This window comes from Cryptomeria japonica, chromosome 10 (genome assembly GCF_030272615.1).
Source record: "Cryptomeria japonica chromosome 10, Sugi_1.0, whole genome shotgun sequence".
Taxonomy (NCBI): Eukaryota; Viridiplantae; Streptophyta; class Pinopsida; order Cupressales; family Cupressaceae; genus Cryptomeria; species Cryptomeria japonica.
Window position 1 is genome coordinate 545101863 of NC_081414.1, and position 72089 is coordinate 545173951.

General features: G+C 36.5%; 2 protein-coding genes across 2 annotated transcripts; one reads left to right on the forward strand and one right to left on the reverse strand.

Annotated features, from left to right (window-relative positions):
* The first annotated feature begins 3829 nt into the window (after positions 1 to 3829).
* On the forward strand, positions 3830 to 37491 carry LOC131060767 (succinate dehydrogenase subunit 7A, mitochondrial). Its single transcript, XM_057994152.2, has 3 exons — positions 3830 to 4047; positions 13537 to 13639; positions 37044 to 37491. Exons 1-3 carry the CDS (start codon positions 3925 to 3927, stop codon positions 37115 to 37117), a joined length of 300 nt encoding a protein of 99 aa, XP_057850135.1. The 5' UTR covers positions 3830 to 3924; the 3' UTR covers positions 37118 to 37491.
* An 11887-nt stretch (positions 37492 to 49378) lies between these two features.
* On the reverse strand, positions 49379 to 50341 carry LOC131060839 (sister chromatid cohesion protein PDS5 homolog C-like). The gene has a single exon (XM_057994254.1). The coding sequence runs from the start codon at positions 50339 to 50341 to the stop codon at positions 49379 to 49381; it is 963 nt and encodes a 320-aa protein (XP_057850237.1).
* Positions 50342 to 72089: the final 21748 nt, after the last annotated feature.

Genomic DNA, 72089 nt, shown 5'->3' on the forward strand with positions numbered 1-72089 from the left:
GATTTCTTCCTTTGTCCTTATAGCCTTAAAACCCACTACCCACTTGCTACCCTTCATTTAAATTTGATAACTTTCTTGGCCAAGAACAAATTAGCATCAAACGGTAATCATTTGGTCTTCACACCTCCCATGTGTGAGTTGGCCAAGATTTATTGCCTAGAGTCAATGTGCCGAAGTGGAGTCGTATTTCAGCACGACGCCTATTTCCCCTCCAATGCTTTCTTTGCATATTCCTCTTGCCATCTCCTGCCACTGTACTAGGTGATGCAACTTACACATTTCCCACAATTCCTCTTAGTTTGTCCGCTTGCTCAAACCTCAAGTATCATCATGATCCTTTATTTGACAACTTGGTTTTCAACCCATCATTAATGTCTGCAATGGGGAGAGAAGCGTGGACAAAATATACTTATCTTCCTTAGTTTAATGCTTAAAGAATTTTAAAAAAGGGAAGTTTTTAGGAACACAGAGTGGATGAAAGATGCATAATTTGGGTGGGAAATCCAAGATACTTCACTTTCAACAACATGTTCAATTAAAATATTTGGTTAAAACCTCATATCTTGTGCATTATGCTATTGTGGACATCTTCAACCTACTATGTATCTATAAATTTTATAAACATTATGTCAAGCGATTCATGAACCTTGGATATATGATTAATATTCCTATAGATATTTTTGTTAAATAAATAGTGTATCATTTACATGCTTCCACATGTTGCATGCTTATCAAATTGTAATCATTTTGGAATGAAAGGACGTGGTAAAAAACGTGTTTAATTACATTCAATATTGAAAATAAACTATGTCCTTTGTAAAATACTACTTCTCTATTAACTACTAAAATATACATCATGTTTCTTATAAGTGTTTACATGTGAGAGGTCATTCCTTTGTATGGTAGGGTTTATAAAACTTTTAGTGCAAATCCTATGTATGGGTTCATGATGAAAAGTCTAATAATTTTACACTACAAATTCATGATGGTCCCATTCAAACCTTTTTTTTTTATTGAATTTATGTTTTTGTGAAACAAGTAAAGGACATGCATTATTTTAGTCATAATTGGTGCTTGAACCTTGTTGAGTAACGTGAGCAATGGGTGAATGGTTAAAAGCTTTTCATAGCTTTTGTGTTAATTCTAGCATGGCAAGTAATCTTGCATGGTTGCGAACCTGGATTATTTATACATTCAAGTGTAACACGAGATTACATCTAGTTCTCTACACTTGAACTTGTCATTCTTGTCAATTCTAAGTGGTTTATATGAATCTTGACTAACCCAATCTGATCAAGGTATGATAAGGATTGGTGTTATTCTATATTTCCAAAAGCTTGTGTCAAAATCAACTCAAGGGGGATAGGGTATGTTGAGGGTTTGGTTATAATATATTTTGGAACTTGTGTGTTATCTTTTTCTTTATATTTCTATTATTATAGCATGGTCACGTGGCTATGTATGTAAAGTAAAAAATAATGTTAGCATATGGATGAATAATTTTGTTGGGATTAAACTCAAGTAATACCTACGAATGTTAACTATTGCATGGAGTTGGCAAACAAGTAAAAATATTTTCTAGTTCAATAAAATGTTATAAATAAAACCAAATCAAGAATAAGAGATGTTCAGAGATTGAGAAAAAAATATATTCTTTGTAGTTGAACCAACTTAGGGTGAGGGTTACTAGATGATTAGTGAACATAGTTGACCTATAGATATACTTTGTATTAATGATCATAATGTATATTGAAGGCAAGAGAGAGCATATAAGGGTAGGGAATACTAGGAAATTGGAACTTGACGATTATATGTTGATCTATACTTATGGTCATCTATCTAATAAATAGAAAGTAGTAGGACCAACTTAGGGCAATGCATTCCAAGATTTTCATAACATAAGGATAATTTCTATTTTGGCCTATACTTTGTATTTTATTGGTCGACATGTCATAAGAAAGAGTCAAGCAAGAGATATTAGTTGTGAATAGATGACTCACATTTATGTGACTAATAATTGGATGCTTTAGCCAATGTGACACTATAATTGTATGCATCATTAGTTTTCTATACCCGTAGGTTTCCTGTTAGCTGGAAGTCATGTTGGCCAGAGGATATGTAGGGACTACATGTGATAGGTGTGTACATACTCAGATTTGCACTTGGTTCTATTGTAGATGCCCCTATCTGTCACCCTTATTGAAGAGTTAGGTTACTTCCATTGGGAAGATGAGTGGGGGATTACTTGGTCTATGGTTGAAGGTAAATCACTTGGATTATGCTATCCCTCCTACACCTAGACAACTATATTGTTTGCACTTGGATGAGATGGCTACATGATTGAAGATATATGATTGATAGTTAAATCATTTATGGTAAGAAGTTATAAAATACATATTTATGTATCTTAGTAGATTAGTAGGACTATAGTACTAATCCAAATTTTTATTTTATTTGGGATCGCTATTTTGAAGTGGGAATCTATATGTTTATTGATTTATATTTTGGAAAAAGAAATTAAAAAATCTAGTTTTTTTTGTGTTATTTCTTTTCAAATTATCTATCAAATTATTGCTATTTCAAGTGGCTCATTACAAGAAGCATGACCATTTCCACAAGCCAAACCAAAGAATAGGATTTTGACACTAGAAAAAGAGCCATTCAATTATATTTTTAACCCAATGCATTTGTCTAAATAAATTAATTGTTAGTTATTTTTAATAATTTTTTTCTTATACCAAAAAAGAATGAATAGTCTCAAGACAAAAAACTCATGTATGAAGCAAAACTACATGCAGATGAAGAAGTGACACATTTACTCGAGCACTTGCTCTAATAATGACAAATAAATAAAGACATTTGTTGTAGACGAGTTTGTGGGAATAGATTGTAGGGAGAAAGAATAAATACCCCATTGAGGAATTTAACTCCATTTTTAACTATTACCAGGAAGCCTATTTAGAGGCCAATATCCTTGGAGAGAATATTCTCATTGCCTTGTTGAGATCTCACTGCATTGTTGAGAACTAACTATTTATCTTCAGTATGAGATAAATAAATAGAAAATGCCAAAAGAAGTATGAGAAGAGAGAATGTCATTGGGATAGTTGGAACAATGAAAATAGAAAAAAAAAAACATTTTAGTCTGGAATATAAAGCGTATAATGACATCCATATCAAATATATTAGGGGAAGAGCACCAATAGTCGTCGTAGGTAACTTCACGCACCCACAGATCCTAAACGGTACATCGGATTTTAATTTTTTTTTTTAGTTGTCTTCGTATGCGACTTAACTGCTTATAGCTATTGATCTGGCTTTTGGGTAGTAACGATGCACACTGTGGAATCAATTATGCACACAAAGGTAAAAAAGTACACATTTCAAAGTGTCGCCTGATACCTAACTAAAGATGTTCCAGTAACCATCAACTCAAAATCACTAGTACTTGTTGACAAATGTCCCAATAGTGGTGCACAAATGTTCCAATAGTGGTGCACAAATGGGCCAATTATGAACAAAAAATTACAAAAAATGATCGACTATTGGTACAAAATAAATTTATTAATGATGTTTTCACTATGACGGCTATTGGAAGGTCAACATGACAATAAGATGACGGTTATTAGAACTATGTTATCTATTGATGCTCTTCCCTTAATAATTTAACAACTTAATTTCAAGAACATTCACCAAAGAAATGATTTAAAGATATAAAAAATTATTATCAAATTGAAGAAAAAAGATTAACACTTTAAAAAGTTAAAAAAAGAGACTCTTTCCCATAGATGTCATAAAAAATTCTTAGACTTCTTCAAATGCTTTTCTAACATAGTTAATATGTTGTCATAAAACCACTACTTTTTCTTCCGCAAAACTGGGTAGGAGGATCATATTCGATTTCAGACTGTAGAAGGGGTGAAAATGCAGAGTTTAAGGAAACACGTGATTGATCGCCTTCATGGGAGTGGAAAGGATTCGATCCCTGAACCTTCTTCCCTACAACGACGCCAGATACACATCGAGCCAGGGCTTCGAGAAAAAGCGGTATGCCCTGGCCTCTTTTCTTGCATTTATTTGCAATTTGTCTTTGTATTTTCTGCTACTCAACTCAAATCCTTGAATAAAACACGGGATTACTTTGTGATTATCAACATTGATTCATCGTCCCTCGGGAAAAATTGAGGGAGGAGAATCCTCGGTTTATTGTATATACTTACAGCCGATTTGTCGTTGCATCACAGCCTTTTGAAGAACGTTTTCTACATTATAGGTCATAGCTAACCTTTAATATCGTTTAAAACAATCATATGCGGGCATGAGTGCTAAACCGCTTAGTTTGCAGCATGAAAACATGGGATTTGTGGATCTGTGAATTCTCCATGTGCGGCACCCAGAGTAAACCTCATCGTAAAATAACCTCGAGAACATTCCAAGGGCTGTGCCTAGAATTGCTTTTAAATTTTAGGGCGCTAGGATTTTTAAAAACATTATATAAATCATGAAGTATTCGTAAATGTGTTTTTTTACTATTGTCTCTTAAGATAATTAACTTCTTAGTTGGGACCATTGTATGTGGATGTTATAATCTTTATCTTATGATTTTAAACTATCACTTTTAAAGTTTTTTATTATAATAGTTTGAATGAATGAATGATTTTACTATGGGACCAAGAAATCACAGCCTAAACTATCTTCATATTGCTTTATATTGCTTTCAATGTCAGATCTCCTGTTATGAATCTTGACTAGAAAGCTAGCAGTCTGGTTGATCTTATCCTCATCAAATAACGATGCATGTTGTCAGGCTTCAAGATGGTCTCATACTGAGCACAATTATCATCATACGCTGTGCACTCAAAGAGAAAGTGCCATTCCATCTCAATTGCACCCATCCTGCAGAACAAGCAAGTTCTCTATTCCCATACCTCTTTGGGCCTTTTCCACCTACCCGTTTCACACCTGAAATGATGTAAACCTGTCCTCAATTGTGCCACTAATAGCCTTTTCTTCCCTTTAATAACTGCCCCTAAATATGCTTTCTTTCCATGTTCCCGAGTTGGGTTAAACTCTTTAATGTAATACGCTTTTTTACGTCCAATGCGGTTAGTACACATGGCAGTTTGAAACTTTTCTATGACAATCTTTTTTATTTCCTCATTGGTAGTAGGACATTCGTGCAGCTTGATGTTCCACTTGTTCAACCACTTTTTGTTTTGTTTCATCCAAGTTTTCTTCCTACGGTTAAGATCCTCTTCCATCGCAATTTTGGGCCACTGTAGGTTATCCATGTTTTCAACCTTCTTTAGATAACTTATTAACCGGGTTATCGCTGACGCCTCCAACGGAAAAGTACCTGCTTCCGCTAAAAGTATTTCATATGGTACTGATGTTTTCACTTTGAGATTACCTGTGATTAGGTGTTTTTGAATTCTCTCTAACTGTCTCTGTCCATAGTTTGACTTGCTGCCTTCCCAAACTTCGCAACCATAGAGAACAACCAGCATGACCAGCAAACCAAAAAGAGTTTTCTGGGTTTTCCAATCCCACAATTCAGCTTTTCTGTACCTATTTTGGAGTAGATATGATACTTTCCATCCCCCCTATATCCTTTTCTCTCTACAAGTCTCCCAACTAAGCTTATAGTGGAAGTCAATCCCAAGATGTTTGTATTCTTTCACAATTTCCAACAGGCTGCCATCAAAAAGGAAGGTAATTTGTTTAATATTTATTATTACTCTCAACTGCTTTTCGTCAAATGAGAGTTTTCAATTTAAAGTCTTTGTAGTGTTTGTTGTACTCTATTGCTTCATGGTCAGTTCATTGTTCTTTCATGCATCTAGATCTGTGTTTCATTTCAACAATTCAGGACTGATACTTCCAGCACTATTTGCACATTAATCTTTGTCAATTTTAATCATAGTTGAGTACAACATAAACAGACATTAGTTTCCAACAAGATAAAATATATATTAGATTTTATAGATCATATTGGTACCGGGGCAGTTAAATCTTTGGGGTTTTGCTGCTAGTTGTTTGTCAGTTTACATGACAGTGGTTAGATTTTGAAAAGAGGAATTCCAGCTTATGAGTCAGAGATCTCAGATTCTCAACAACAAGGTGGAATTAAGAAGGTGAAGAATTTTTTAGAACGAGAATTGTCTCATGGAAATAATAGTTTGGGTTCATGATAAATACCAAGAAAGCCTTGCGAAACAAGAAGAGTTGTCTGCTAAGAATCAAGCATCCAAGGATAAGTTGATACTTGCTGTTGCTAAGAAGCTTGGAGTGGAAGGAGAACAGCCCCTTAATGAAGATAATAAATGAGAAACGAGTAAGTAATAGTTTATGAATGGAAAGGAACGGCCCAAGTAGACAAAGGCAAAGCTAAGGTAAATGAATTCAATGACCCCCTTTTAAAGCGAAAACAAAGGTGGATTTCAAAGATTTTGATAAAAAGGTTAACAAAATAGATGTTTACTTTAGTGTCCATGAAGTCAATAAACCACAAAAAAATTCTTTTGCAAATTTTAGAGTAAGTCTCATGCTCTGGTTTGGTGGGAAAGCTATCTAATTGCTTGTAAGAAGTGTAATCGGCTAGTATTGTCTAGTTGGAAGGGCTTAAATAATTTCTTGAGAAGAATTTCAATTCTATTGGGCACAAATGTAACCAAAATAATGATTGGCAATATTTTAGGCAAGACAACAACCATAAGGTGCAAGATTATGCCATAAATTACTGTAGATGAGCTATGTTAATGAATTTGGTCTCGGAGGAAGAAAATATGATTGTAAATTATATGGGAGGACTGCATCCACATGCAAGGAAAATAATCATCTACAATAAGCTTTAATATCTCGATGAAGTATGATTACAAGAATGCTACATGTAAGATGAGAAGTGTTATGCCAGAATGAATGATCTAAGTATACTACTGCTTTTTGAAATGTGTTCTGCTGTCCTGATCCTGAAACTGTTGCAGAACATAGTGTATATTTTTTAAATTTTTTTACATATTTCATTCTAATCTTAAAAACAATATAATAAAAATTCTACTGCATTACATGTTTGCAAGGACCCAAAGAATCATTTGTAGATATTGTGTTAGAGATGGAGATATTAATACAGTGTTGAAAGTTGCATCCTGAATTGGGTTCAGATAATTGTAGCAAAGGGGACTCTGAGAAATCCATGGTCACCTTATTGCACCACTACTAATGTAGCAAGCAAGGGAAAGAGGAGCTGAGCAAGCTCTTTCAAATCACAGTCCAAATCAAGAAGGAATAGGTAAGCGCCCTTGTTGATTCTGGTTCATAATACAATTTGATTTTGGATGAAGTTGTAGAAAGGTTTGGCTTGCAAACTAATGACCATCCACATCAATATTGATTCGTTGGCTGAAGAAAAGTGTAGAAATTCAAGTTTTGGATCACAGTGTAGGCAAAGATTGGCACCAAACTCAAAATAAGCACAAGGTTTTTTCCTCAAAATAGGGCAATAATGACAGGCATCCAAGGACATGGGATGAGCTTGTGGCATACATATATCAATTTATAAATAGGGCAGTTCATATATGTATCAATAAGTCACCTTTTGAAGCATGCTTAGGTTGTTTGTGTACTAACCCACTTGATTTTGTTTTGACTTATCAAAGAGAAGAAGAAGAACTAGATGATGTGACATGGATAGCAAAAGTCATTTGAGAGCATTAAACAAATCCATCTTAAAGTGCAGGAATAGTTGGAGAATTCTCATGCTAAGTATAAGGTTCAGCTTGATCAATACTATTAAGAACACACACATTCTAGGTGGCAAACAAGGTGTGCTTGTACTTGAGCAAAGATAGATTCATAGAACAAGCAAGCTAAAAACAAAGCTTTTGGATATGGACAATTTACCATCATGGAGAAAATTGGAGAGAATTCTCATTGGCTTGGATTGCCTCCGTTCATGAGGATGTACTCAGTATTCAATTGTGAGAATTTGTATTTATCTGTGACAAACATATTGGATGATGAAAAAGGAGGACAACCACTACCCTCTATTGAATACTTACTCTTGGATGCTTAAAGAGAGTTGCAGGATGTCATATCCCCCTCATACTTTAATAGGAGAAATTTTGTCTGGATTTCAAGACTCCACAAAATTTCCAGTGTATCCTTAAATGATGATATTTTATGATTATTATCAATTGACATCGATTAATTTCTATTATATTCTGATTATTAAATTCACATTAAAATTAACAATTATTAATATTCATTTTCATTATAAATGACGATTAAAACTAACAATGATAAAATGACTACCGATGAGTTATTAAATTAAGATTAAGAAGGGCAGCGACCCTTCAAAGGAATCACTGCCTCTAGAGAAATGGCTGTGTGTTCATGGCCTTTCACCACCGGTGGAAGAAGATAAATAGCCCTCCAAACAATTGAAGAAGGCACGGATGTGATGAGAAGATCAATTCCCAGTTTGAGGAATTAGTGGAAAAGAATACCTCCAGCAGAATCGAATTCAACAAGTCAGTGATACAAAATATAAGAAACCTCTTTTTCCTGCAGTAATAAACATAGGGCAAACTGGCACGATTTCTTATGCATACTACAGAGCATCTGTTTCAAAATAGATCAATTATTTGATGGATAAGAAATAGAATAATCTATAATTCAGTATAACCTTGCTATTGACCGACGATTAATGATCCGTATTATATTGGTAATTAATTATTGACTAATGCTTAAGTATTGCCTTGGTGTTTAAGGATCAATATTACATTGTTAATGCTGTGATTATTGTTATTATTATTGAATTAAGGACATGGCTGCCAATAATTGTGATAATGGATATAAGTTAATAAGTTCTCCATAATTTATGTTTAGGAACCCAATCATGGTAAGAGAAGAGAGGGATCTCAAATAGGGGGAACGGTGTTGGGGTCACCTCTAAGCACACCACCTCATGGTATGTGACCAAGGAGTCCCCATGAGGCCAAAGGGGGGTGAAGATGCTCTGCCTTTGGGCTTAGGAGGGTTAGACTTTCTGGGCACCCTATTGAGAGAAGTCCTTATCCTCTCTACTATGGTGAGGGGTCGAACTATGTATATCTAATCATGTGAGTAGGAGAAGTGATGTGATTGAGGGGCAATGGTTATAGGGATGCCACCTCATATGTATGGCATGTGCCCCATGAGGCCAAAGGAGGGCAAAGGTGCACTTCCTTTGGATCTAGGATAGACGATCGCTAGGACACCCTACCAAGTCACTTATCCTAGCTTCCTATGGTTAGGATTTTTTATTTAGTCTAACTAATTTTACAGTCAAATTGCAAATTGTGATTTGTGTTTTCAATCTCTATAATTTATAGTTTAATTTGTAATTGTTATTTACTTTATGTATTATAGTTGTATGTTGTTTCCTAACTTGTTGCAGGTTTTTTTCCTTAAAAGATAAAGGTATTCTCTTTTTAAACCCTCCCTTATTGATTGAGAACAGTAGTTCAGGGTAAAACTAGGGCATTCCATAAAAATAGACATTACAAATTTAAGAATTAGGGCAGAATTTGGGCTTTTTAATTTAGGGACGTTACACAGGATGTGGTGTTGCAGAGAAAGGTCAAAGAGATTTGAGGATAACCACAAGGGTTCTGGAAGATCAAACTCAAGGGAAAGACACGAAGGCAAGCAAGATGTTTCTTCAACGAAGAAGTGGATTAAATCTTGTACATTTCTTAAATCACTAAGCTTTTCTAGTAACAAAAGCCCCCTGAAAAGAGAAGGTGTGATTCATGATGACCCAAGAAAAAAACAATTAAGCAACCAACGAATCTGTTAAAAAACAAAGCTGATAAAGGGATGTTGTGTATGGTGGTGAAATTCTCAAGTATAGCAAAGTGGCAGTTTTGTTATTTTTGAAATGTTTTTGAATTTGAGAGTGGTGGCTGCAGATGTATCATGGCACTTTTATCCTAATGTTCCTTGTAGTTTTGGCCCATTTCAATCAAACAAGCAGAGTAAAGGCTAGAAAGATTAATTTTCAGGTTCCTTGACACTTGTAAGACCTTAAGCACACAAAAGGACAATTTCAATAAATTATATCTGGGAGAGGCATAAGCTCATGCAACTATAAGAGTGAGAATTGGAGAGCGGAGCTGGTTTTCAGAGAATATGATAATAGGAAGATTGTTGTGTATATGCACTTTCTGATTTCTTTGTAACTGCTTTTAGCTGAAGGAAGGAGAGGAAGCCATGTGTTTACAATTTCTAGCTGGTTTGCCCTGCACCAGGATTTCCACATCATGTTCTCATCATGTTTGTTGTACTTAATTGTTTGATGGTCGTTTCATCATTTTCTCAGACAAATACATTATTATTTTGCTCCAAAAGGTAAGTACACTAGTTCCAAATTATTTGCATTTTGGCCTCAATTATTTTGAATCATAATTGACATCTATATTTTTTAATGAACATAAAAACTAAATTACAAATCAAAGAAGCTGCTTCTGTAATGTCCCCTACTAGGGTTTGGTCGGTTTTAACCATAATTAATCTATTTTCAAAGTACTTATGACTTATACTAACTTGATTAATGGTCAAGTCTATCTTAACATGAATCCAATCTGTGATGTTCTATCTTTCTTTAGTCTATCAAGTACTTTCTAACTTACCTTACTAAATAATTAATCCTATTCGGATTCATTTATAAATCATTTTCGTATTTATTAATTACTAGTTATATGGATTATCACTAATTTCTAGAAGTACTGTATTAATTATTATTATATTAATATTTATTATTATCAATATCTATATTTACAATCCTTATATTATTCCTTATTTAGATTTGAGTAGATATATACATAGATAAGTAGACGAGTTAAACAATATTACCAATAATTTATGTGTTATCTAATAACCTATTATATAAATTATTAATTCTACCACTGCCTAAAAGCACTAACTATATTTAGTGGTTGTAAGATGACATGTCGGATCTGGTCTGCCACTGTATACAGAATTAAGAATGACTGTCATACATATTGCAGTCTATACTAGTATTATTAATATTACTACTAAATTCTGCATAAGAATATTATCAAGCTTTATATTAAGCATACATACTAAACACCTCTCCTATGTATATCCCCGAGAATTAGGATGATACTGCCTGTTACTGCCATATTCTACTTTTGAGCGATCTGCTAGAATAAAATAAAATAGTCATTTCTCCCCCCCGAATCCTTACTACCTATCCTTCCTTTATATCCTTATGAAGAGATGTATTAATTCACCAAGGATGTATTGCTTATTAATCTTTTAATATATAAGTTGTTTGCTCTATGTAATTTGATGTCTTCTTAACCTTAACCAAAACTCCAATCGCTGCATATTACACTCCAATCACTTTTGTTAATTGATATCTTTTTCTTACCAATAATCGCTATCCTTCATTATACCCATTAACCGCACCTCTTCATTATCATGATGCCTATGGTTTGGACTTGTATGTTAATCGCATCTCTTCAATATGATTAATCTCAATCTTACGTTTGTTAGTTTACGTTTGCCAATCATTAATATTGAATATAGTTTATCATTTTAATGATAGGCTGTCATTGTTGAAGCCATGTATCCCTCAGCCGATGTCTGCCTTTTCCACAAGCTAATCGATGGTCATTTGACGTGGCAAGAATTGCGCTCAACCTTTGGTCCGTTTCCTCTTAGCATCGGACATATATCTTTATCCTCTTGTCTATGTGACTTGAGTGGGTCTCCACTCCCAAGGGCAATGGTATCGGATCTCTTACTGTTGATTATGGGCAGTATGCTTTAAGCAATACGTTAAGTCTCTTCCCATGATGATGATTGATAGCCACCCGATGGTCTTCTGTTCATCTGCTCCGGTGATTCTTTTCGACTTAATGATTATAAGGGTGCTTGCAATATCTTTATTATTTTTTTAAGTATATAAATTGTGTTTATAATATGTAAATTATGTTTATTATTTGAATCATGTTTATAATAACAAAATATTAATTTGAATATCTCTAGAATGCTATTATTAATAAATATTAATTAAATAGCAATGTTTAATAAATAAATTTTAAATAATTATTTGTTGGTAATTATTGTATTGATTAATAATAATAATTGATATATATATATATATAATGATCAAGGAGGGGACATGACAGCTTCTTTACTACAAACACCATCAAACCTGAAACCAATTAGATTTTCTCCCAACAATCAAGATCAAAACTTTGCTTCGATCTTTTAGCTGAACTTAGCATCCATGATTATGTTGATGTGGGCCAGCTCAAGCAGTATGAGCATTTCCACTTGGAAGATGTTAACATTGTTGCACAAAAGTTTCCTATAGACACCAACCAAATGGGTTCTCTGAGATTGTTTTTGTAAAGAATGTTTTCTTTTTCATGTAGCAATTGGGGACAGCTTCCTCTCAAGGGTGATGAAATGATGAGAGTGACTCAGTTTGCTCACTACTAGAAAGAGAAGAATTCCCATTGCTTGCTACTATGCTAAAGGCGCTAAGGGCCACTCAGACTAGATTAGTTTCAATTTGGTCTCCGAAGTCTTCCAATTATCTTTGTAGTGTTTGTGATACCATTGTTAAAGATTTTTGAGATTGGCAACTCTGTAAGTTTATGGAAACATGAAACACTTCTGGGCCATTTCTGCATTGATTGGTTTGTAAAGAATTCAAATGTGTCCCGACTCCAATTTTTTTGGGTTTCTGTTAGATTTACATTGCATCTTATGTAGAGATTTGTTAACTATGCCTCTGTGAGTGCTCTTTCCACTCTGTTACAAGAAGTTAAAGAACTGGCTTGCTATCCTCTTTATTAGTTGATATTTATGCATGCATATTCTCCTTTCTTCCTCTACAGTTTAGACAAGTTATGAATTTTGAAGTCGCTAGTTTAATGCGTATCAACAGATTTCCACTTGTCTCCATCATTTGATTTTTATAAACTTCAAAGTTATATCTGTTCCTGAGAAGAAAATTAGGCAATTGAATTAAATCAGCTATTGCTGCTAGTAGGTAGGTATCAAAATTTCCTAAGCTTGAATTGGACCAGAACTAGGAGGATTTGATAATCCTCTAAACAACCTCATCAATGCCCTTAACATGTACCTTTTCTTAGCTATTTGCAATGAGAACTGCGAGGTAATATCATATCTTGTTACATTGGATATAGTATCTGCCTTTGTGTTTTCTGACGATGGCTATTATATTAAGCATCCCGTGGAAATGGAATAAAGAAATCTGTCAAATGTTTTTCTTGTGTTAGGAGTTCATATTTTTAGTAGTCATTAAAAATCCATGATGACACACTGTCTCTCAAAGAATGCCTTTTGACTAAGCAAGGAGGAACAAATAACCATTACTGTTGCTTTCAGTATCCTGTTTATTCATATTGTTATAAAATGTGTGTTATCATAATTTTTAAATTGTTTTATCAATGATAATACTTTGTAAGTTCTGTTTTCGTTCTTGTTTATAATCAGCTATTGGAAGAAGATCCTGCACTGAAGAAATTCAAGTCATACAAAAAAGGCATTTGGAGATTGCAGAGGGCTGGGGATGTTATTTCAATAATTGTTGTTGCTGGTATGTTTGCTCTCTATTACTTGATTGTGTTTAAGCTCTTTGAAATCTTATGGTTATTCAAGTTGTGCTTCCTAGCTATTTTGTGTCTTGCCTGTTATTTTGCTGATCTTCTAATCCCATATATATTTGACAAATTTCCTGTAAGCAACTAGTCTTGTTATGTTGCTTTGATGCCTTTTTGTTCATTCTGTTCGATAGAAAATTGCCAGACTCAGCGAGTCCGAGTCCGAGACATGCTCGCCGAGTCTCTGGGACTCGGACTCGGACTCGTCTGAGTCTGGCGAGTTTGGCATAAACTCGCCAAACTCGGCGAGTCTAGTGCCTGAAACTCGGCTACTGGCTGGGTTACGTAAAATGACAAAAAAAAAAACATTTAAAAAAAACTTTTTAAAATCAATGGTCTCGTCTTTGTTCACTACAACCTCCGCCTGAGAATGAGAAAAATTAGAGTTACAACATGTCAGCCAATAGAAAAATAACACCCAACGCCTTTATTAAATAATAAGTTTTTTTGGCCTCGCGGGGCGCTGCCCCTCGACCCCGCCCTGTATCGCGCAAGGGGCGCTGCCCCTTGACCCCACCTTGGGGGTGCTGCCCCCAAACCCCTGTCGAAAAATATGGGGGGAAACTGCATTGATAGAAGTAGGGAAAATTTAACCTCCGAGTTTGACACTGATTGGATCAACCAGGTAGATATAGAGCCTAAGACTGTAGCCATGGCAGAGGAGGAGCGAAGAGCACGAGCACAGATAGGAGATTCAGAGGCAGATAGTGACACGGATGTTCCTGATGTTGGTGAGCATGGCATGGTGTCACGGGGAGCGGCTACGGCTGTCGAATCATCCAGGACCTACCTTAGATGCCTTCGCAGGGGGCCGGGCCAGGAGGGTGCAGCCGTGCTGGCTCCTCTAAGCCATAGGCTTGTAGTTGTATTTACCTTTGGTATTTGTATGAAACATTTGATGATGATCATATGGTGACATGGATTTTTTATTCCATGAGTTTTGTAATATTGTACACATTTGACAATATTTATATATCTATGTTTGTTATTTCCTTCAGCTACAATTTGCGTTTATGCTTATGTGATTGATGTATACTTGTGTATGTAATCAAATGAGCCGAGTTTGATGATGTTATTGTGTCTTTAAGGTGTATTCAATAAAGGATGCCTGAAACAAGTTTTAAATCTTTAAAAATCTCTAAATTTCTTGAGTTTTTCACTTTCCCGAGTCCAGCCGAGTCTGAAGCCGAGTCTGACTCTGAGTCCCGAGTCCGAGCCGAGTCCGAGTCCCGTTTCTTTGGTTCGATTGTGTGAGATGTGTGATTATGAAGCATACAGAATTATCTAGTGCTCTTGTGGCCCATATGATCAACTGTTATATGAAATTTGAATGCACACTAAACGCCAATGTCAAGTTGAGGCCTAGCATATTGGTCATGTTTCTCCAGCTGACATTTGAGAACTTGATAGCTTTTTGATTTGGAACCTGCTAGATGGTATTTATTTCCAGAGTCACTCCATGTTTAACATGGTTGTTCAGATTTTTTTTGAACTAGGTTTTATATTTCTTTCAAAGTATAATTCATTATTCTCACAATATCATGCAAATATAATTATTCTGCAACACTGGCCCTAATAAGTGAGATGCATGCCAGTATTTATGCCTCTCTTCCATCGATGTCAAATACCTCAACTGATTCTTGGCCAATACTGTTAGAGTCTATGTTACCAGAAATGAACAGTTAAATTAACAAGAATAACATAAAAAGAAAATCCAAATGTAATTGTGCTTATGTTTTGGTAGCCAACATATGGCCGTGATGATTCTATCTTTTGATTTGTCACCTCCATATCCATTGAGATGGACTCTTGTTTAATCAGTCTCTTGTTGGGGTGTATAACAAATTTTCTGCTGTACAAAATTGATTTTTTTGCTATCTTATTATTGATTCTGACTGCCTTATATGAGATTCTGCCAGTTATTTTAAACACTCAATATACATCAAAGTCTTGCTGTACAATTTTTTTAAGCCAAATGAGTTCAACATTACAAATTGCGAACTGTAGTTTGGAAATGAGGTCTAGGCATGGACTTGGTAGCCCAAACATTTGACCTGGACTTGGCAGATATTAATATGTTTAGTAGTGTTCCACGGCCGTTGGGGATGGAGGGATGCGGGGACAAAGGGACTAAGTTTGGGGATGGTGGCGGGGGTGGTGGTGGTGCTGATATACATATAGTACTTGAAAAACTAGTTGTGAAAAGATGTATAAGAATTATATTTCAAATGAAACTATGGAAAATTAGTAAAATTATAAAATAACAAAATGGCAAATACTTAATACGAAGATTTCTTGAATGCTAAATAAGATTTGACAAATTCATTGGAGATTTCTATTATATAGAAAATATGAATATCATAAAGATGATTACATCATTACAATGAGTAGCAATAGCATTACAATTACTAGCATGATATCAAAATAAGACTTAAGTACAAATATCAAAATGTCAAAATGTAGTGAAGGGAGGTCTCTAATCATCTGCAAACTCCTCATCACTAGAACTGGTGGACTCCTCATGGTCAAGTTCCCCCAAACTAACACCAACCAGCCCTGCATCTGAAGTGGTAGCATCCTCATCAACTTGTGATGGCTCCATTGGCTCTACATCCCATCGTGCCGCTAGACTCTCTTTGTACATAAGTGTCTTGCGGTCAAAGAGACGCAAAGCACCATGTATAGCCACAAGCTTCTTTGCTCTCTTATTGGTAAGTCTGTTCCTCTTAAGAGAGTGGATGAAGCTATATGTAGACTAGTTCCTCTTAGTAGCTGAAGAACTAGAAACATGAGATAGCAAACAAATTGCTAGAGTGGTAGTCAAAGATTTCCGACCATGACAATTCCGCCACAAAAGTGGGTCCTTTTGTGCCATAGTTGCTATATCCATCTTTGCTGCGTCTGAATAACCCCTAAGAGTGGCAAATTTGGTCCACTTAGTGCGAATTGTGTTGGCATCTCTAGCATTAGACATCTTCTTAATGCACCTAAAGAACCCTGTCTTCACCTCATCATCTTGAATCGGTGTAACTCTACCAGGCCTAGCCTTGTACCACTTAGGATTTAAGGCATAGGTAGCCATATGCAAGGGAGTGTTGAGCTTGTCCCATTTGCGTTGAATGATTGGCCGAATGTGCTCATTGTAGGATGCTAAAGTGGGGTCCTTCACTCGCATAGCAGCCCTCATTTGGTCAAGCATAGAATCGATGCACTTATACACCTCTCCAAGGTTAGGTGCATCCCCATTCCCATATCTGATGACCTAGAAAATTGGAGCAATGATGGAGACTATGTATTTTGCATTAGTCATAACACATCACTCTTCACTATCTCCTTCACCCTCCTCCTTTGCTCTGTCTTTGCCTCGGCCCACCTATTGCACTTTGCCGTCATAACTATGAGTTGCAGTGCCTATTGCAACTCAATCATTCTCTCCAAGAGAATGAAATCGGATGCATATCTGGTCTCAACTGGTTTCAAGAACTCCTTTAAGAAGGTCCGAAAGAGTGCATGTGAAGTGTGGTGGTTGCAGATAAACATTTGCACATCTGCCGCATTGCTGACCACTCATCTAATCTAGTCAATCTTCCCCATGTCCTTGAGTGTATTGTTCATGGCATGCACACACCATGGAGTCCACCAAATATGTCTGTAGGCTACCTTAATAAGTTTCCTTGAAGCTCTACACACATGTGCTGCATTTGTCACTATTTGGACCACATTTTGTGGCCCAACCTCCTCAATAGCCTCCTCGAGGACTTCAAATTGAAAATCAGCATCTTTGCGATGCCCTGTACAATCAACTGATCTGAGAAAGCATGAGCCCTCTACACATGTAACCATGATGTTGATGAGTGGACAATGGCTAATGTCTGTCCACCCATCCATAACTATGTTGCATCCAGAGTCCACCTTACATGCATTCATCTTGTCCATCAAAACATTGATCTTGGAATAGTTCTTATCCAAGATTGTTGTCCTCAATTTGATCTCACTTGGTGGCACATATGATGGTCCTCCCTTCGCCACCATCGACAGCATCTCCTTATAATAAGGAGACTGAGCTACATGAAATGGGATGCTATTGGCAAAGAAGAACTTGCTAATGGCATCATCTATCTCATCCTTCAGTTGCCTATTGAACAAATCAGCTATGGGGTTACTTTGCAACTTGCGTTTCCTGTCCCCTTAACCTTTCATGATTGGGCCATAGCACCAGAAGTGGATGAAGGTCTTGACTTCACTGCTCTTGTCTGCAATGTATGAGTAGAAGTATGTTGCTGGCCTTGCTGAAGTTGTGCCCTACCAGACAAAGTAGTAGGGATTGCAATTGTATTGTCTTCAGAATGCCCCAAAGCTTGTTGATCTCAATTCTATAATGAATGTTTTTAGGATTGTAAGAATTTGTCAAAAATAGCCAAGATCAAGAGCTCAATGAATAGCACAATAAGAGACACAAAATGTTGATAAGAATAAACTCTATTTTAATCAAGATGCAAAATAAGATCAATTGGATCATTACATACAATGTAAGATGAGCCTGCTTATAAAGGCAAGGCCATATGGATATGTGAGCACACAAACATGACATGTGGTTCAATGAGATACAAGGGTAGGTAGGGATAGGTAGGAGAAATAATAAAATATTCCACAAGAGGTGGATCACCCACCGAAGGTGGATTGTAACAACAAGATAAGACCGCAAAAGGTAGTACATGCAACTTCTCTATGTGCACACTTCCCTAAGTGTCTCGTATGCAAACTACGATGAGATGCATTATCCCAAGTCAACTTAAGTAAAGTGTAATTATGAGACAAAATTTACACCAACACCCCCCCTTAAGTGCAACTTAGGGCAATGTAGATTTAAGTTAACAATGCAAGATGGGTCCTGGCTGCTAGGCCATGTTAGGTACTCATGTACAAATGCAAATGCAATCAAACTAGTGCAATCTCTCACAAACGAAGAAAGGGAGAAAACCCAATGGGAAAAAACTCCCCCCCCCCCAAAAAAAGAGATGAAAGTAAAAATGTGTTGACTGTGCTTGCCGTACGATAACTGGGTGCTGTATGATGTAATAAAAACGTGCCAGGTGTCGCTGATTGTGCGCTGCTAAGTTGGCTGCAGGGACGAGTGTAGTGACGCCACATGGTGGCTTCAATGCGCAGATTAGCAAACACTTCCAATGGCGTAGAGGATATGGGGCCCACTAGGGGCTATGGTGTTTGTCGAAAAAAAATGTTAGGAGGAGCCAGAGAGAGTCGTTGGGAGCGTAGAGGGACGGTGGCTGCTGGGAGGTGATGGTAGTAGTGGCTACGAAGGGATCGGTGGAGTAGTACTGAGGCGGAGGCAGGGGCCAAGGCAGAAGCTGCCGAAAGGAAGGGGGTGGCAGAGTTGTTGATGGGGCTGAGCATCGGGGTGGAGGTTGCCAGGAGGAAGCCGAAATAAATACAGTATGCCGGCGGTCGGTAGGACAAAGGGAGGCAGGGCCCCCCAAAAATACAATCCCTGCAGAATATTTAAAATGCAGTGTAAACCCCCCGCCCCCCCCCCAAAAAAAATAAAAAAAATTGTTTTTTCTTTTTTTGAATAATAACCTTTTACATAAAAACTGCAAAATATTAAAAAAAAACAAAAATTAAATAACTTTTCGCATAAAATAATTTAATTTATTTGAAAAAAAATTGTACAGTACGCCCAAATGGGCAAAATTTTTCCTCCAAAGCCCCAAAAATGATATTCACCAAATATAGGCAAATTTATACTTAAAATCAAGGTTGCATTGAGACGAGGGTACTTGGAGACTGGTACCGGTACCGATACAACTATTTTTTTAAAATAGGAGACGAGGGTACTTGGAGACGCCAATTTTTTTATAAAAAATTTAATAATTTATAGAAAATCTGAAATAGGTGTGTATATTTGTAAAACTAATTATGAATATAGACAATGTATAAGGAAATTGAAGGCAATGGCCCAAACCAACAAGTTGAATATTTCAACATTGCAAATCCTTTTGCTATTATATGTGATTATATATATGATAATGTGAATATAGATTATATATATAAGAATATGAATATAGATATACTCACAAGAATGAAGAAAGAAAATATATATCATAGGAAAATTCTTGACTCTCAAGGATCTAATAGAATTTATCCCCATTGCACATATTGGAAAGTCTACATAAAGGAATTAAAAGAACAACAACAAGAATATAGAAAATATGAATATCTTTTGAGTTTTGCATCAAATTACAAATATTTGAATGGCAAATACTTGTCTTGTTAGCTCACATTGACTCCTGCCTTGCGTTGGCTTATGTTTTCTCTTTTGTGGTGTTTTTATCCTTCCAACTTTCCGGTGCATTACACTTTTAATTTTTAGGGGTTTTTGTTTTATTTGTGTGGGAGTTAAAGCCTTTTGCATGGGAGATAGCGAAAGTCTTCCGGAGACCACAATTGAAAATCTCTTGCAATTGGAGACATCTGAGGCAAGGTCTCCGGTACTAGGACGCGTCTCGGAGATGTCTTGGTCTTTGAGACGCATCCCAAGGGGTCGGAGATGGGTCTCCGTACAACTATGCTTAAAATTCATGGAAACGGCCTCCAAGATGCAACAGTGAGGTTGAAATCACTGTAGGCGCCCCCAAAATGCACAACTCTTTAGATCCAAAAATGAAATGCTCCAAAATGTCTTCAAAAAGACTACTTAATGAAGCCCCAATGGCTTTGATATCGTCTAAGAATTTGTCAAAAATAGCCAAGATCAAGAGCTCAATGAATAGCACAATAAGAGAGACAAAATATTGATAAGAATAAACTATATTCTAATCAAGATGCAAAATAAGATCAACTGGGTCATTTCGTGCAATGTAAGATGAGCGTGCTTATAAAGGCAATGCCATATGGATATGTGAGCACACAAACATGACATGTGGCTCAATGAGATACAAAGGTAGGTAGGAGAAATAATAAAATATTCCACAAGAGGTGGATCACCTATCGAAGGTGGACTGCAACAACAAGATAAGACCACAAAAGGTGGAATTTCTCCTACAAACAACTTCCCTATGTGCACACTTCCCTAAGTGTCTCATATGCAAACTATGATGAGATACATTATCCTAAGTCAACTTAAGCGTAATTATGAGACATAATTTACACCAACAAGGATCTTCCAAAAAACGACATGGATCCACACCTTTTCCTCTCCAAAAAAGGAAGTGTGCATTGACTTTAGTTATGCACAAACGTTTTATTGCCACTTCCTTGTGCCACCATCTGTCCTTGATGTGCCTGTTATTTTTGATGCAAACTATTTGAGAGGAGATTTAGGATCACAAGGACCTTAGCATATTGTGCCAATAACTCGGAAGGGCAATCTGTACTAGTTGCTGCACTTGCCATGGAACTAGATTTGGCTCCAAGATCAGCCCCTTGGTCACCCCCCTCAACATCAGGTTCATACTTTGAATTATTTCCACTATGAGAATGGATTTCTATCTCATCCTCTCTCATGTCATGAGAGTTCATTGTAATAGTGACACTGCATTTCACAAAATAAAAATAAAAATAAATTCAATAAGCATGTAGTTTCAGCCTAGTTTAACAAATTTCAAATTTGAAAACAAAATTTAAATTTTAAAATTTGATGTTGAATCTTAAGGGCGAATCATTCATCATTTTGCCTTCAAGATTCAACATCAAATCTGATTTTAAAATGAAATAAAAAAAAACAAGTTTAAACAACAAAACGATTGAAAATCAGAAAATGAAACAAACAAAAATCAAGAAATAACCTTAACTTGTGCTTGAAAAATGTCTCCAAAATGTTGTAGAATCCTCTTCCTTCTCTTCTTGCTCCTTGTCACTCCTCTTATACTTGCACTCACTCTTTTCACTCCTTCAATCGCTCTTTTCTGAGTTTTTTCTCCCTTTCACCTAGCTAGTAAAAAAAATCAGAAATGCAAATGTGAGTAAAATCAATAATTTTAGGGGGTTTTGTAATGCATAGGGGGCATTGATGGGGCCCACGTCAAATTAGGGTTACCCACAAACCCCAAAATATCATGTAAAATAATTATTTTAATAATTTTAAAGTGCTTTTTCATGTTGTGCGAAGGGAGACTCCTATGCATCTCCCCGACCCTTGAGGGACGTGTGAATGCCTCTAAGGAGCCTTGGAGATTCCTTGGAGATGCTGAGACGTCTCTACGTCTTCGGCGGCTGGGATGCCACATCCACGTCTCCACGTCCTAGAGACGTCCCTGTCTCGGAGACGTGGGGCTCGGGGGGGAGAAGGGGGGGGTGGAGGGACGTGTCGCTGTGTTTCTCTAATGTTTAGGGAACAAAAAAGTCTATTCTAAGCATTATTTTGTTATAATTCATACATTGCTTGTCATATGATCTTCAAATGCTCTAAAATTAAAATTTCAAAGTTTGAAAGTCAAACAATACATTGTGTTACAACAAAATATTAACTATAGACACATAATGTAATGTCCCTTTTTTGAAGTGGGATTTAATGATAAATAATAAATATGTAATATAATTAAGATTTAATGAAGTTTAACAAATGGTCAAAAGACATGAAATGAAGAGTTGTGACTCCCTCGAACATGAGATATAAAATGGAGATCATTTCATTTAAGAACATCCATCAATTGTCATTTGAGAAAGGAAAACATCAATCAATTTGGAAATAAATGATTATTCTCAACAATGAAGTGTGTTGACTCATCAAGATTTGGGTATAAATGGCAAATCAATTTTCCAAGCAAAGAAGGGAACAATCCATCAATTCATTCAAGCATCAATACATCCAAGACATCAAATCAGAATTTCGTTCAACAATAAATCAACTCAGAAATTCGTATTTCAAGTACCAATCAACAATCAACTTCAGTATATCAATTTAGAATATCAATTCTCAAACCATTCAGAATATAAATTCAGAGCAGAAATTCAGAAATACACTCAGCAATAAATATAATTCAGAAAATCAATCCAAGCAGCAATCATTTTTTAAACATTCATGTATTATTCAAGATTGGCATTGTCAATCTATCAAGAAATAGTATCATGGGGTGAGCTAAGGGTTGGAAGGATGGGGTCCTTTCATGCCCTTGACAAGCTAGGGATGGGGTCCTTGGTATTGTCACTGTTGAGTTAGGGATGGGGTCCTTAATTCAGCAGATTTGCGAAGTATTTCCAGAGAATTCATGATTTGATCAACTTTTGGTATTGTGCTATGATCTATTGACCTGAATATATATCATACATCTGTAATCTTGGATAAAAACTATTATCATATTTTGAGTGAATATAATTGTTTAAAAGAATATCCCAAGAGGGGATATTACATATTGATATAAAAGCACATCTGTTTACTTACGTCAAAAAACAGTCATACAATATACAGCCTCCTTTCTCCCACCTAGTGTAACTTAATTTTTTGGGCCTTGAACTAGAAGCTAAGTTGATATCAAAATGAGGTTTGATTGTTTCCTCAAAAATATCTTTGTTTTCCTCCAATGTATCCACCTCTGTTGCTTTTGCTGATGCTCTTTACAATTTAGTAATATTTTCATTAATAAACATGATATTATTGTGTTGTTCTTCAACAATCCAATTAGCAAACGGATTGACACCATCCAAGTCGATGACATCATGGGGATGTTGAGACATGGACAAGCTAGGACTCGAACCTAGGACCTTCCATACGCTGTTGGAGTGCTCTACCATTGAGCTACTGGCCCCTCTTGGACCAGTCCATCGTCGGTCCGGGTGTGGCTTATTTCCAACACCAACACCCCCCCTTAAGCCACACCTCTCGTGTGCTTGGGGCTCCTAGCTTGGACCTGGCTTTAATACCATGTTGAGACATGGACCAGCTAGGACTCGAACCTAGGACCTTCCATACGTTGTTGGAGTGCTCTACCACTGAGCTACTGGCCCCTCTTGGACTAGTCCATCGTCGGTCCAGGTGTGGCTTATTTCCAACACCAACACCCCCCCTTAAGCCACACCTCTCGTGTGCTTGGGGCTCCTAGCCTTGACCTGGCTCCGATACCATGTTGAGACATGGACCAGCTAGGATTTGAACCTAGGACCTTCCATACGCTGCTGGAGTGCTCTACCATTGAGCTACTGGTCCCTCTTGGACCAGTCCATCGTCGGTCTGGGTGTGGCTTATTTCCAACACCAACAGGGGACTCTCCATCTTTTTGGATCAAAGGTGAATGTTGATTCAGATGAAGAGGTGGTCATTGAGGCGCTCCTTGATCATCTCATTTTTTTTTTTTTGCGCTCTGTGAGTTTTGGTGAGGTTTACTAGCTTAGATTTGCCAAAAAGTTGGCAAGTTTTTCCATTTAAATCACGTCATGTCAAAATTGAGGAAAGAAACATGGGTTAGAAACTGCAAAAACTCAATGTTTTTGGCTTTTTAAGTATTGTTTATGTCCTAAAAAATTATGAAAATGTTTGTACAATGAAGGTTTGTGTGGTTTTGAAGATCTTCATATGGGCTTCGTGGTAGGGGCTTTACCCCTTGACCCCACCTTGTATTGTGATAAGGAACATGCTAGGGGCACTGCCCCTGGACACCTGAATGGTTCTGCCACCAAACCCTCATGATGGGCATTGCCCCTTGACCTCATTGGGGGTGTTGCCCCTAGACCACCACCAAACTCATTTGGTATATTTTCTAGCTATATTTTCAATTTTGCATAATATTTATATATATTTTTCAAAAAAATGCTTTTCTGAAAAATTAAGTGTTTTTTAAGATGTTGAGTTTTGTTGAGATTTTGCTGAGTAATCTCTGAGCTGAATTTTTTTTGGCTTGCTGAGTACTTTCGTAGTCCAAGTTTGTGAACTACGGTGTGAATGCTTTTAAATATGCTTCAATTGTTTTCACACTGAAAAGCAATATAGGGTTGGGACAAATTGCAAATAGCTAGCCTCTAAAGATTTGGTGTGCCAACATTGTAATTTTGTGGATGCATATATGCTTATGTATAATTAGAGAAGGTTGATAGAAATGGCTATTTCCTGCTTGCTATAATTTGCATGTTTGCATACAATTGGAGTGAATTGGTAGAGGAGAGTTCGCACACATTTCTATGAGATTAAATAATTCAAATAAACTAAGCATGGTGAGAGGGATTTTGGGAGTGGTGGGCTGTGAATATTCAAGGCTTATATTATATTTGTTTGTAGGCTTATTTTCATTTACAAGGCCATGACATTTACTTAAAAAACTCAGCAATCATGGATCATAATGAACCCTATGATTTCATATGGTTCTAAAGAGGGGTGTCAGAAGTAGAACACTATTGGTTGAAATGGGTGACATGGCAACATAGGCATATGGCCATTTACGTGGATGAGCCTGCAGGCTATGGATAATGCCTCACCTTTTTTAACAAATTAGGCTTGTGGAGACATGTGGTGGTGTCATTGAGATTTGAAAAAGATAGGGAAGAAGGTTGTGAACTTATAGAAGCCATTGATCTCAAGAGATCAACAACTCCTAATGTGAAAAAAAGTAAAACAAAGCCCACAACTTTTGGACACTTGGCCATTGTCTATCTGATATATCCAGTGTTTAATGTAGACTCTTCAAAATGTTTCCAAGGGTGTGTTGTATTGAGTGAAGTGCCATTGGTTGGCCTAAGTGACATGGCATAGGTGTCACGTGATGAAATCTTTTCCTCCCCGGGTATATGGTGCAGGAGCACAGACTTGACATCATTTTGGTTTAAGTGTGACTTAGGAGTTTTAGGGTTTTGATTTCTTTTGGTTTGAATAAAGGTCCATGGTGACCATTTTGTATTTCCTCAATTATATGTTTCTTGTATGGTCGGTTTTGTGTCAATGATAATAAAATAGGAAAGAATGCTTAAACAGTGGTAAATGGAACACCAACTATCATGGTATGGCTGTTGGTATCTAGATTTTTGATGTTTTATATGCCTCGGAAGCTATGAGGCAAGAGTTGTTGGAAGTTACACTGCTGTTGAAAGATTGAAGGGAGAACGAATAGAAATTATTCATTTTCTGTTGCTAAAACTGTTTCTTTTTGTATTCTTCTCTTTGGTTTTGCACGACTTGTACGGTCTGTTTCTGATCTGAATTTGAGGCTAGTAAATCGAGTCATGGATTAGTGTTCTTTTGAGTTTGTAGGAGTTTGGGTGGTAAGGAAGATAGAAGCTCCTGTCATTTCTACGACAAGAAGTGTTTGAACTCGAGGGGTCTGAGAGGTTGAGAGTCTAAGATGTAAATGATTACCATTCCACCTTACTGTAAATTACTACCAGGTGGAATGGGTCGTGTTAGGGTTAATTTCATGGTAGAATTAGGTTCTGCAGTAGAGGATGGAGAGGAGGTTGTCTTCTTTCAAAGGTAGACCTAGCATCCTCATGTGCTAGGTTAGGATATCTATTGTTGTTTGATAAGTAAGAAGGCCCTATGAGAAGGATAGGTGAACGGTGAGAGAGAGTTAATTCCACCCTCCGTTGCATCATTCTTCTTCTTCTTTTTCTGCTGACTAACTAACTCCTTCCCCTTCGTCTTGGATTCTCCAAGTGTATTCTTCTTACGTTTAGGAGCTTGGCTCCCCTCATCTGCATGAATCCCCAAATCGCTAACTGTTCTATGATCATTCTCAAGAAAGGATTCCACTTGTTTCTTTTTCTCATATGTGAAGACAACACCCATATCTATCAATTTGTTCATTTGCTTGTCTACCCATTCTTTGGAGAAATCCATGATGTCTCTCATAAGTACATGCAATTCTATCACCTCCTGCTTTAGGTAATAGGATAGACTTCTTCATTTCACTTCCATACTGTGGATGAGTATGATCACTATCATCCAATATCTAATAAGGAATGAGAAAGAGTTCACATTTTCTCATAAAATCTACGAACATCTTGGACCACATTCTTCTCTTTACTCCTTGCTCGTCCATTAGGTTGGCCCAATAATCTTCAATGTCCATCTTGTGTACGAATTTGTCTCCTCTGATCCTCTCAACATTCTTATGCGGATCAAATCTGTCTCTTTTCTTATATATTCCAAGGCGATAGAATGCAAGCACATCAATCACCGTACTAGCTGCAGCAGCGGATTGGCACACTTCTATTGTTTTCCCAATGGCAATAGGAAAAGTCATCCCTGTTCTATGTTTCTCTTTTTGGATGAAATCATATTCTAGAAGTTGTCTCACCACCTCAAGTAGAATCATTTTGTCTATAGGATACCTGGGAAGCTTGCATGGTTCGGATTGGAATCCCTGAATCCTTAGGTATGTGAAAGTGGGAAACTGTATGTACCACGATCCATATTGTACAATCAATTCCGTTGCCTCCTTGGACAACCTCTTGTGGATTCCACCTTGCAACATCCTTGTAATATACATGGTGAATGCATCATTCACCCTCTTGTAATCTTCAACTTATGCATGTCCAACTATGGATAACACTCATAGCTTTTATACTGCCCTTGTCCATTCCTGACTTCACCTCTGCATATCAATCCTTTGTATGTAACGAATCTTGCAAGTATATACACAAGGTAAGAAGTCATGGCGAATGACTTAGTTCTTTCCACATTTCTCAACTGAAAATCCAGATTGTCATTGATGATTTTTGACCAATTGATCATTGTTCCTCTTATACAATCTTGGATAAAATAAAACATCTATCCTTCAATTAATGCGCCCTGTGGCATCCCCATCACTCGGTTAAGCAGAAATACCAAATCGCTATATTCCTCTTTCAAGTCTGTGCACATGAGTGTCTTGGGAGCCTTGGAATGATGATGCCTCGACTCAATCATCCACTCCTCATTCACTATGGTCTTGCATGCATCTGCCTTCAACTTGTACTTCACTTCATACTCTTCCTTTGTTCTATCCTTCATGTCTGCACTGCAGGGAATTCTAAACACTTCCGCAATCGCATCCTCAACAAGGTAGGCAATGGTTACCCCTTTGGGAGTCAGGATCATTCTGGAGAGAGAATCATAGTGTCTTGCGCATTCCAAAATTAACTTGCTGCATTGTATGGATTGTGGAAATCCAACGGCATGATTAATACTACTCCTCATGATGTTTGCATAGTTAGGAGAGGGAATCTGGTTCCTTGTTCCGAACATCCTTTGCCACATCTGCTTCATATTCAGGAAGTGCATGTTTGTGTTCGTGATATCTTTCCATTGGGATGACATTTTGGATTGAGGATAGATTCCCTCTTGGACAATCTTCAACTACTCTTGAACTCCAATCCCGGATTTAGACATGGTACCTGTATGAAGCTATAAGTCAATAACTTTGGAAAAATTGTCCTGATAGCTATTTTCAGAATTGAATTAGTTCTGATTTCTAATGATCTGGACAAATTTAGGAATGGAAATCAAGAATTCAATCTATATTCCTAGCGAATTCTGAAAATAGAATGTAAATTGATAAGAATAGGGTCTAAAACCCTCATAAAACCTTTAAATATCATCATTTTCAGACTTAACTAAGTCTGAGGACACTTAGTATACTCAGAAACTTCATCAAATTTAAGGTCGTAGGAGTATACCAAGGGTCAAATTTCACTTGGAAAAGGTGAATAAAGTTCTGATTTTGAGTTTCAAATGTCTAAAGACACCTTTTCAAATTCAACAATGGCTGCCAATAGGTCTGAAGACATCCTGCACCACTTAAAATCAGTCCCATAAGAAGGCTGCAGCCATGTATAAACACTTGCAATTGATGGAATTTTACCTCCCAAGTCAAAGTTGTCAAATCTGAGCACAAAGAAGGAGCTGGTAAAAATGTCTAAGTCTGAGGACAAATCTGAAAATGAAGGTTTCAGACTCAGGTTAGTGATGAAACTCTACCAAAGGCTCAGAAAAAGACCATAAATGCCCCAAAAATATCTCCTTAGTAAAATCGTCCAAAAGTGGAGTGGTCGGAAATGAAACTCCAGGTTTGAGGACAAACTGAAAATGGAGTTTTCAGATCTGCAACATTAATGGTGATTTCTAAAAATGCCTTAAAAATGCTCCAAAGTGACCTCCAACCAAAATCGCCTAGGTGTGAAGTGGCTGGAAATGAAGAAATAAGTCTGAAAAATGATGTTTCCAGCCAACAATGGAGGTCAAATCACCTTCAGCAATGATAGCAAACTCAGGTCTGAGAACAATGGCAGCCAACCAACATCAAGGAAACTCAGCAATGACAAGGAGAATCGCCCAAAATGTGGAGAAATAACCTCCCAAGAAAAATGACCACCTTCCCAAAAATGGTACCACCTCACCAAAATCGATTTATGTGGTCAAAATGACCACCACACTTTCTGTAGCACTCCTCCAATAATGGCGCCCAGGTCTGATTCGGCAGAAAAAACCTTCAAAACACAAATTCGAGCTTCAATGGTGTCCAATGGACACTTAACAAAAATCGCCTAGCTGAAAATTCTCCGATAAGCCACTTGATGGTCTTTGCTCAGTCACATCAGCAAGATATAATATTATTTTAATGCTGGCTGGGCCTATTTATTCTTGCTTTCACCTTGAAACTTCGCCACACAAGCAATGTGGGATACTTGCTTTTTATACTTACTTGGGAAAATCGCTTTGCAATGGGAAAAATATTTAACCATTAATTAATGTTGCAAATCATTTAATAATTGTTTTTGAAAATTAAATAATCATTGCTCAATGCAAAAACGATTAAATTCGGGCCCATTTACTTTTAAATTTTTCAAAAATAAATCAAATTTGGGCTCCTGGGGGAAAATCGCCCCAATTTGAGATAAAAATCCCAATCAAAAAATCATTAAATCTGCCCAAAAACACCTCAAGGGAAAATCAATTTGCATCTGGAGTCAAAAATCCACTTCATTTTGCCATTAAGTCCAAAACGGTCACCTTGGGGGAAAATCGACCCCTATCTGGATAGTTATCCAGATCAAAATTCCATCAAAACCGCCACTTGGAGAAATTCGACTTTCATCAGGACAATCCTTCGCATAAGAATCCGTTAAACTTGATCATAAATGTCTGAGTGGAAAATTGATCTTCATCAAGAACATGAATTTTGTCCACATCAAAGTCATCTGCACTCCTAGGGGAAAAACGTGGGTCATCAAGACAATTTTCCAACACTTAGCCAAAATTTACCCTTTTGGTAGAAAATCGCCCTCCATTTGGAATTTGAATGGGGAAAAAATTGGGTCCATCAGAAATCTGGTGGAAATTCACATCCCATCAGGATTTTGAGTGGGGGAAAATCATGGGTCATCAGAAATGTGGGGGGAAAAGCACCTCCCATCAGGTTTTTTGACGTTTTGACCACTAGAACATGGATTTTCATCAGGAATTTGATGATTTTTCCACTCAAAATCAACTGGACACTTCATATCTTCAATAAAACGCATTGGGACTTAACCAAATTCATCAAACTTTAAGCGAGACAAAAGGAATTTCATCGGGATAAAGTGCAAATCTAACTTGAATAACCTCCTACGAGCAAGAAAACAACCCCTAAAGGACCTTTTAACACGTAGGCACAAAAAATATCACCGACTCGGACATTTAAAACTCATTCACGCTCAAAAGATCTACACTTAGACAAAATTAGGATCACTTAGACATCTAACATTTTACATGCTTGAGATCCTATTAAAATCTCAAAACCCTAATAACAATTAGGCATGACCACATTTCAAAACTCGAGACTCGGACACTAGAAGCTCAAAATTGCCGGTTACTGCCAAAACCCTAAACTAACAAGACACGGAAAGCAGGAAAGAGGGGATCCCCATTTGCAATGGGGTGGTGTGTGAAAAGGTCACAACACATTGGAGGTAGCTTGAACAACATTTTAGCAAGGAGAGGATTGTGCATCAAGGGTTTCAAAGTGGGGGGGTTGGAGGTGAATATAAGAGGTAAATTGGGAAGGTGAGCCTTTAGTAGGTTTGACAGTTTTGAGAAACAAAATTTTGGGGTGGGGGAGGGGAAGTTTAGTTCTCATACCTATATAGGTAGTAAATTAAGCCTTGTGTAATGGCATATCAGCCTTACCCAACTAGATATTGACCATAGATTGCTCCAAAGAACTCAACAAGAATCATACAATCATTTTGATTTCATGTCTTAGGTGATTTGGAATTGGAAAATGATAAAAATAAACCATCTTGTACTCACCGTCTAGGGTGAAGTATCTCACCAACATGACTACAACTTCTCCCTAGGGTTTGGGAAAATCATCCTTTTTGAACTCATTTTGAAATTTGTTGACCTTCTTGCCTTCCCTTAGGAAGGAATCCATGTGTTTGTGATTCTTTGACTTTATAACATATTGCAATTTTACTATTTGCGGTTTTGTGGCTTGGGCGATTAATTCTTTGGAGATGGTGAACTGAGATACTCCTCAATAAACCACCTTGGCTTTCTAAGATCTCGTGAACTCATTGGACAGAATAGGGTCTTGGCCGTTCCTGGCTTAAAGCAAACTAGTAAGATCCCTTTGAGAATGTTCCGAATGATAGCATTATTGTGAATTAGCTGACAAGAATAAAACAAATGCAGAAGCATATGGATTTCAAAGAATTGATTCATTAACAGAATGAGCAAGACGCTCATAAATAATACAAGAATATTTACAAGAATAGCAAGTTTCTAATAAGAAACTGCTGAGAAGATCGAAGACGATCTAACTAAAATAGAATATACACTATTGAGCATTAATACTAAAATTAACATTATTTTAATATTCTATTACCCTCCCTTAATGCTCAATCTATTAACTACACCTATAGACCCCCTGAATTTTACAAATTTATCAGGACCAAGGGGCTTGGTGAAGATGTCTGCTGGCTGCTCCGAGGTAGGAACATACAACAACTGGATGGATCCGTCTTCAACCAGCTGTCGAATATAGTGACAATGAGTTTCCACATGCTTGGTTCTTTCATGGAAGACTGGATTCTTGGCGAGTTTGAGCACTCCCTGATTATCACAGAACAAGGGAGTAGGACCTGCCTGGGAGACATGCATATCCGCAAGCATTCGTTGAAGCCAAACCGCCTCACAAGATGCCTTAACTGCTCCTCGATACTCTGCTTCGGTCGAGGAGAGAGCCATTGCCTGCTGCTTCTTACTAGTCCATGTGACAACACCAGATCCCAAACTAAACACATACCCTGCTGTAGACTTACGGTCATCAATCGAACCTGCCCAGTCAGAATCTACCCTAAGAGTAATGATGCTATATCCAGACTCTTTTTCAACAAAGGACTTAAACTTCTGAAAGATACTAAATACATCTGATTTGTGTTTAAGAAAGTACACCCACATCTTTCTACTAAAATCATCTGCAATAAGCAAAAAATATTTGCAACCAGTAACAGAAGATGTATTCATAGGACCACAAATATTAGCATGAAGTAATTGAAGTACCTTAGATGCGCGCCAAGACCGTCCATGTGTGAATGAAGTCCGATGCTGTTTGCCAGCTTGACAGGCGCCACATACTCCAAGATGCTGAGTTTGAATATCAGGTAACCCTGAAACAAGTCCCTCCCGAGATAGCTGAGAGAGATACTGAATGTTGAGATGTCCATATCTCTGATGCCACAAAGTGCTGAGAGGAGAAACACGAGTTGCCAGAGCCACTTCAGGAGAATCACCAATGTCAAGAAGCCTGTATAGGCCATGATCCTCTAGACCAACAGCAACAGTAAGACGAGTCTCCCGATCAATGATGGAACACTTGTGAGCACTGAACACCACATCTAGCTGAGGAGAATTCCTCATAATCTGACTGACAGAGAGCAGATTAAGTTCCATACCAGGAACATAGTACACATTCAAGAAGATGAGATTCCTGCCACCAGACTGTATCAGAACAGTGCCTTTGCCAACAATTGTATACTCCTCACCTCCACCAAATACAACAGAATCACTGAAAGATGAGAAGTCTGTAAACCAGTCACGCCGATGAGAAAAGTGACGTGACGCACCAGAGTCGATGTACCAAGCAGAAGACCTGGCATGATTTGAAGACCGCTTAGCCATAAAGGCATAAAAGGTAGACTCCTTCTGCTTGGAATGTTCAGCAACATGCGCCTTCTGGTGTGACCCTCCCTGCTTCTTTTGTTCAGAAGTGAGCCTCTGACGGCAATCTTTCTTCATATGGCCGTACTTGTGACAGTAATTGCACTGCACATTTTTCGTCTGAGAAGAGCCTTTCTGCTGAGAAGACTGAGAGGACTGAAATTTGCCTTTATCCTTGTGAAAGGATTGGGCTGTGAAGGCATTTTCCGAGGAGGCTGACGTAGTACCACTACCAAACTGTTGTTTCCAACGATCCTGCTGTAGAAGTTTGGTGCACAATTCTGAAAACTTCAGATCAACATTAGTGGAAGTAATATTGAGGGTCTCAATGAAGTGTTCATACGATTTCGGAAGACTTTTCAAAGTGATTACTACCATGTCTTCTTCCTCCATAGTCCGACCAATGGCTTCGAGCTGATCTCGAATATCCTTAATCCTCGTGAGGTGTTCCTGTAAGGACATACGTTCGTCCATCATAATGGAGAACAACGGATTCTTTACAAAGAATGCTCGGCTCTTGTCGGATGTCTCATGCAATTCCTTCAGATGCTTCCAGATGTCGGAAGCTGTCTTGCCGGAAGGAATTTGCGGTGACTGATCATTAGTCACTGAGAGTTTGAGAAGCATAACTGCCTCCCAATTGTGTTCATCAAACTTATCTTGATCTGCACCAGGTGTACCAGGACTGAGCTCTTTTCCCAAAACAAGCTGGTCAAGACGCCTATATTCAAAAATGGTCAACATATGTTGTTTCCAGATGTTGTAATTGTGAGCATTAAAGCGTTGACTGCCTTCTAACATCAGATTGGTGAGAGAAGCCATTTGCATGTTTCCCAATGTACTGAAAGACGAGAGAAAACCCATAAGGGATCTGAAAACCAAATTCAAATCTGTTGGCTCGAAAATTGAGGCACGGAAAACGATGCACCTAGAAAAATCGAGCAACTACCCAGATTAGGTTTCGAAAAACCCACCAAGAATCTGCAAGAAAAATTTATTTTCGATAAAAACTTGAAGGTAAACACCTTAATCGAAAAAACAGAGGATTGTGTAAGCCATGATTTGCTCAGAAAATTTGACGCGCAGAAAAAAAGACTGCAGATCGTGACGAGATTGCAAGTCGCGTCGTCAAGAGTGCAAGTCGCGTCGCCGAGGGTGCAGGTCGCGACACGTCGCCAAGGATGCAGGTCGCGTCGCGTCGCGGACACACAGAGGTCGCAGACGCACGGAGGTCGCGGACAGACGGAACACCGAAGCAGAGGTCACGTGGGAGTTATAGTGCGGGCACAAACACACAGAAACCTTGCGATAGCCCCCACACAAAAAAACGTGAATTATAGGTCCTCACACACAAACGTGTATTACAGGTCCTCACACGAAAAAGTGAATTACAGGAAAAAAATCCGCCCAAGATCACTACCGCTTTGATACCATAAAACAAATGCAGAAGCATATGGATTTCAAAGAATTGATTCATTAACAGAATGAGCAAGACGCTCATAAATAATACAAGAATAGCAAGTTTCTAATAAGAAACTGCTGAGAAGATCGAAGACGATCTAACTAAAATAGAATATACACTATTGAGCATTAATACTAAAATTAACATTATTTTAATATTCTATTAAAGAAGAGGGCTCAATACATAGTCTTTCTCCACCTATTTTATCACTATTTTTTAAAACGTAGTTATTGTTGTTATAGATCTAGAAACCAACATTAAAGAGGGAAAGGTATAATGCCATAACGAGGAAATTGTTGAATGAGATAAACCTGATCCCATCTATGGGAGTCTTTGAACCATCATGATTGACACGCTACTTGTTAATACTTCAGCTCTTGGCAAGTCAACACATCTTTAGCCCAAATGGCAGCTTAAAATCAAGTATGATTAAAGTATTCATTCTTTATTACTAATGTTTGAAGGTGGGGACTCTATTGAACTAAAAATTGTGATCTCCAATCTTTCACCCTAGGTTGGCTAGAAGATCTGCCACTTGATTGCCCTCATCATAGGTATGAAAGATAATAATATTTCTAAAATTCTTAACAAGCTCCATAGCTTCTAGGACAATATTATTTTTAAAGACCAATTGCAAGAGGCCTTGTCCTTCATTATTTCAATGGTATTTTTGGATTCTCCTTCACCAAGTTTGAGGTAATAAGACTTTTTGCCAACTTTATTTCAAGAAGGGCGGCACGAGCTTCAACAGGGAGCCTAGGTTATTTACATGAGCAACAATCAACTCCCCCTTGCCATTCTTTGTAATGTCCCTTTTTGGGATTTACCTGAATTTAGTACTGAAACAGTAATTCCAACTTAAGACGAGGTTCATATTATCTTTACGAATATAACTTTATAATAAAATTACCAATTGTAATACCCTTTATGAGATATTCCTGGTTTAAAACCTGCAAACAATATTAATCACTAGAAATTGACATTAAAACATTAAATATCAAGAATCCTTGGTAAAATTTAAATTTATACAAGCACCAGTCATATCTAAATGAATATACCCTAATATCTTTAATATTTGGTCCAAGGCATATTCCTTGTAGTCAATGATATTAGGAATTCGTTGGAAATGCTTGCAAACGGCAATTTCAAGGATGGTCATCCTTGTATTGCAAGAGCATGGAAGGATTTCTGGTCGATTCCATCCCTCAGTCCACCTTGGAGGCTGGCCATCCTCCTTGATCAAGCCCAGGAGCATGGAAAGGATTTTTGGTTCCTTTGGCCTCCCAGCCCACAAGCATGGCAACTAGTCCATCCATCTCGGGGTGGCATACTTAATAAGATGTATGAAGGCCATCCTTCTCTACCAAGCCCAAGAGCACAAAATGAGTTTCTGGCTGTCCTTCCTATTTGCAAGACACTTCACAAATCCAAGACATGATTTCTCAAGGAATTTGCTAGACTATCTCCATTTAAATGCATCTTGACAAAATAATAAATGTATTCTCAAATGGCTGCTACAATTATATTTCTGAATATTATTATTTGCTGCATTCAGTTTGATTCCTTGACGGATTGCTGTTGAATGATTGATATTCATATGATTGATTGAATGTGTTCCTTTGATTGGATGATTTGAGATATTGGTAAGTGATGATTGAGTTATTGTTGATTAGATGATTGATGAGTGATGAAGCAATGAATGCTAGTTTGATATATTGGTGAAGGATGATTGAATGAACACTGATTTGATAGAGTGATGATTTGCTGATTGATTGTTGGCTTGATTTGATAATTGATGATTGCCTTGATTGATTCATGAGTGATGATTGATAAGTGATCCTTGAATGCTTGGAATGATTTCTCCTTTATACTTTATTGCAAATGATTTCCGTTCCCGAGGATGGTTGGTGATATCTTTGGTTTATTTATGAGGAAAGAATTCCTCCTCGGGATCAAAGTTTGCACATCTATTAATGTATCTTACAGAGACCCCCCCAATGCCTAACAGAGGTTTTTCTGTTGAGTACTGTATAAAATTAATTTTACTTATGCATATGATCATTATATAATCAGTATCTGTCTGCAAAGGTTGCAAATGATGTTTGCACTGATTGGAAGTGAGTTACATTTCCATTCCTGAGGAATTATTGGTGATATGATGATATCCTTGGTTTATGTATGAGGAAAGCATTCCTCCATGGGAACAAAATTTGCACGTCAATTAATGTTCTTATAAGGACCCTCCCAATGCCTAACAGAGTTTATTCAGTTGAACATTATATAAAATTAATTTAATCAGTATCTGTTTGCAAAGATTGCAAATGATGTATGCTCTGATTGGAAGTGGGTTATACTTTTATTTCTGAAGATGTTGGTGATATCCTTGGTTCATGTATGAGGAAAGGGTTTCTCCTTGGGAACAAAGTTTGCACCTAACAGTTTGAGCACTATATAAAATTAATTGTACTTATGGATCCCTTCAAAGTTACTTATGATAGACTGATATTTATTATTTCTAGTATCTTCTTTGGGGATGTTCCAATTCCAAACAAAAGCCGTGATTAGTCAATGAAAATATAATCATCTTTTTTGATGGGTTCTCGTTAAAATTTTTGTTTCCCAGCACACTAAATAATCAATTTAATGAAAAGAGGAAATTTTCATTAAGAACAAGCTAAAGTTTGCTTTACAAATTTGGAAATATAAGGGAAGGTTATGTAGCTAATGTTGTATATCCGTCTTCAAATTCTTTCTACAGGATGCTGCTATGAGATTTACCATAGGACAATGAAGAAGAAAGCCGAGCGAGAACAGCAGAATACTGGTGAATAAGCATGGAATAGAGCAAATGCTTCAGTCACAAGAATTCCTTCGTAAATGTTGATTAACAGTGAATGTTTTAGGCACTGGAGCAATAAATTTAATCCTGCTTCAATAAACATACAATTTGTACATTTATTTTACTGAGGGCAAACATTTTGGCAGCATCAGATTATCTGTGTGGCTTGATCTACATGAATAATTGTTTGGTTTATTATTTACACAAACTATCAGTTTTTCTGAAGCATGTCAAGACTCGTAAAATTTTAATGAAGCGCAAATGGAAGCAGATCAAATATAATGCACTCATGTACCAGCTTAGATTCTCATACAGTGAAATATGCACATTCATGTTCAATTACTAAGCCCAACCTCTTTTTTTTTAATTTCTCTCAAATGTTGGTAAACTCTATTTTGGAGCAAAATATTTAGAATGCTAAGCATACAGTATGATTACAAACTGATTTGTTCTGTTACTTTTCTTCACAGTATAGAATTAGATAGATTTAATATATTAGAGACAACTTTGTATGACGATGGATTTGTTAGTGTCATTATCTAAGTTTAAACATTATAACTTTTTCTCAAAATTAACTAATTTAAGACTGACATTTATCACAGCATCATTAATATGCATAAAATTGTGTCCAACAATATGAATATATCATTGGAAGGAAACAAATAATGTCTTTTTTACTCCATCTCTTTAATTAATAATTTTTAATACCTTTGAATAATAATTAGCCGATAGGCTATTATGTGGTGGGAAACCCACTGGAATCGCCATGTCTGATGCTGGGAATTTTGGGTGTTGTCGGAAAACTGATCATTTTTTTTATTGCGCTGCCTTCTTTCTATTGTTGTTTGTGGTGGTCTCATGGCATTCAAATACGTCTGTTACTTTTGAAACTAAGGTGTCCTTCCTAAATATCACCAACTTGATTTTAATGGCCCCTACCTTCACTGCTTACGGTTTCATGGCTGCAGTGTATATAATGCTTGCACACAATATGCTGGGTTGTCTCGTTTGGGGGGCATGCTTGATCATTACCTTCTGTGCTTATTTGTGTCTCTCCTATGTGATTGCACAGTATTTGGTGCACCAAATATGTATGATGTCCCATGCCAACAAATTTTTCAGGATGGTTGCCATTTAGGTCAAATTCACCGCCTCTGAATTTTTTTAAAATTGAACATCCCAGATGCCGGCATACTAAAATGAGGCCCAAGGTGGTATTTGTTGTGCTGAGAGATTCTGCAGGGAGAAACAATGGCAGGCAGAAGTTTTTCTTCCCTCATACAGCAAACAGTTTTCTCTGCAGCTGCCTGATCATACTCTCTTTCATCGTCAGGTGAGTAGACATTTTCTATTTGTTTTTTGCTCTTTCTTTGGACACCGGAATCACAGTTTGTGCACAGCATGAAGTTTTTTTTATTTTTATTTTCCGTAAACTGTAAGGGTTTTGAAGTTTTGTTAGTGTTTGTAATATTAAGAGATGTAAATAACCAGTTAATAGAGCTGTGCATTTATAACTGAAAATTTGAAAATAAACGATTTGCTCTTTCTCTGTTATTTTCTCTCAGCAGTTTCTTGTGTAATACTGATAACCCTATTGCTTAACAAAGAAGCATAAAGGCCAAAGGCCACTAATTGTTACAAAGACAGCGATTAAATTCATTTTTCAATCTTCCCACTGTGAAGCAACATTTATAGCAGACTGCATCAACTAGTGATTTTCATATCAAGTGTGCATTTGTCTATTGTAATAGACGTGGCATCATAGATAGTTACATTCAATCTTCTATTTATAAACATAAGTTGACTATCCATCGGAGTTGGAGTTGTTTAGTAGCTGATAGGCTATTCTTTGGTGGGGAACTCCCCACCGGAATGCCCAATTCTCACGCCGGTTTCTGGGACTGAAATATTTCGGTTGGCTTCACTGTAGTTGTGCTTGGTTAATACGGCAGACCTGGTATTGTACCATTATTAATGCATTCAGATTTTCATAAACGCTGTGTTGTCATGAATTCGTTATTTCTTGGTTGAGTATAGTCAAACTTTCATATAAGTAGATCTATCGAAAACTGTATTTTTCTTTTTTAAATAAATGAACTCAGGACAAGGAAGAATACCTGATGTTGGAGTACCCGAAGAGCTTCCCCATCGCAGGAATAATGATAAGCCCAACATCCGTGTCACATAGAGTGGAAAGCTCCTGTGCTCCTTTATTTTTTATCAGATTCTTCTCCTTCACATCGACAACCCATACTCCTCACTGTAATAGATTTCAAGCTCAACTACTATGCCCTGAAGATCTTGAGACTGACGAATCTGCAAATGGATGGCAGAATGTCTCTAGAAAGGTGATCCATTGACCTATGCTAGAATGCGAGCTTTCGTTCTTTTCTTTTTTTAAATGGGTATGCACATTCTTTCCCCACATAAAGAACTACTCCCCTCTCCATAAGCCTCTACTCTTCCTTCCCTTTCCTGTCCATACTCCCCCCTCTCTCCATCGCTACACAACTATTAATAAATCCCTCTAACAGGTACATCTATGGAAAAACAAATGAAATACCAATAACATAAGCGATGTCTGTATTCACTCTCTTGGTTTGGTCAGTGATGACCTCTGTGCTCTTTTTTTTCTGCACTCAAATCGCACTCCTCCCCTTTGCTACTCGACATGGATTGTGAGTGAAATTATACTCCCCTTTCTTTCGCCCTCAGTAGACTAGATGCCTACATGCTATCCTCCTTTCTGACTTCGCTCTTCCCTGCCAAGAAATCACGCCATGTTGGCAGGCATGTGATTTGTTTGACAAGATTTCGCAAAGTGATGTGTCTAATGGAATCATGATGTCTGCAGGATATTCACAAAATGGTTTGTTTAAGAAAGCTGTACAACTCTCAACCAAATGTTGCTGGCTGGCATAAAGCCGGATCCTAAAACCTTCACCTACATCCCCATTGCCTATGCCATAATGGGAGCTTTGGAACCTTGTCGTTGCAACATCCCTGATAGACATGTACACAGAATGTGGAAGCATAGACCAAGCATGTGAACTGTATCAGAATGCCTAAAACAAATGTGGTCTCGTGGAATACCATTTATTGGAGGCACAAAATAGAGTTGACAATGATTGCAGGAACGCACAAAATGGATTTGTTGAAATGGCTTTAGAAGCCTCTAAGCAACTGCAATTGGCTTGTGCAAGCCAGATTTTATAATCTTTACCCATCATCTACCATAATCAATGACTGTAGGAAGGTGCCACGCCTTCATCACTGATATGATAAACCCCTATTCCTGTTATGACAACCAGAAACAATGTTTCATCAACAAGGCAAAACTCCAACACAAACAAATTTATACCTTCCACTATATTATTTAAAGTATATCTTACTATCGACATAACCTTTGCACCTTCTTTCGGTGCAAGTGCTAGTTTATACAAGTGTAAATATTTCTATGTAATTCTATCAGACTAAAGACAAAACATAAAATAACCAGATAAGGGATATTACTTATTGTCAAGAAGAACATCTAATATTCATATAATGTCTACTGAATGAATCTTGGCTAGAGACGTTATACAACCTCAACCGAGTTCCTAAGCATTATAAGAATAATCATCTAATTAAATTGTGAAAGTAGAAGAAATCTTACAAGGAACATTACAGCTGATCTATTCCGTAGTATTTGCACTAAGCAAGGATTCGTTCGTAGTTCTTTTAGACAGCCCTTCTTTCTCAGATTGATGAACATATCAGACTTCATCATTTCCATACTAAGCTATTTGGACAGATATTCAGATATATCCCTTTGTGCAAATCAATAAAACTGTTAGTGATAATTGCTCCATTGCAAACACATAATCATTAAGAAACAAGGTAAACCAGGGACGTTACAAGTTGTAATATACAGTCGAGAATATATAAAGAGTAGAGGATTATATCACCCAGAAACATTTCAAAGGATTGTAAAACAACTATTTTATGAAATTCAGAAGGGGAAGAGAATAATTGGATAAACTACTAGAAGAGACATTACAAGTGGTATTAGAGCTAGTGAACCTGCCAGCCTTTGGGTAAATGTCAAAAAAAAATTGATTAATCATGAAAACGAGGATGTAAAATGATTGGCAAGATCACTCTATGACACAAGCAAAAAACTTGGTATTGAATTTCAATCAAAGGATGAGGTCGTGAACACACTTGAAAGGGTGGACGATTGTTTGATTCAGATTGAGGAGTCATCCTTTGAAGTGTTCAACCTAGCTTTCAACTCCTACAATAGCCACCTTGAAAGAACACAAGTGGCTGAGGCATCATGATGAGGAAATCAAGTTGTTGGTGACCTCTTGTTTAAGTGACATAATGAGAATCTTGGTACCTCTAACCTCTTATGATGATGATACGATGAAAGGGGTAGTACAAAGATCTTGGTAACATTAGAAGTACACATTATTCAATAAGGGTAACCATATTAAGGAGGTTTGTGGAAATTAGGACAAGTATCCTTCTTGTGGACTTGGGGTTGCAAGATCTAATCTATGACATGTTCCATCATTTCTTTGCCGTGACCAATGACACCCATAATGAATATAACTTTGCAGCCATGAAAGATATTCTGATTCTGACTATCAATGAGAGTAATGTTATTCCCCAAACCATCACATTGATGCTATGAACAGTTTGGAAACAAAAAGGGACTCCCTTCATCCACATACATTATTCTGTGAGGTGTTCAAACAATGTGAGGACAAACTCAAACTTCACTTGAATAAGGAAGAACAAGAAATAATTAAGTTAGAAAATGAAGGTAGCACCATACGAGGTGAGGAAATAAGTTTTGACACTTATAAAGAAATGGAAGCACTTGATTCGTTATGTGCTTCTTCAATTACAAATGAAATGGGAGGTTTTGGGTTGGCTACCAAGAGGATTCTATGAAGAAAAACATGTATGAAAGTCCTTTGGAACATGAGATGACTCTTACCTCATCCCAAGAGTCATGCATTGAAGAGGATGTAGAAGAGATTGAATCTAGTGCTCATAAATCGAATTCTTTGGAGCTACTTACAGATAATGGCGACGATCATAATTCTTCTTCAACCCTCGAGGAACACATGGTATCCCCTAATAAGCTAATGGTTATGGATGAGAGGAGTAATCTTTTGAATGAGTGTAAATCAAAAGATGCATTGGGTGATAGCTCTAATCACTTTGAGGGAAATGAACGAGGAACCGTGGCATTAAAAGTTATGGAAAGACAATTATGGGTCACAAAAGAGAGAAAGGTAAGAAAAGAATCAACAAAAGCATAAAATTCAGAGAAGGATAGAGACTAGCAAATGAGAAAACTACTTGAGGAAGCATTGGCAAGCAAAGAACCAGGGAAAATGATGGATAGTGCTAAAGATGTGGAGAGGACTCTACAACTATGTGAATGGTGGAATGAGAAAGCTAAACATGCCAAGATGATAACTTCTCAAGCAAGAATGAGCTTGCATAAAATCAAGTGAAGGCATGGACACTGGGATAAACAAGGGATGGATTTCCAAACTAAAGATTGTGATTCAAATGTTGCCTCAAGAATTCCACACCCATTTTTAACAAGACAAGAATTTCAACAAATAACATCAAAAGCTTTGGATGTTAACACACCCAAGGAGGAGAGTGTAAATAGATTAGCTGTTGAAGGTAACAATGCCTTAGACCTATGCAAGCAAAAGAAGCTAAATTGACATATGATCAACAATCATTACAAGAAGCAAAAAATCAAGATGTAGTCACGAAACAATTAAAGAAGCAAAAGAACAAAAGAGGGACTAATGAGATCCAAGAACTTGACAACATCCATGTAACCTATGACAATTGTCCAAAAAAAATTAGCTAATAGAAGTTGGGACTAGCAACAAGATAGGTCTGATTTTGGAATCAAGGGCAACTTTCGGTTTATTGATAATTTGTTGTTTGAAGAGAAAACTACTTGAGGAAGCATTGACAAGCAAAGAACCAGGGAAAATGATGGATAGTGCTAAAGATGTGGAGAGGACTCTACAACTATGTGAATGGTGGAATGAGAAAGCTAAACATGCCAATATGATAACTTCTCAAGCAAGAATGAGCTTGCATAAAATCAAGTGAAGGCATGGACACTCGGATAAACAAGGGATGGATTTCCAAACTAAAGATTGTGATTCAAATGTTGCATCAAGAATTCCACACCCATTTTTAACAAGACAAGAATTTCAACAAATAACATCAAAAGCTTTGGATGTTAACACACCCAAGGAGGAGTGTGTAAATAGATTAGCTGTTGAAGGTAACAATGCCTTGGACCTATGCAAGCAAAAGAAGCTAAATTGACATATGATCAACAATCATTACAAGAAGCAAAAAATCAAGATGTTGTCACTAAACAATTAAAGAAGCAAAAGAACAAAAGAGGGACTAATGAGATCCAAGAACTTGACAACATCCATGTAACCTATGACAATTGTCCCCAAGAAATTAGCTAATAGAAGTTGGGACTAGCAACAAGATAGGTCTGATTTTGGAATCAAGGGTAACTTTTGGTTTATTGATAATTTGTTGTTTGAAGTTGTAGCTAACACAACTTATGATAATCCACTTTCTGAGTTGGAGAAATGAATTATACTGAAATCTTGTGATGGGATTGGAGCCGATCACAAACCTTGGGACCCAAGGATTTATATGATAGACAACTTACTTCGTAATGCGATAGAGTTTGGCAAACCTTGTGAGTTCAATGACAACAAGCAAGGAATATGTGTTGAGGCATTCTATAGGCTTATTTGGGACCTTGTTATCAACACGAAGGTCTAAGATTGCTTGTGGGCAAGCGATTTCCAAGAAGGGGAGACTGTAATAACCCTATTGCTTAACAAAGAAGCGTAAAGGCCAAAGGCTACTAATCGTTACAAAGACAACAATTACATAATGATCAAGACAATGTATGTGGAATTGGTTGCTGGATTATCAAGTGAGAAGATGGACGAGATTGTACATATTGTCATGAGCACCTTATAGATAAAATAAATTGTATGATGGACAAAAGACAAAAAATGCAAACCAAGTTGACCACAACAATATGGCGATTTGTATAATAACAACTATGTCCCTATTAGAAAAGTGTATGATGGAAGTGTAATACAAACCATCGATTATATGATTAACATTAAAAATAGAAAACCGATTCATATTTTGGTCAAAGCAATTAGAGACCAAAGACAACGACTTTAATGTTCAGTTCATGTGACTAGCGGATCCATAACTAATGTAGATAAAGAATGGTAATGTGTATTAAAAAAGTAGGGAGTAATCATATATGCCTTATGGAACGATCAAAGTATAAACCTTTGATATATGAAAACAACTACATGATATGTGATATATATGTGATATATGACAACGAATACAAGATAATGCAACGATCTTGAAACAAGCAATGGTTGACTTAATAATGCACAACAAATTTACTAAGGAGCGGTATGATTGTTTACAACCAACAACATGTAATAGACAAGTCAACAAATAAAGCTCAATCCGTTAAGGTGATTTGAAAAACCAATAAGGTGGTTAAGGATATGCTTTGTTATGTTGACAAAATGATTCGTAATCCAAGAACAAGTGCAACTTACATTAACTATTGTTAAGGTGCATTTGATGGAAAATAATGATCAACGAGATTTCATCAAAAAGGTGGGATTTCATAAAAAAGGTAAGATTTTATTTTATTATTAAAATAAAAAAAAGTATTACATCGATTAGTTTGATATTTTTGGAAAGAAATCCACCCCACCATCTATAAACAAAAAATAGGCCCGTTGGCACCCCACTACAAAAGATACACTCAAGAAAATTCCTTTATACTACCCCTCAACCATTTTCATGTAGATTATACAAACCCTTTACAAAACTGCAACATTTAAGCCCTGAAAAATTACACCCATCTAACTACATATAGTTGATTAATCCATCCGTCAAATATACAAAAAATTCACAATATTTGCAACATTTACTCATTAAATTCAATTATCCTTCACAACAGGCACAATCAGACCATTCAATATGTAGTCCTTGAGGTCGAAATTTGCCTTCTCCTTGCCCTTGTCCGCTCTAGTTTTGCTCTTTCCACCTCGTTCTTTCTCCTTTATTTGCAAAAAGGCCTTCAGCTCATCGCACTCAATCAACGTCATCGGCTTGCACTCCTCCTTGTTTGAATTGAGACTACAACGGATAAAGGGAAGGAGAAACAATGGTGTGTCCTCTTCCAAATTTATAGTGTCTCCATCCACCAAAAAGCCCACACCAGAATGAGCCTTTGCTAAGAGAGATTCCATACCATTGAGCTAATCTTCACCACCACACCTCTTCATCAGTCACAACACCTCCTCCTTTCCCAACTCAAGATCCCATGCCATCACCATCGAGACTATGTCAATATTCGTCCGATACCGGTGCTTTGTTTGCAAACATTCCTCTCCCAACAGGACTTCCATTATCTGCAGAAAGATTAGATCATCAAATTTGAACAAATTTTTCATGCACTTCTCCATCACCTTGCCCAAAAATGCCAACTACTCTTTCATTGTGATGAGGGTGAAGTTGGCCTCCATGTTGCAGACCTTCCTCACCCACCACCACCAATCTTTTTGTCTTTTGGCCGACGCATACGGTGATATTAATAGTGAGCCACCTGAACAATTCATCATGCCACATTACATTGCGCAATTAATACCATCCCTCGAGATGACTAATTTGGTAATGACGACATACGGGGTCCTCAGAAATCCAACTCTACCTCAAAAAATCTTCTCACATCTCATGCTTGTTCTCCTCATTAAATTTCATTGCCACCTTTGAGAGCGTATGAACAACCAAATTACCTTCCTTCATCATGTGGGAGATTTTAAACTTTGTGAACGTTGCCAATATATCTCTTGTATTTTTGATAAATTTATTAATCCTCCAAACTCCATTTTCTCCTTTAATCAAAGTATTGATGATTATTTGAGAATCACTTTCCAAGCGGATCATGAAAATATTTTTATTTTTTGCCATTTTAATTGCCAACCATGTTGCTTGAACTTCCTCCTCATTATTTGTTCCTACCCCAAGTTTAGTCACCCCCAAGGCAATAATACTCTTCGTCCAGTCTCTTGCCACATAGCCAACACCTGACAGGTCGGGATTTCCTCTTGACCCTCTGTCAAAATTTACTTTGGTCCATCCCACCTCCGGCTTACTCCAAACTACACCCCTATTCGCCTTGGTCACATGATTAATCACAAAAGTGTAATATCCCTTGTCGAATCTGATATAAAATATAGCTCAAAAAATATTGTCAAACATTTCACATATAATCTTCTAGCTTGCTGGTCTAAGTTATCAGTCTGATATAATTGTGTGTTATTGACACCAAGGCATAAGTAATGCTTGCAAATGATTTCTATAATATTTGAAGTATAGGCTCAATACATAAATGATTACTTTTGACCTTTCCAATGCATACATATGATTTCCAAATGAAGAATGTGCACCCACAACCAAGAGACATTTTCACAAACACTTGGCATGCAAACTACTACCATCATGAAAATGGACATATCATCAAATAATGGCTTGCACCTTATCTCTCCTTTATTATATGCATCACCCAAATACAATAGAACATGTAGATGCCATGACTCTTGGCTAACATTCATGAATCAATTACAATGATAGGTCTGATACAAAATGACATCTACAACAACAATACCGACATACTAGTTTGGCAATGTAATCAATTACAAATCATGGTATGAACCCGGTTATGAAATCGCCCAATGCTGAAGTTGAAGAAGGAAACAATAGCCACTAAAAAAAGACCTCTTTGATGCCAAAACCGTGCCCTTCTTAGTACCGCCCCTATTCTGATTTGCTTCAGACTGTGATAAATAATCAACAACTGCTAAGACTCCTAAGCTCCAAAATCCATCAATATCACCTCAAGAAGTGAGCGCTCCAGTTTGGGAGTGAAATTGTTGCACCAATAGGCCCTTATAAGCAAAATTGTGGTCTTTCCCTTGGCTGGTGTAAGTCTGAAGATAACTGAGATTAAAACTCAGAAAATTGGTAGGTGCAATCAGCTCTTAGCAAAATTGTTGAAGACACCTAGCACCCAAAATGTCTCCAATGATCTCTCAATCAAAACCTATCCAAATTTGGCCCTTGGCCACAAATTAAGCTCCAATGAAAGGAATGAGATATCCTCTCCAATTTGCAGTAATCTCAGCTGATAGTTTCACAGCCTCAAAATTGCTTCACCTATGAGAGTTTCCGTTCCCAAAGGCTCAATAATGGCAGAAACCCAAGCTGGTTCCTTCTCCATACAAGAACTCCAAATCAAATATCAAATCCTAGATAATTAGAAGCTTAACTTGACCTTCTTTTATACTTTTTCTCCATCATTTCAAGAAGCTTCTAGAATATTATTTCACTTAAGTGACTTTTATGATATAATAATAATTTAAGTCACTTTATTAAATTAATTGAATATAAAGTTACCTTTTAATGTTTATTTATTTAATAACTTTATAAATAATTAACTTAATACTTTTAATTAAAATTGTCAATTAAGTTATCCTTCATTAATTGGGACAACTTAATTAATTAAATTAATTAAGTTATTCTTCCTCCAAAAAAATGGGGACATTACAATCCGCCCTCCCTGAAATTGCTTGTGCCCAAGCAATCTCAGCTGCAAAGAAAATCTCTACTCCACCTGGATCCCAAATGACTATGTAGAGTGCTTGGAAAGTACTGAACCATGTATGGCGAGCAGTCTATCAAACAAAATGATCCCTATATCTTAATACAATCTAAATTCACACCCATTTGTCATGTGTAAATAAGGACATTTGGAAGCACTGGCTAAATCCTCCTGGATGTGATAACAAGTCAAGCCATCATGCCTACTAACACCATAATCATCCTGTAGCCATGTATCCGTATAAAATCTTTGTAACATAGAAGTAGCAACCCCTGGCGGATACACATCAGCATGATGGATAGTTAACTGTTGTCCCTGCAAGTAATTCCCCACACACAACTGAGTCGGGTACTTGCAGCCTCTAGTCCCATCTTCTGAAGATGGCCACTCTTCATCCCACAATGGATGGTAAAAGCCCTCCGTCAATCCACATCGACGCATCAACCAATCCTCTGCATGTGGGCTAAAAAAAAGGTGATGAACTCCCCTCACTATGTAGTCATGGTAAAAAGTACCAACCTCTGTCAATAGTTGACCATCATAGTCTTTAGGAGAACCAAGTGTATTTTCAGATTCATCCCTCATTTGAATGAGTCTCCTAATGAGATCTATCCCCTTTTGCCTAGGCATGTTGGAGAGATTGACCCTTTCCTTTATATTTTGGAGACGCTGTCTCGCAGAGGCAACCACTAATCTAGCCTCCTTGGCCCTTTGTGACCACATATCACACAAGTTGTGTGTCCTTTCCACATCCCCCCAAGTCTGATATAAAAAAACAGAATGCTCATGAATTGAATTCATCCCATCAAGCCCATCTTTAACACCCAATTCTTGAATGCCATCTAAAGATGATTCCAAGGTATCATCATTCTCATGATGAAGTGAAGAAATGTGTTTGCTGTCATCAGTATACCTGTCATATTCTTCAAGCTTCACGAGTGCATTTCCATTGGAATTTTCACCCCTACACTTGAACTTTGTGAACCTACACTTGTTGACTCATCTTCACAAGTTCTCCCATGTGTAAGAGCAACAATCTCATAAGAATGAGGAGGAATATCACTGTCCCAATTCAGATCTTTTATTCTTACATTGTAGTCATTAAAAGCCATCAGGTCTTGATTTGTCTCATCTTCTTTTCTAGGAATAGCTGTTGCAAAGGACTGATTTTTTGAATTATGAAAAGAGTGATTATGCCCACTCAGAAGTAGACAAAGGTCAACAATATCTCTATCTTGATATTTACCAATTGGACAACCTTGTCTCTATCTCGAACCATTTGTAGATAATCTTCTTTTATCAACTCCAAAGCCTTTTTGAAAGGATGCAAATGTGTATGAGGAATGCCATGTCCCATTCCTTTTTGTCTTTCCTCTTTTTGAGCTGTCCAAATGAGGTCCTCTAGATGTTTGTGAGTGTTGTCCATCCTTTTCAATGCACGAGTTATTCCATCTTCCTTCACCAACATTTGAGCTTGCAAATCTTCCTAAATCAAGGGCCTTTGTTCCAACTGTCCTTGGCTGCCATAGTCTGATTTTTCATCATGTGAAGGTGAAGAAGCAATATGATCATCCAATGAATCCATACCATTGCTACTCATATCATTAATATGCTCTATGCTAGCCTCTAATGTAGAAGTCTCAAGTGTAACTTCTTGCAAAGATGATGTAGACAACTCATTCCCCAAGGCTGTCCTCATATCCTCTTGAGTTATAACAACATGCCTAACAAAGTTATCATATAAATTTCTGCATATCATAGGTGAGGTATCTCTATCCTTATGTTGTTCCACCAATCTCCTTAACAATTCATGTGCCATGGGTGACACATCTTTCTCACCGTTCCAAACAACCCACAAGTCATTTGACATGAGTTTAGAAATTGCATCATCCCCTCCATACAAAACTGAAAATATGATGGATTGCATAGAAGTAATCATGCTATTAGGATGAACCTCATCAACAACCCTCCAAAATATATGAAACATCTTGCGAATGATATCTACACAATCCATGGCTATCATAATGTTTTCAAATCTGAACTTTGCAAATATTTCAAGTAGTTTTACCCTCTTAGAAAAATAAGGGTTCTTGATGTCATCCAAACCTTCAAAGCTTTCCGCCATCATTTGAAGTACTTCTTTCATAATATGGCTGTCATAAGGATCATTAGGGGCTGCTATCCTCATAATTTCACCAATGCATGAGATAGTTGCAAGTTTTATCACCTCATCACGATGTCTCATAAGTCGTGGCTTAATCAAAGAACACACCAATGGAGCTATAGCAAGTTGCATTGTTTGGGACGGATCTTGTCCAACCTTGCATAAAAAAGCCTCTACCTCCTCCAAAGTACTTAGAAGAACCTCCTTTTGTTGAGATTTATGTTCTAATTTCTTTCTTGCCCTGTAAATCTTTTCTCCCAAATCTATTTCAATTGATGAAGCCATGCTTGTAACTATAAGTGACCACGGGATGAAAGGATGATAGCTTTGATACCACTGTAATATCCCTTGTCCAATTTGATGTAAAATATAGCTCAAGGAATATTGTCAAACAATTCACATATAATCTTCTAGCTTGTTGGTTCGAGTTATTAGTTTGATATAATTGCATGTTATTGACACCAAGGCACAAGTAATGCTTGCAAATGATTTCTATAATATCTGAACTATATGTTCAATGCATAAATGACTACTTTTGACCTTTCCAATGCATATATATGATTTCCCAATGAAGAATGTGCACCTACAACCAAGAGACATTTTCACAAACACTTGGCATGCAAACTACTATCATCATGGAAATGGACATATCATCAAATAACGGTCTGCACCTTATTTCTCCTTTATTATATGCATCGCCCAGATACAATAGAACATGTAGATACCATGACTCTTGGCTAACATTCATGAATCAATTACAATGATAGGTTTGATACAAAATGACATCTACAACAACAATACAAACAAACTAGTTTGACAATGTAATCAATTAAAAATCATGGTATGAACTTGGCTATGATTCACCCAATGTTGAAGTTGAAGAAGCAAGCAATAGCCACTAAAAAGAGACCTCTTTGATGTCAAAATCATGCCCTTCTCAGTACCGCCCCTATTCTGATTTGCTTTAGACTGTAATAAATAATCAACAGCTGCTAAGACTCCTCCTAAGCTCCAAAATCCATCGATATCACCTCAGGAAGTGAGCGTTCCAGTTTGGGAGTGAAATCGCTGCACCAATAGGCCCTTATAAGCAAAATCGTGGTCTTTCCCTTGGATGGTGTAAGTCTGAAGATGACTGAGATTAAAATTCAGAAAATTGGTAGGTGCAGTCAGCGCTTAGATAGCAAAATTGTTGAAGACACCTAGCACCTAAAATGTCTCCAATGATCTCCCAATCAAAACCTAACCAAATTTTGCCCTTGGCCACAAATTAAGCTCCAATGAAAGGGCTGAGATATCCTCTCCAATCTGCAATAATCTCACCTGATAGTTTCACAACCTCAAAATTGCTTAACCTATGAGAGTTTCCATTCCCAAAGGCTCAATAATGGCAGAAACCCAAGCTGGTTCTTTCTCCATACAAGAACTCCAAATCAAATATCAAATCTTGGATGATTAGAAGCTTAACTTGACCTTCTTTTATACTTTTTCTCCATCATTTCAAGAAGCTTCTAGAATATTATTTCACTTAAGTGACTTTTATGATATAATATTAATTTAAGTCACTTTATTAAATTAATTAAATATAAAGTTACCTTTTAATTTTTATTTATTTGATAACTTTATAAATAATTAACTTAATACTTTTCATTAAAATAATCAATTAAGCTATCCTTAAGAAATATCATTAATTGGGACAACTCAATTAATTAAATTATTCTTCCTCAAAAAAATGCGGACATTACAAAAAGGCCCATTAACATGCTAAGGAGGAGATATTATTATTAAGCTATCTCGATGAATAATAAATGAATTGGTGCGAATTTATCAAGGGTGTGATTTTGGTATACTTATCAATGATTTTAAAAAGCTGCGATTCAAGGTGTGGGTTAGAGAGAAGTTTATAATTTAAATGAAGGGGTGCAATTTAGAATTAGGAAGTTATGTCTCCTCTATGTTCAAAGGGTATGACTCTTTGATGTAAAGTCATATATATGAAGATTGCACATGGAGTGAAAGATAGAAGACTTTTTTTTTTTTGATCGGTAAGAGGTCGAGGCCAAGAATTTTATTAATTATTTTGAAATTTACATTGCTCCACTCGTGCAGGTGCCGATAGGAAAGAGTGGAGGCGAGAAAACCTCCGGCCTTGCCCGAGACCATAGTCCAGCTAGTCCTGACTTAATACAAAAAATTCCAAATTTTGATACAACACCACCCCGGGCCAGGGTGATTAGGAGGGGTGTTTCTATTTTGCTCCTCCCTTACAAGCCCTAATTTACAAATTTCAGGTTTTGAATTTCAGAAATCATTTGTCCCTTCAACTCCTCCTTCATGGCTCTGAAGATATTCTTTGATTGTAAATACTATCCTTTAATAGCTCAAAAAAAAAAAATACCTGTTTAGCCTGCATGGTTAGTAATTAAAACACTAGGCAGATATGTTAGTATTGATCAATCCTTTATCATAAAAAAAATCAGAGATTGAAAGATCCATATTTTGCCTTTATATAAACACCTACTATATATTTCTTATGGATAAATAGCTTCATGTCTTCGTAAATCAAAAAACAGCTAGAGTAAAAAACCATCTCAAGTCTAAATGGAAAAGGTTTGAAAGATCATCTATGCAACATTCCTTTTCAAAAAGGATAAAAAGGCTGTTAAGCGTAATGTCTCTAAGTATTCTTTAACTTCTTAAAACAAAAAGATTATTTTTGATAACGTGACCTCGTCCTTGAAGAATGCCATTCCAGGGGCCTTCATCCTTTTTTGCTCGGCTTGTGGGGGGGACGAGGCCCGGAGCCCTCTGGTGCATTTGCTGAGAGGGCAACAGGGGAACGAGGGAGAGGCATGTGATCAGGGACGATTGTGATATTTTCCTCCTCCAGATAATTCTACAACCACTTCTCCCATGGGGGTTTCTTGACTTGGAGAATCCAAGAGAGAAATAGGAAATTCCTACTTCTAACAAAGCGCAGAGCTTCGAAAGCCACTGGGTCTTTAGTTACTAGAATAGGGAAGCGAGGAACCAGGTTATTTTTCCCGATTAGGACATCATAGTCCCGTGGTTTGGGAGATGTGAATTCTTCATCTATATTAACCATAACCTATTCCAATTCACCAAGAATGTCTTTAATGAAGACCTTTTTACATAATTTCGCCACCGTATCCCTATCCCTCTCAAAATGCATTGCTAGGGCTAGAAACATTGCAACAATATCTGAGTTGGCTCTGGTTCGATCCTCGTTCATAATGAAATACCTCCCAAGAAATTTCATTACCGCTCCAGAAATCAAAGGATTCTGTTGGACAAGAATACCTCTCAACCTTTCATCTTTAATCTCACCGACGAAGGCCATCTGACGTTTCAACCCCAAAAGTCTGAGCGTCGTATCCATTGTTGCTTAGCAGGAAGAAACTTAGCATTCCAAAATAGGACTCGCACTCTTAAAGCTGCATAATGAGCAACTACTAAATAGTAAATATCAAACATGGAGTGTGAATTTCAAGGCGTAAGATCATTAATATTAACCCTGCAGCCATCCAGCATAGGGTGCCTCGACTGTCCCATCACTATAGAGACATAAACTCAACTTCACAATTAGCCGTCAAAAGGCATTGATTGAGAAAGGAAGCCGATGTGTGATGTCCGACAATAATGTTTCATTCGGCCACTGAAGCTCTCTAGCTAAAGGGGTTCAGACAATGGAAAATATAGCAACAGATACCTAGAAAGGCTTAAGTCTTAGAGGAAGGCCATCTTTACATTAATAATATTAGCTTTATATCCATGCCACATATACTTAGATAAGATATGAAATCATGTTTATAAGCCTATACTTATTTAATGTATGGATTAGTCTTCTTCTAATCCTCAAGCTTATCTAGGCATCACCTCGTGGTAATAAAGCTAAATTTAGGTATAGCCTAGTAAGAAAGGAAAATGATGCCAATTAAATCACAAAGTATCCGTATGATTTAGAGCCTATTTGAGTGAGGTTAAAGGAGAAATTCCTAGAGGATTAATTAAATAATTGAATATTTAAACAATGGCTCTGAGGGTATTTGGATAAGCGGTTTGGAGGATTTGAGCAATTAGAGATGACTCTAAATCTAAAGATAGACTTGTTGGGATTCGAACCTATCTAGACATAAATAAGCTTGAAAATATATGTTTATATATATAAGTTTATATCTTAATAAATATGAATATATATATAAAACTTATACATGAAAATGTATTTATATATATATATGTGAATATATATATATATATATATATGTGTGTGTGTGTGTGTGTGTGTGAAGAAATATATGTGTGAATGTATATAGATACATACATTTGTGCATGCATACATCCATACATACATACATATAATTGTATATATATATTTGTATATGTGTATTTATGTATGAGTGTGTGTATGTATTTGTATCTGTGTATACACACACACACACATATATATCTAAACATGTATATATATACTATATATATTCATACATCCATATATATATATTAGAGAAAGTTTGAGGTCACCCCGAATCTCCTTATAGATTTGAATATGGAAATGTAAACTATCTAGATATGCCTAGAAATATCTGTGAGATTAATGATTATCTGAACTGCAAGGTTCAAGGGATGGTTTGAATATGGAGCTAAACTGAGGTGACTAAGATCCAGACACGCGAGATGTGAGGGAATTATGAAGACAGATCTTGTCTTAGGTTGGCATAGACAAGAGCTTGATGCCATCAACCCCCAAGTTGGCTAGCTCATCTGCCCTTTTATTACCTTCCCTATAGATGTGATTAATTGTAAACCTTTCAAAACCTTTGCATAGGTCCATAGCCTTTGATAGCAAGGTATTAAGTTTCCAATTGGGCATGCTACCTTTTCTTAGAGCATTGACAACTATAGCCAAATCTCCCTCAATATCTAAGCATTTAGCTTCAAGTTTCCTACATAAAAGCAAGCCTTCCACCAGGGCCAACAATTCTGCCCAGTTGTTTGTATTGATGCTAGCTGGAGAGGCAAGGGATGCTACTTCCTTGCCTTCCCAGTTATGAACGACGCATCCTATCCCAGCTTGCCCTGGGTTGCCCCGAGCAGCCCCATCAAAGTTTAACTTCAGCCACCCTTCACCAGGGGGCTGCCATCTGCATGTTGCTCTAGATCGGAGGCTGGCCGGAGGGCCTTCTCCTACAAAGGGAGGAAAGGACAAGCCCTTCCATCATTTTTTAATCCTTTCATCCCAATAAGATATAGAAGCGTTTTTAAGTGAACCTGAGGTGAGTCTATTGTTCACAAGCTCAGTGACAGCTGACTCTATCTTATTGATGATTCTTAGGACATCTAGTTTTTCATTCTTAAAGATGTGCCCATTTCTTTCTTTCCAGAGTTCCCACATTATGGATGATGGGAGAGCTCTCCACAAACCTTCAAAGAGACATCCACGCCTAAGGAGAGGCCAAGCCATGAGCATCCCTAAGATGTTGTTGGGAAAGGCTGCAGACCATTCAAGTTTATTGGTGAACCAGATCCAACATTGATGAGCAAAGGGACAGTTAAGGAGTATATGATTGGTGTCCTCCTCTTCTGCTTCGCATAGGGGTCATCTACTAGGACCCTCATAGCCCATACGCTTAAATTTGTCCACAGTGAGGAGTTTGCTTTGGATTGCTAGCCAGGAAAAAATACCAGCCTTAGGCAAACAATTTCTATCCCAACAGAGATTCAATGGAAGTTCTACCTTAGGTCTTAAAATTGCTTTGGATATGTGAGAGTACCCATCCTTGGAATTGTATTCTCCTTTTAAGGATCCCTCCCATACGAGCTTGTCCTTATCATGACTTAAGACAAAGTTCCTAGAATTAAGAATTGACAAAAGTTTTTGCTTGTCCCTCTCTGAGATGGCTTCATCATCCCTTTCGATCAACTGCCAGCCAACCCCTTCCTTTGAAGGGGAGAGATAACTATTTAACAGGGGGCCTCTTTTTGCTTCAAGAAGGGCCCGGGTAATCCCAAAGTCATGGATGTTTTCAATGGCTTTATACCCTCCCCAAGAATCCAACCAGAAGAGGGCTTTGTCCCCAGACCCCAGGTTCCAAGTTAGCCTATTAGAGATAATCTTCCTACAATCAAGCATAAAATTCCAAAGGCAGGAACCTTTGGGAGGGTTGGGCTCCCTGAAGATTTGGATTGGATCATCTCCATTAAGGTACTTGAGGATAAGTAATCTTGCCCATTTGAGGTGAGGAAATCTGAATAATCTCCAAACTAGCTTTGCCCCCAAAGCTCTACCTTGATCTCGAAGGTTTTTGATGCCAATACCACCGTCCTCTTTGGGTGTACATATCTTGTCCCAGGAAATGAGTGAGATTTTGTGGTTACTATCAGTTCCTTGCCAAAAGAAAGTTCTAAGATGCTTATTGATCTCAACAAGTTTGGAAGAAGACAACCGTTGAAGGGAAAGCTGGAAAATGGGCATAGCTGATAAGACCGATCTAACAAAGGTAGCCCTGCCAGCTGAAGAGAGCCATTTCCCTTTCCACGTGCTAATTCTAGACTTGATCTTATCCACTAAGTTGTCCCATAAATTAGAGGGTCTCCTGCCTCTGTCAAGGGGAATGCCTAGATATTTGCAAGGAAGGGATCCTATACTAATTTCCAGGACTTTGTAGATTTCTTTTCCTAAAAGGGGGTCTATGTTGAACAAAAAGACGGTAAATTTAGCTAGATTAACCTCTTGACCCGAGGCCATCATGTAGGAATTGAGAATGTCTTTAAAGGCATGAGCCTCCCCCATGTCACCTTGCCCAAAAAGCATTGTGTCGTCAACGAATTGCTGCTGGGTGAAGGAGGGGAGGCCACTGGTGATGGGAATACCATGGATCTTCCCCTTCTCTTTGGCCATCGAAATAGATCTGCCTAGGGCTTCAACCATAATAATAAAAAGGAAGGGAGACATAGGGTCACCCTACCTGAGCCCCCTCGAACTACTAAAGAAACCTTCCGGGGAGCCATTAACTAGAACCGAGAATCTAGGGGTGGATATACATTCGAAGATAAGGTTGATCTATGTTTTGGAAAAGCTAAAGGCCTCCAAGCATTTGCAGAGGAAGCGCCAATCAACTTTATCATAAACTTTACTTATGTTCAATTTGATTAGCATGCTTGGTGATTTGTTAAGCTGAACCGAATGAATGGCTTCCTGGGCAATAATCACCCCATCATAGATTGATCTGTCTATTACGAAGCCAGTTTGTTCCTTGCTAATAATTAAGGGAAGGAGATTTTGGAGTCTGGTTGCTAAGGTTTTAGTTAAAAGTTTATACAGAGTGTTGTAGAGAGCAATTGGTTTGAAGTCATTGAAGCTCTCCGGGTTTTCTTTTTTTGGAATGAGGGCAAGGAAGGTATTATTGACTTCTTTAAGAATCTTTCCCGAATTCCTTACCCCCTCCAAGGCCTCTGTGATTTCTGTTCCCATAAAACCCCAACATTTTTGAAAAAAGCTAGTGGGGAAGCCATCCGGGCCTAGAGCTTTATCTGGATTCATCTTGAAGAGGGCAGATTTAACCTCCTCCACTGAGAATTTCTTTAAAAGGGTTTAGTTGTGGTCATTGGTAATAAGTTTCAGGATATTCCTAATGATATCGAGTTGGCCCTTAAGGTCGGAGCCTTCAAGATTGTTTAAGATATTCTCATAGAACTTAACTGCCTCAGACGCAACCTTATCTGGTTCAGACAGAATGGATCCTTGGCTGTTCATGATCTTAGAAATTCGGTTGACCCCTCTCCTTTTCTTGGTGCTATTGTGGAAGAACTTGGTGTTCCGGTCCCCATCATTCAACCAAGTCTCCCTGGATTTTTGTTTCCAGAATATCTCTTCGTAGGATAGTATCTTTTCATACTCTGAGAGTAGGACCTTCTCCTTAAGGAAAAGATGCTCATCCATCCCCTTCTCAAGTACCTCAGTGTTAACCATATTGAGATCATTCTTTATTAGGGTTTTTTTGTCAAAGATGTTACCAAAATTGGTCTTATTCCACTCTAAGAGCTTCCTTTTTATAAGCTTTAACTTACTAGCAACAATAAACATCTTCGAACCTGAGAAAATGGAGCTACTCCACCATTTCTCAAGTAAGTTTAGAAAGTTGTCATCTCTAAACCACATATTCTCAAATTTGAAGGGGCATTTTTTAGGGGCGTTGTCGGATGATAAGTTTAATTGGAGTGGGAAATGGTCCGATCCAGATAAAGGGAGAGGCTCTGCCTTCAGGGAGTAATTTAGCTCTGAGAGCCCTCCATAGATAAAGAACCTATCAAGTTTCTCTGCTATATTACAGAAACCAGATCTTCTATTGTTCCAGGTAAAGGCATTCACTACCGTCTAGATTTCCAACATGGAATTCCTATTGATCCAAAGATTGAAATCTATAGCTGAGGGAGGAAGCTTGCTACTTCCTCCTCTCTTATCTGATGCTTTAGTGATGGCATTGAAATCTCCACCAATGATACTAAGGTCGTTCAGGAAGCTTTTAAGAAAGGTCTCAAGTTCCTTCCACACCTTCACCTTATCATTGTTCTGGATGGGGCCATAAACGTTAATAAGTTTGAATCTAAGGTTATTTTTGTACCTTACTACATCTCCTCCTATCCAATTCTTCTGAATCTCTAATGGTGTGAACGAGAGGGTTCTAGAATCCCAAATGATAGCTAAGCCCCCTGAGGCGCCTGTGGCTGGGGAATGTTTTAGTTGTCTAACCCTTAGTTTTTGCTCAAAGAGGGAAATCTCAGATGCGTTCATTTTTGTTTCTTGAATTAACATTAAGTCAGGTTTAGAATCAGAGATACAACGCTTTAAGATGCATTTTTTGTTAGGGGCATTCAATCCCCTAACATTCCACGTTATGATTTTCATGGCTCTGTGGGGAGGAACTTCCCCTCCCCTACATTAAAAAGAGTAGATATTTTGGATTGACCTCTAGCTTCTCCATCCTTCAGTCTCAATTCAGCAAGGGATCTCCTGCCCCTTCTTTTACTGGATTTAGCACAATCCGGAGAGTGTTTGCTTTTAACAGAACAGAGAATGCCAAGGGTGTTAGGTCGCTGATTTTCCTAGTTCTCTGATGCTATGAAGAGTTCATCTGTTTCTAAGTTAACTCTAGTAATATTTACTAGATTATTAACGAGGAGATCCCTTTGTCTTTCCAATTCCTCATCATCACAGATTTCATCAACCAATTGATCCATGAGGTCGTTTACTACTTCTTCCCCTATAAAATTGGCAATGATGTCCACTTCCTTAGACACTTGGTCACTCTCAGAAACTACAGTTGTAACAGGGTCAACCCGTGGCGAAGAAGGGCAAGCCTCTTCCCCTAGAGGGGTCTTCAGATTTGAGACTGGGGAGAATTGTTGATACTGCTGAGAAGCCTTTTCTAGATCTTGGGGAGAATTATCCTTTTCTTTTGATAGCGATAGGGTGATGAGATTCCGCAGAGGGGAAGTTTTTGAGGAGTTCTCTCTCTCTAGTGGGGTAAGAGAGCACGATGGTAACATATTTGTCATACCAGGCTGTTCTTTCTGGGGGAGCCACTCACAGATTTTCCCCTCTTCCAAGTTACTAACCCCGAGAGAAGGGTCGCCTCTAGGGGGGATAACAAAGGGAATTGGTTGGGGTGGAGAACATAGGGTCTTAATTGGGGATCTCTGATGACACAAAACCATGGCAGGGTGATTATTGCTAGAATTATTAAAACCCTTAATGGAGAAACCACCTCCATCCACAAATCTAATTGGAGCTATTCTCGACTCAGAGATTGATTTAGGGAAAGCGTTTTTAAAGGGAGTCTTCCTTGGTCTTTCAATTTCAAAAGGACCATTGTAGAAGGGTAATTCAAGGGATAAACATAGATTATCGTAACATAGTGTTACTGGTTTGATGGTTTTAATGTTCATATTCATGTTAACAATCAGAAGATGGTTAGAGAAGCTTAAGGCTGATTTTTTAACTTCTACAAATTTACCTATTTTGTTCCCTAAAATTCTTAAAAAATCATTATTTCGTAATTCAACCAGAATTTTTTCGAGTGATATAGCTCTATTGACCATGCATGAATTTAATTGCGAAGGATGAAAGAGGGTTTGCCATCCCCAGCAGTCAAACCCTAAGCCCATGAACTCTGATAAACCCTTATTTAGCAATGAATTTCTTAAATTTTGATTACCGCATTCAATAGCTAAGAATTGATCAGGAAGGATGTCCATTTTTACCTGGTTATTGAGAGATGACACCACCCAGTTAGCAATTTGTCCTGTCGGGATTCCCCAACCTTTCCATCGTGCAAAAAACATTCCATCGTTGCAATGCATTTGATACATATCCACTGTTTGGGAATCAATATCAATGATTATCCCACTGGGGCTAGCTTTGGGTGATTTGCCAGTGGACATTTTAGTAATGGAAGCCGAGGGCCTGTTTGTTCAGTTAGGTTTTACAGAACCTTCCTTCCACTCAAGGTTGGGATTTCGTTTGAGACGATTTGATTGCCCTTCTGCCTTGTTATTTCGGTGCCTTACCAACTGCCAATTTCGATCCCTACCTTGGAGCGAAGGAAGGGGAGCCCTAGCCGAATCAACCAGTGAGTATTTTGTTTTTGCGAAGAAAGCTTCTTGCTTGATGATTTGAGATTTTACTCTGCTCAGTTCGTTTGCCCTAGCATCACTAGCCAGAACTGCAAAACGATTTCCATAGCCTTGATAAACACCTCGCAGTGGAAAGGGATGTTCGCAGAGAGAAAAAAACTTGGTTCTGCTTTTTCGTATGCAGAGCCATCTCAAATAATTTTTTTTTACACTTTTTTTATATTTTAAAGATAGAAGACTTTTATTACTTATTAATTTCTAGATTTGGATTGCTTTAGTAGAGCAGAAATTTATAACATGGAGGCATAAGTACATTTAAATCAGAAGAGGCTTCATAACACAATCACATGATTATAAGGATATCAATTAGGAAAGTCATTAAAGTTTCCAAGGCCTATAAATATATCTTGTATAGATGCATGGTTATAAGGACAATAATTTAGGAACAAAAATCAAAGTTATATTAAGATCAATATCATCTTCTTGTGCATAGAAATCAGACTTCATATCAAAATTTCAAGAGAGTTGTAATCATCCTTAGTTATCTAATATCTTATTATTCATTTTTTATTGTTCATTTGTTCAATATATTGCAATTTAGTGGATATATTTCATTGTTCCTAAAAGGGAACATTGGATCTCATTTCTTTGAAACTGCATGGCTTTTAGGAAAAAAATTGATTAGTACTTTGTAAAAATGGAGGTTTATGCTTAGAATTAGCTGTTATTAGCGTTTATTTTGATTGAAAGCTTTAATTTTCCCTATTTTACTCTTTCTCAGTCTTTTCCTCTTTGTTACAACATTTTTTCTAACGCTGGGGGGTTATGAAATATTATGACATGTTTTATAGCTATATAAATTCAAATATTCTATAAATTATATTGAATAAGCTCTTATAAATAGGCACCGATTTTCATGGTGTTTGTTTTTCCCCCTGTAGTATAACAATTTTTCTATAGTTGTGTGGATTTGTAAGAAATTTACATGATAATGGCCTCGAAGATAAAAGAACATGTAAAATGCATCAAAATTGCCATTATAATTGTGCATTTATAGCTAAAAACTTAATGTTGGCTTATTTTTATGCTTTCTCCATTTTCTTCCTCTTTGTTATAATGTTCTTTCTTATGTTGAGTGGTTATGGAATATTATTATGTTATATTTGTAGTCATGCAGATTCAAATAGCCTATAAAATGCATCAAAACCTTTTGAGTAAGCGTTAATTCTCATGCTGTCTGTTTTTACCCTGAAGTATGACAAATTTTCTTCAGTTGTGTGGTTATGGAATAAATTTATATGTTAATGGCCTTAAAGACGAAATAACCAAATTTGCCATTATAATTGTGCATTATCATTGAAAACTTAAAATATGACCAAATTAGAGTTTGCTTATTTATGGGGCCCTTGATTCTCAAATATAAAATGATACAATTTAGTTGAAGAATGTTATGATTTTTTATTGGAAAATCAACAAATTTGTCCACGATTTGATTGATTTTGTTGGCAAGTTTTCTAATAGAAAACATTTAATGCTAACCTTCAACAACTTGTAATTTCTAATGAAATAAAGATGCGACTCTCAATAGATGAAAAATGGTTGTAAGTAAAATGGACAATATTCCTCAAACTTTTATGTTTTTGATTAAGGAAAATTAGGTTTTAAGGGACTTGAAACCCGCTAACATATCGAAAACAAAAGCAATAGAGAAACTAGAGAAGACCGAACAAAGAGAGAAAGACTGCAAAAGAACATCACAAAAGACAACAGCCAAAGTAAAGAACAACAAAAGGCCAGCGAGAGACTGGCACACCTAAAACAAAATTACATTTCAGGTGAAAATCTTTATAGTCTCTTCCGCATCCTTGACCAACATCATTATCGCATTCGCTGGCTCTTTCAGTTCTTTATTTTCCTGCATCTGTTGATTGCCTTTGGTCTTCAGCTCCATCTCACTTGCATTTTGCCTAGTTTTGCGTCTGGAGGAGTGTTGAATAGAACTAGAAGCCGACTCGTCATCAATAATCACAGTTTCTTTCTTCTGCTTATCCTTCTCCAGGCAAGCAACCAACGCATTCATGTTTTGAGAGGACACCTTCAACACAGCCAAACTACGCTCCATGAATTTCCTCAAAGCACTCTCAGTTTTTTGAATCCGATTGTTTATCAAACCATTATCAGAATTTCTTTTTCATCCTCTGCAGTGCTAGTATCCTCCACATTATCCTCTTTACCTTTGATGTTGACATCCTTAACCAAATTTTCAATTTTAAAATCCAACTCTCTCTGTTTTTCCTGAATGCTAGTGATGTTATCAACCACCCACTTCTGGAAATTGAACATTTCCAGAGTGCTGTTTCTAGTAGCATTCAGAATGGACTCCGCATTCTCCATATCTGGGGTAGATTCCTCAGACCTAGGGTTTCCCTCCTCCATGTTATGCTGAACATTATCCCTATTCCTCAAACTTTTATGTTAAAAATGCTTGCACTTGAATGCTTTTAGACCCGTGACTTCATTTGGTGTTCCAATGACTTGCCTTTTACATGATATTAGGGTTTGATATCATGTTCTAAAAAATAGAACACAATATTGTTCTATTAGATACTATAGTGACAATTACAATGATATTCATATCTTTATATAGAGTTTGGGAGATGTAACTTACAAACATCTCCTAATTCTAAATGCCAAAAATAACAATACAAAAAAGACCACTTAAGTTCTTACAGTGATTATATTACACAGGTAAGCCTTATATACTAATAATTTTTGGACATTAGATTTTACAGTAGGACTTACTAAGCAATTACATATACCAACAAAATTGACGAGTCTTTGTCATGAACCGAATTTAGACTAGTAATTTTTACTTTATATTATTATGCTAGACACTGATACATGATGACAATTTATATTATGATGCTATTTAATGTGAGTGACGACATTATTTTTAATGTGATAATGTTATTTAATGCTATTATGTAATATTATTTATGTGGTAAAATGTTAAATTATGTTATGAATTTTATATATATCATGATGATCTGACAACTTTGTTGAGTGCGAGGTGGATGTAGGGTCAATCGTTGAAGACATACATATGACCGAAGAGGGGTCTCTTAGCTTGTCGATGACAACCCAAAGAATGCAAACCTGTGCATAAATACGTTAATAATAATTAAATAATTTAATATTAAAACCAAATGAAAAGTTTGTAAATAAAGAGATTACAAAAATTAAACAAATTATAATATTAAATTAAATTCCAATTAAATGGTTTTCAAAAAATTAATATATTAAAATTTAAAATTTAAAATTTAAAACATGTTTTAAATTTAACAATAGATTAAATTAGAACGTAGAGAACTCTGGGTGACTCGAGTCCCAACTCTCAATTTGCAGTCATAAGTGACTAGTCTAATTTGTTTTTCTTCACTTAAACTCCCTATTCTTTTAATTTAATTTGGTGATCATAGTTTGTTTTATTCCAAAAACAGTTTGAAGGTATTCCACTTGACTGTGCCTGCCAAATGGTAATGAGTAGTTACCATATAACGAAGGGTATATTTTTAGTATCCATAGGTTTTAAGGTTTCAAATTCCCTTCACACCACCACGTAGGAAAAAAGAGAATTCTACTAGGCTAGTAACCTTTTAAACTTTACTTTGATAAAGCAACCTTAACATGCTTTTGTCTTTACAGAAATCCTTAACATGAATTAATAAATAAAGAAATCTACACTTACAGTTATTAAAAAATAAAGAAATCTACACTTACAGTTATTTAAAAACAATATTCTCTCCTCCTTTTTGATTTACTTCTTTTTAAATGAAGAAATAGAATAGATGGTAAATCTTTTCCATTATATTAATAAATAAGTAATTTTTACTTTTTCGATTTATTTTCAATATTTTAAAATTTATGTATTAGTTTTTTTTGTTTTTTTTTTTTAAAACTTTGTGAAATAAAATGATATATTATTAGCATTTATTTTATTTTATTCGTTTATTTTATTTCAAATCTTGGGAGTTGAAATGAGATTGAATACCACAATTGAATAGTATTAAGAAAGAAATTTAATGAGTCAGATCCTTAATAATAGTAATTGGAAAACTAACTGGGAAGGCAAATTTTACTAAACTGTCTAGGATGAATGTATTATGAAAAGATGTGCTTGATTATGAGATCCGGTATTGAGGATGTTATGTAGTTGTTCGTGTTATCCGATATTTTGGTTTGTGCTCCGTATTGCTCCAGAATTGCTATATCTTTGGTTGCAGATGTGTGAAATGTGTTCTGGGCATTGATGTGTGTCCTCAGTTAGCTTGGTTTATGATTTGGATATCCACAAGCAAATCTTTCAGGTTGACAGTCAATTATGTTAATATTCTTAAGCTTCGATAGAGAGATGATGATGATTATGATGATTTGAGTTGTTGTGATGCAATTCACATTGCTTGTGAATGTCTTTTGATCATGTTCTATGCATATTGGTGGTCCACAATTATTATTGTGCAAGTTATTGAAGATTTTCCTTGTCCGGTGATGTTCTTCATGTTATGCGATATTCTTGATGGTTGTAGTGTGTTGCAGATGATCGAGGCGTAATTGTTGGAGGTGTTGCATGTTTGCGGTATTGATTTGGGTCCAGACTATGTCTTAGTCGACATTGTTTTGGTCTGCATGTATTGTTGTAGCGTGTGAGGATATTATTTTGTAATTTGTATTGAGGGTTTAGCCGACCTTGAAATATAGGTTGAAGGGTTTGTATAAATATATGTGATAATCATGTAAGATGTATTTCTGCCAGTGTCTCGTTGTATATGCGAGTGAATGATCGAGTTGGATCTGCGAACAAGTGATTTGATCTTCGGAAGTGTGAAGGAGAAGAGAAGTGTTGCAGAGCAGACTGTGTGCTTAACTAGAACTGTACACAAGTATATGGAGATGCTAATTTTATAGTTCATATGATCTAGATTGTAGTCCTAATGTTTTTGTAAGTCAGTGAGACTTCCTGTAAAGTAGTGAGCCTTCCCTTAAGGTTGTAGCCTTTCCGGGTTTCTTATTTTGAGCAGTGAGCTCTAGGCAGTGTGCCTGAATGCATGTGCATTCCCATTGTAATATTCACATTTATTCCTAACAGGGTATTATTTCATTGTGGGTAGGTTCCCACAGTGGTTTTTCTCTTAACCGGGTTTTCCATGTCAAAAATCTTGGTGTTATGTGTGTTATTGGTGTGGTGTTGTTTCATGCTTTAATTGTTAATCATCAGATCTGTTTTGTGGTTTAATTTGCTGAAGTTTTGGTGCAAACTGATTCACCCTCCCCCACCCCCCCCTCTCAGTTTGCTGCATTGTTGCCAACAAAATGTATGCAAACTTTAATAAATGTATGTTAGATGTAATTAGGATTTAATTGTGTTAGTTATTCTAAGGTTAGGACTAGCGGGTCCTCATAGTCTTAAATAGAGGACAATCATGCTCAATTTTTTGAACGTTTAAAGCTCACCATAGACAAATATGATTTGCATTCAAATATTTATGCTTGGATATGGACGAGTTGAGTTTTATTTTGGGATATCCTTTGGTTGGATGAATAATAAATCTACACTTACATTTTAATAATGAAAATTTAAATACTTATTTTATTTCAATAAAAAAAATAATTTTGTTTGTTTACAAGATTTTTCATTTATCAGATCAACTATTTTATGTTAGTTCATTTACTTATGAGAAACCAACAAGTATATTCAACCCCAATCGATTTTTTAAGCTAATCATCTTCTTACATTGTAAAGAAAAGTTTTTGTAATAAATACATTTTGCATAACATGCCAATTTAAATTAAGTTGCATTTGTTCATATTTGGTTTTTTTTTCACATTTCATGATCAATTGAATTTTAGCATAAGTAATTACTTTTAAGAAAAGCAATTTTCATTTCTTGTGATTTTTTCCCACCCTCCAATATATTTCCCAAATTATATCTTGCTATTGTGTAACCATTGCACCTCCTTCTGGTGCAAATGCTATTAATATTGATATTTACCCGAGTTAGAGCACTTAGAAAGGTCAACCATATCCTAAGAGGATTTTAATGGTCATGGACCTTATGACTATGACACACTTAAAGAAGAAATAGGTCATATTCAGTACACACCATGCTAAACATGCACATCAAATCAATTGTCCAACAAAGTTCTAGCAAGGAGAATTTTGCGTATATTTTATAGCTTGAATTGAACATACTCATGTATCTTTTATCTCATCTCTATAGCTCACTAAAATTATCATCTTTCTTGAAAGATCTCCATTTCCTTTCCAAACTTTAATAAATGCTTTACATAATCCCTAAAGGGGTGGTTTTCAAACCACCACACATTTTCACAAAGGGAATTTTCTCTATTTTATTAGTAAATACTATTATTTATTTCTTGAAGAAAATTTATTACTATCCCTACTTTTATCTAAAGTGCCATAACCTCTATTTCTCTCTTCTAATTTAAAATGGCTATTTCAAAAACAAAAATAATTTTCTTCATTTTAGAGAAAATATCCATTAATATTTCCACCCTAGCAATTTAGTAGTTGTACTCAATAATATGAGATGCATTTATATGACAACTCATAAAACACAATAAAAAATGAAGCGAGTGTCTATGAACAAATTCATTCTTCATGGATTATTGTCAACATTATAGGAGGTTACAATTGAAGAGATAATTGTGTTCTCTATGTTTAATTTCATATCTCTCATTTTTTAATCATTTTGTTCATTTATGTGTTCCCATTTATTTAATAAGATGTTTTCACGTTTTACGCGTAATTTTGACATAGGTCCCATAACACTTACCTAGTCAATGACATACATATCCCACACTCTACAACCACACATTGTTGAGTACCATATAATTTGTATACTCAAAATACATTTCAAGATGATAGTCATGATTCTTGGACTACATGAATATCCTCTTTTCTTATACGAAATACAATTTAATGGAAATAAGTACATAGTTACCGTTAACAAAGTTCATACTATTTCACATAATCACCCAAACAAAACTTCGGTGCTAGTTTTCAATCTAGCAAGGACATAATATAAATTATCTTATTGCCATCAATAGGGTGTTTACAACACTTATTAGTCAAAACATTTTTTGCCTTGTCACCATGTCATAAACTAATGGGTAATTAATGACATGATATGTCATTACACGATTTTTTTTTATACATACTTTATAAAACATATGTACATAGTCTTGGGTTGATCAAATCAAATAACAAGGTACAATAAAATGAAAGATGGTAATCTTATTAAGCATCTCAATATTAATAGAATAATAGTAAACTATTGTAAACCATGGATAATTTTAAAAATATTTTTAAATTTGTCTATAACATGTTTACATTAATATCTAGTCCTTGTTTAAATAATTTTTAGAGGGTCCCTCTCCTTGTAAAAAATGGCATGTCCTCATGTTAGAGCCTACTAGAAACTGTTGAAATTCACATCCCACAAATAGTGTTATTTTAGTGTTATTTTAACCAATACATTCAAATAGCATTTTATTTTACTAATTCCAAGATATGAAAATGATCTTGAGATATGTGGCTCATGGATCCATAATGTAACCTAAAATAGACTAATGTAACAAATCAAGATAACAATTTTAAATTGGCATAACAAGCATGATAAAGTCACTATCTCAACATAGACACTAACTATATGAAAATGAGCATGGATATAAAAATTACTTAATTACAAATACTAACATACTATCTCTTATTTCAAAGGCTACTTATAGAAGAGTGTCTAGCCAAATAGAAATAGGAACAAGACATAAACCCAATCCAAATAATTGTATATTCTCTAAAGATATGATTTAAATATTTTTGGATAAATTAATTATACATTATTTTAATAGAATGTCAAAAATATTGAACATGTAATCTTAGATTCATTGAAAAGTGTCAAATATAACAATCTCTAGGACTTTGACACAAACAATTTTAGAATGGATAATATTGACTGTTTTTGTATGCACATATAACTAGATAAAATTTACAATGAAATTTATCTCTCTTGTAAGACAATTAAGTTAAGGTAAAGAACTTGATTATCCCAAGGCTTCAAATGTCATGTCTTGACTTACAAGATAACACAACAGTTCAATGTGGATATTGTTTAAGGGTCATTTATGGTTCACGAGTCTCAAGAATAGGATAAAATTTTAAAATAGAAAGAAATTTAGTATGATATCATCCAAATGTATAGATCAAACGTCTCTATGAAGTATATGTTGGATTATTGACAATTTTAATCAATTATTCTAAAAGATTTAAAGAAAATGACAAAAGATAGGGAATAAAATGAGGAAGGGTTAATAATCTATTTTTTCAACAACATTACACAAATACATTTTAGTTTTACAAATGAGCACCATAATCAATTTATACTTCATAAAAAATATTCAAAATTGCTGGTTGTGAGGAATATTTTTTGGCGAGACAGTGTGACAGTGCTCTAGAACTTGAAGGCTTGATATGCCCTTGTGGATTGTGGATGCGTTCCCCCTTGTAATACCTCTTTTTTCCTTGATTCTTGTTCTCACTTGAGTCTTCCTTGCTGTTGGTTTTTTGTTTTTTCAAGTTGTGTGTCCTTTTAATTGCATGTTGTAGTGTTTTTCGTGTGTTGTAAGTCCCCCTGTATTAAGTGATTGATTTCACGCATATATGGCCTATCCCTTTGAGGGTTTGTATGGATAACCAAACCTTGGGTGACGGGAAAGGGGGAAAACCCCAAGAATGCTACAAAGAGTAGGAAAAATGAAGAAGTCCAGTGTAGAAAAACCTTTAAAGAAGCCATTCAATCTGAAGAACCAAAGGATACCTTGAAAGAAGCAGTGTTCAATGTGGGAGTTGGAGGAGATGGTGCAAGGGCTCTTGGAGGTCAAGTGGGTGACCTTTATTTCCAAACTGAAGGAGGTAAGGACCCTCTTTTCCTAGGGTACTAAGAGTAAACCCTAATGAAGAAATGCTAATAGCTCTTAAAACAGAAGAATCATGGCTTAAAAATGTGAAAATTTTCTTTATGTGTTTGCATAATAACACACTCTTAGCTAGAATTTTTTTTGATAACTGGCTTAATATGGCATGGGAAAAGAAATTAGGAATCTACATATCTTTTTGCAGAATGATTCAAAGAGGTTTGTTTGTTATTTTCCTCAAAAAACATAACATGCAAGAAAGAATATTGGATAAAAAGTATAGGAATGTTGGAAAATCCTTGTTTAAGGCCATATCTTGGGCCCCTAATGTCTCTCAAAATGAAATTCTTTTCTATTCTACTCCCAAATGGATTAATGTGAAGAATGTGCTAGAACAATTTTGGAGATTTCTTCCCTAGTTGTTAAAGCTTATTGGGAAAAAGCATGAAGGTGGAAGATACCCAATTGACTCTACCCCATCTTAATGCTAGAATCCTGATTTTATTTAATGATAGAGTTCAAATCGTGATGTTCTGGAATTTCCAATGGATGAAAAAGTCAATAAATGTGAAATATAATCTCTTGGAGGCCTTAATTCTCATTTTTTTGTGTACGATCTATGGCCACCATGAAGAATATTGTCCTAAAATGCCCAATAACAAAAAAACTAACAATAATTTTCACCCTAATGTTGCCTTCAATAAGTCAGATCCTCATTTGTGTCCCCATGGTAGTTCTCATGACCATACATAAGAAAAGGCACAAGTGGGGGAAACATCTATAAAAAAATAGTGTACCCTCAAAAGTGGTTAATAAGGAGCAGTTGGCCCACATGAGAGTACCCTAAAAAGAAAAAGGGGGAAAAACCGATCCCAAGGAAGATGGGGTGTTAACTATTGTAAATTTTGCACAAAAGATTCCAAAAAGATGATATTGCTAAACCGAATAATAAATCTGATAGTCCTCGAAGAAAGAATGTTGAAGAGCTTGGATAAGCTGAAGGAATTGAATAAAGTTAGACAAAAGAATAATAAAAAATTTCCCAACCCTTCAGATGCTATAACCACATTGGATACTAATGGGATAACCCTAAAGCATGATATGAATAAATCATACCAAAATAATGAAGTGGTCACTATAAACAAGAGATAACAATTGAGGAAAATAACAAGAATCTCACTCAAAATGAAAGTGTTATATCTTTCTCAGTGACAATCATTAATAATGAAACTAATAAGGATATAGACCCTCCCTCAGACCTTATCGACTCAGCCTATCTAATGGAAACAAAAGGCAGGCTGACAAACAGTGAGGAAAATGATATGATGGTGGATACAAGAATGCCTTAACACCCTTACCCTAGTCCTTGGTAAAAAGGAAAGTGGAAAAAGAAAGATAAGCATATTAGGTAAGGGTGGGAGGAAGAGGAAAGTGATGAGTAGAACAAACAACTCTATAAAAGATTGTAAAAAAGAGAAAGGGATTGAGCTCCTTGAATGTTTTAATAATGTGTTTAGAAATGGAAAAGAGGAATTACCCAACTAAAGTTGTAAACGATTAAATGTGTTAGTTGGAGCATTAGGGGACTAGAGTCCCCTAATAGGAAGTATGCATTTATAACCTTTTGTAATCAAAATAAAAGCATGAACATTTTATTACTTTAAGAGGTTAAGGTAGTCAAACTCTATCTAATCAATAATTTGAAATTCATCTAGAAAGAGTTTAGGATCTTTCACACAACCCACGAGAAAGGAAGAGGAGGAATCACAGTCCTTGTTAAACATACTTGGAGCAAATACATTAAAAACCATGGTTGTTCTCCTTGTAATAGGTGCCTATGGGTAGAGATTAATAAAGATAGTAATAAATTTGGTATATGTGTAGTGTATGCCTTGAATGACCACAAGGACACAACCACCTTATGGTAGTTGATGCAAAATAATCTCCCAAAAATTTCATGGGTGTTGTGGGGATATTTCAACATGGTAGAAAATAGAGAAGACATAAATGGTGGTAATCCATGGGGGTGAAGGGTAATGAGAAGTTCTTTTAGGAGAGGATGAAAAAATGCTCAATTTTTTTGATCCACTAGAAGGAAAGAAGAGGGATAGAAAATAACCAAGGAACAAGGAATATGGTAACTACAGATTAGATAGGTTTTGTTGTCAAAGAGATGACTTTTTCTTTGATAACAATATTGGTAATAACAATGTTCATGTAGAGCCTAGAGGTCTTTCAAATCACCACCCCATCAAGACCACTGTTGTGCTAAAGAATAACAATCACAACAAATTAAACAATAATGGGGATATGTTTAAGCTAAACACTAATCTTCTTAAAAAACAAGACTATGTGGATGAAATTTTTACCCTTAGAAGCATCACCAACGCAA

Coding starts and splice junctions, on each gene's coding strand:
- LOC131060767 (XM_057994152.2), top strand. CDS start 3,925: ATGCAGAGTTTAAGGAAACACGTGATTGATCGCCTTCATGGGAGTGGA. Junction 4,048..13,536: donor CAGGGCTTCGAGAAAAAGCG/GTATGCCCTGGC, acceptor GTTTATAATCAG/CTATTGGAAGAAGATCCTGC. Junction 13,640..37,043: donor TTCAATAATTGTTGTTGCTG/GTATGTTTGCTC, acceptor TTCTTTCTACAG/GATGCTGCTATGAGATTTAC.
- LOC131060839 (XM_057994254.1), bottom strand. CDS start 50,341: ATGGCTTCATCAATTGAAATAGATTTGGGAGAAAAGATTTACAGGGCA.